Source organism: Quercus robur, chromosome 1 (assembly GCF_932294415.1).
Source record: "Quercus robur chromosome 1, dhQueRobu3.1, whole genome shotgun sequence".
NCBI classification, from domain to species: domain Eukaryota; kingdom Viridiplantae; phylum Streptophyta; class Magnoliopsida; order Fagales; family Fagaceae; genus Quercus; species Quercus robur.
Window position 1 is genome coordinate 24,870,822 of NC_065534.1, and position 71,921 is coordinate 24,942,742.

The following is a 71,921-nucleotide window of genomic DNA, read 5'->3' on the forward strand; positions in this document are numbered from 1 at the left end:
TTCCATTGTCCACGCAGTGAATATACCTTGTCACTAATTCCCTCAATGATTTAGGATGGATTATGCTACTAAAGTAGTAATAGTTTAAAAAAAAAACTTCCCTTCTCCTATTTTTTGCTTTATGAGAATGTGACAGGTTTGAAATCGATAATTAAGTCAAGAATTTTATAATTTAATTGACATCTCTTAAGGCCTGATTTTTGGTAACTCCAATGGAAACGTTTAATGCTCAAACCCTCTCACTCCCATGGTAAGTATCAAATTTAAAAAGTAATAATAATAATAATAATAATTAGAGTGTAAGCAATGGTGGAACTAGAATTTTAAGAGTGAGGGGGCCAAAGAAGTAACAAACACAAAATATATCCAATTTACGAGTGTTACATGAAAATTGCATGAAAATTTTTTGGGGAGGGTGGTTCATATATTTTTGAAAATTTTAACTAAATTTAAGGGTAATTTTTTAATTATTGAAAAGTTTGGGGGGGGGGGGGGTATGCCCCCACAATAAATATTTCTACCCCTAAGTGTAAGGGTCAAAACTCAGAAGGAATGAGGAAAGAATTTGCTTTTCAATGGGGCAAATAAACTTTTATTCCATAATTAATATGTCGTTTTAACATATAGTGTTGGTTGTTGTTATAAATGAAATAGATGAAACGTGTAATTTTGTAAATGGTATGATAACTCGTTTACTCTATCCACAAAAAATATTGCTTTTGAATGATAAATAGGTTATAGAAAATGACTTGTTTAATTTTGAGAGCGATATGGTAACTCATTTACTCTAAACTCATAAATATTGTCTTACTGAAAATGACTTAACCTTCAATGACAGGATGGATTTTCAAAACATCCAAATATGCAGAAAACCCAAAAAAATCCAAAATCTCTTTCACCACAAACTTGCTTTCTGAGATGCCTAACTAATCTAATAAGAATCAAGAAAAGTCAAAAGGTAAAATTATTAGAGAGAAAAGGTAAAAAAATGATGGATGAGGGTGCTATCATACAATGACATGATCAAAAAGGAAATATCACAACCCATCAGGTACATGAATATAAACAGAGTTTCAAAGTTACTTTCTAAATGAAAATGAAACCAGATAAGGACCACTAAAACCCAATAAGCTTATGTTTAGCTTTCAGTTGAAAGTCCAATAAGCTGCCGAATCCTAAACTTGTATGACATTGCTGATTTATAGAAAATATGGGCCAAGGCCCGAATTAAAAATTGGTTGACGCATGACCTGACCCCCTTTCTTAAAAATTCTTTTCTTTTGGTAAAAAAATAATAATAACATTAAGATATTATTGGTTTAATTATTTGTTATGAGCTTTACATTCCACAACTCAAACTCGATTGACAAATATAATGCACATTATTATTATTTGTTTTTAAAAAATTATCAAAATTTTAACATTTTTTAGATAACGTCATTCAAATATTATATATATTTAACATCATTTTAATATAATTGAAACATTTATCTAGTTTCATGCAAATGAATTGAAATATGAATAGTTAAGGCATTCTCTTGCTTGAATAATGCTATATATAAGATTTTTAGATATCAAATAACAAAATATATATCAAGATAGTTTGATTATAGTAGAGTTAAAAACATATATTTTAAATTATAAACATGTATGAAAAGTATTCATAAGTGTGAAAAGAGTGAAGACGTAATATATTGATTAAATTTGGCATAAATTATGGATGCTTATGACTGTTTTTACAATCCATGACCAAAATAAAATATGACATTTCCTACAGTATGTGTTACTTAATAATAGCATGGTATTTATAAAAATGACCATGTAAATAAGTAAACAATCAAATTTTGATGTATATTCTCAAATTAAAACAACAAAGTACCAAGCATGGTTGATATTGGATTATGAAATTAGAGTTTTCAAGATTGTAAATTTCTTATAAGCTTTTATTATTTTTCAAATTAGCTATCCAATATGGCATTTGTAATTTTGTATTACATTTTGAAATGTTGATATTGTGTAGAAATGAAAGTTGTGTGTTTGTTTTAATTAGATGTTCAAAGGGTAGATTAGACTTTTTTGTGCTGTTTTGTTTTGGTTGGCAATGTTGTAATTTTGTATGATTATTGAACAAGTAGTAATTTGTTTTGAGTTGTGCTCGTTCTTGTAATTTACACCAAATAATTTGTTGCATGACTTACCAAATGGCAAATGCATATTTTAAAAATGAATTAATGTGAAAAAATACAAGTCAACTCAACCCATTTCTAACCCATTTAAAATGACATGTTTCAACTCAAACTCGTTTTCAACCTGAATCCGATTGTCCTGATTGTCCTAACCCGAATCGCTTATTTTGCCACGTATAACTTTCACAACAAATCGTAGGTGGGGAGTTGTTATTACTTATTGATTCTAATTTGAATTCACAACTTAAATTACTTTTTTATCTACTTATAACAACCAATAATAACCTACCCCTTAAAACTTATTATAAAAATGTAATGGATATGGTATTTCTCGAACCAAAAAAAAATCCCTTTCACCACAGCCTTGCTTTCCGAGATGTCTAACTAATCAAATAAGTATCAAGAAAAGTCAAAAGGTAAAATTATTAGACAGAAAAAGTATTTAAAAAAAAATGATGGATGAGGGCGGTATCATACAATGATATGATCAAAGCTTAAAAAGGAAATCATCAGTTTCAAACTTACTGTATAAATGAAAAAGAAATCAGTTAAGGACCACTAAAACCCAATGGGCTTTTGTCTAGCTTTCAGTAGAAAGCCCAATAAGCTTCTGAATCCAAAACGGCTGGTTTATAGAAAAATGGGCCAAGGCCCAATTATAAATTATTCTTGAACGGCCCAGAGGCTTTAAAAGAAAGGTGGATACTAGGTATAAATACCAGTGCTTAAGCCTCTGAGGCCGAGGGCACCAAACAAAGATTAAAGAATCAAAACATTTGCAGAACGCAACGCAACACACACTTGGAGCAAAACCCAGTTCGTTTTCTTTCTTGTGTAAGAGACTCTCTCTCTCAAGCTCTGATTTTATATATATTTTTTTAATTTTTCTAAATTATGATTTATAGGGTTTCTTCTTTTGGATGGTGATGAATATGTGAATTTCTAGGTTTTAATATTATTATTATTATTATAAATTTTAATATCTAGGTTTCTGTTAGGGTTTTAGACGAGATAAACACGTCAGTTCGATCTTTTTGGATTGTAAATCCTAACCTCAGAAAACGCAAAGAAACATACACACACAAAAGAATTATGTATACAATGTTATATTTCAACTGGATTTTAATAATAGAGATTTATCATAGGGAATGAGTTCGTTTGTCTTTTGTATTGTGCTTCTGTTGTGATTGAAGTAACATTTAGAAAAAATAATGTTGTATTCCTAGACTTTTTTTTTTTTTTTTTTTTTTTTTTTGTGACTAATTTTAGTGATTTGGTTTTACTTGCTCTATAGCAATCATGGCGGACGATGATATTCCCAATGATGTGAAGGAAGAGGTGGCAGATGTAAGTTTTTATTTTCTTTTTTTCACTCCATTTTATGAATACATCAATGCCCATTTAAGTGGGTGTCTATAGCTTCTGGTTCCTCATTTACATGGTGTAGGAGTTTGACTATTGGTTAAACAAACTGTCGAAGGTGATGTGAAAGTAGTGTTTGGTTAGTGAAACTTATAGGATCTTGAACTGAATGATCATGTCAATTCTGAGACTATTGAGTTTGAGTGTTTGGCCAAGGTCTAGGGTTGTAAATATTCTCATGTCTGAAAGGTCTACTTAAGGCTATTTGTACAAACCTCATAAAGCAGCCTCTTGAGGCATTTATTGATGTTGAAATATGGCTGCAGATTGCCCCATTTGATCCCACTAAAAAGAAGAAGAAGAAGAAGGTTGTAATCCAGGATTCTGCTGATGATTCTGTGGACAGTTTAGCTGAGAAGACTGAAAACTTGTCAGGTATCTGAATTGAACAACTTTTAATTATCTGATGTTGTTCTTCCTTTAATTTTATGTTAGAATGCCATTACATGCATTAGATAGCTAGAGGCTTGATGTTTTCCTCATTTGTAGTTTCTGATGGGCTGGAAAGTACGTTCTCTGGTTTGAAAAAGAAGAAGAAGAAGCCAGTAAGTAGTCTTGGTACCTACAATGAACAAACGCGTGTGTTTATTTATATGTTGGCAGCAGTAATAAACTTTGATGGTTGGTGTGATTGTAGGTTGAAGTCAGTTCCTTAAATGATGAGAGTGGGGATGCTGGGGAAGATTTGGATGGTAATTTGACGCATGTATAGTCTTTGAATTATGTTTTGAAAATGTTTTCACACCGTGGAGATCTTATGTTGTTTTCCTTTTAGATCACATTGGTGAGGATGAAGAAGGACAAGGAATATCACTACAACCACGTTATCCTTGGGAAGAAAGTGACCGTGATTATGAATATGAGGAGGTATATTATTTACTTATATTTTGCCTGAACTCCCTTTTGAAGTTCAAATTATCCTTAGTTATGTGTTACAGGTTTCATATACAATGCTTTTTTCATTTATTTTATTTCTTACTTCTTGTTTTTTTATTTGTTAAATTTGTAGATGCCTTGATGACTTAGGATAATGTGTGCCCTCAGACTATCTTGAATAATTGGTAGTTCCAGAATTTTGTACTTGGACTTATGCCAACATGCTTATGATACCTTTTGTTAGGTAGAGAGCAGGGTGTAAGGATCTATCTTCTTAGTCTTGTTTATGGCAGGCTTGATCTTTCTCCCAAACCTATTTCTTCCTTCCTTATCTACTTCCTTTTCTCACATATCTTCAACAAAACAAAATTAGCGCCTCCCCTCTATTTCTCCTTGCCGGATCAAACTGGTGAAAACAACCCCAACTCTTTTTAACTTTGCCTCTCCGCTTTCATTATCCTGGGTCTCAGCCACTGCCACTATCAAGTGCCCTCCTACTTTTTGCATAATATTCTCCTTATTTCCTCCTTGAGTTGGTTTGTCAAGTCAAAGTTCTAATTGTGCTCCAAATGACCTCCACACCAATATTGCTGAATAATTTCATTTCATTAACTCTCTATCTCTCTTGCTTACTGCCTCTTCATTTAAGTGGAAATTTGGCATTGCTGAGTGACAGTGCTCAAAGGATCTGTGATTTTGGGCACAATTGACGAAAATGATTTTAGGGGTTTTTTTTTTTGAAGCCTTATGGGCTTGGTGGCTTTAAAGGGTGGCCAGTTATGGGTTTGTTTGTTGATTTGTGGGTGGGGTGATGAATTTGGGAATTAATTTTTCTGTTTGGGGGTGGTGGATTGTGTGACCGCTGGATGGTTGGAGCAACATTTAAAAATGACTGAAAAGTTCTCCATATTTGGAGAATCACTGTAGCAATGACGATTTTGTCTATTGGGGTAGCTAATCAGCTAGAGCAGCATTTTTAGGCTTAGCTCTGCAAAATTTGGGAAAAAGGGGCTTTGCCTCATCTATTGGAGATGCCCCAAGTTCGATACTGTAACCTTTATCATATTAGGTTATTCCCCCTTGGATTAATTATTAAAAAAGATAAATAAATAAAAATGTTTATTCCCCCTTGAATTGTTCTACTCTTGCATCATCACAACATGCCAACAGTTTTCGGTCTTGAATGTAATTTTTTCAATGAAACAGGGGTTTACATTTTATTGAATCTATGGTTGTCATGACCTTAGGCTTTTGAGTCCTATATTGTAACCTTTACCATATTAGGTGATCTGATAATGAGAGGGTATGTTTATCAGGATGTGTGTAAATCATTGATCTCAGGTCCTTGGTAATGGGTTGTTACATTGAGTTTGTAGAGGTGTCATCTCTTTTCTTCATTGGTTTTTGGTTGATTATCACATTTTTATATTTTATCCAATCTCCCCGCTAGGCTTGTGGATGTTATTAGTGGTACATATTATCGTGCACTGTTAGTAATGAATTTTTTTTTCTCCAATATTGTGTGCAGCTTCTTGGCAGGGTGTTTAACATTCTTCGGGAGAATAATCCAGAGCTGGCAGGAGATAGGCGTAGGACTGTTATGAGACCTCCACAAGTTCTTCGGGAGGGCACAAAGAAAACTGTCTTTGTGAATTTCATGGACCTTTGCAAGACGTATGTATTTCTTTTGCTCTCAATACTTTTTTTCCCTTTCCTATGTTGTGAACTCTTAATAATTTGCAGTAATGACAATCCTTGTCACTGTTCATTATTGTTTGTCTGTATGCTTGGTACACAATTGTAAGCATAAGATGAATCATATCATGAATCGCATGATATCTATTGAATGATTTATATTTATCAAAAAGAATTATATGTATTGAATGATTTACAGCAAGTTCTGAATTGTTTGGGTGTATTTAAGATGCTTACAAATCATACGATTCACTAGGGTGTATTGTGTGATTTTTTTTGAATTGGTGAATTGTTATGTATAGTAATACCTGAGTTTTTGCTTATCCAGACTAAAAAAATGCATCTTCTTTATTGGATGATTTTTTTAATGTATTGTCGCTTTTAGTCTTTTAGAGAGACTATAGTATTTTTGATACGGCGATGAGAAACATTACTTACATTGTATAAAATGTGCTGTCACATTTGAGTATAATCCATTTGAATGTGAAGTGTGAATTATTTATTTGTTATTACTTGAAATCATATGGTAATTTACTAAATTTTGGATGCTGCAAATATATTTTTATTTGGCTTATTTATTTTTTAAAATTATTATTGCATAAGTGGTAATAAAATACACCATTAGTTGATTATGTTTCAAGTTTGTAATAAATGTCTTTTATATGTATATATTTATATATTTTTTTAAATTTTCATTGAATGTTCATGTATCTCACCACAAACAATATGATATGCTACACAACAAAAACCAAGTTGTAGTTCTAAGACTTTGGGGTCAGCTATCTATCTTTAACAAACTAATCATGGTTGGTAACATGTATTCTTTTTCACCATTTTATCATATCCAAATCATACTCTCTATCACCTCCTCAATTCACATTTCCTTTTGTTGCTGCTTCTACTAGTGTTATTTTAGGTCTTCTTTTACGTTTTTTCAATTAATCAACTTGAGTCAACTCACTCTTCCTCGCTAGTTCATTAATTGCTCTCCTTTGCACATGACCAAACAATTTCAAGCTACTCTCCCTCAATAAAGGACCAGTCTTTTCTTTAAGTGAATTTTCGTTTCAAATCCCATCTTTTCTTGTATTTTCACTTATATATTTTAATGTTTTCATTTTACCTACACTCATTTTATAAACATGTTTCTTAATAGCCCAACATTTAGTACCATAGAACGTGGTTAGTCTTATAAGTTATAATAGTCTTGTAAAATTTCTCTTAAAAGTTATAACAGTTTTCTACAATAATACCAACAATAAAACAATAAAAGGTATTCTATGATCACATAATACTCCCAATGGTTTTTCATTTCATCCACCATTCTCATGTGATATGATTTACATTCTTTTCAATCTCTCCATCCTTATAAATTATTGACTCAAGATATCAAAAGCAATCATTCTTTTGTATCTCTTGACTATCAAGTCTTACAACCCCTTCATCTGTGTTTCTATTTTACTGAACTTGCATTCCATGTACTTTTTTTAGTCCTGTCTTTAATCAACTTAATATACTCATTGTAGTCAAAGGCCAGCCGGGCCCTCGCCTAGGCACTTGGGCGAGGCACCACTAAGGTGCCTTAAAGGCTCTAAGGCGAGGCACTTGGGTGAGGCACCACTAAGGTGCCTTAAAGGCTCTAAGGCAAGGCACTTTTAGTGAGGCGCTCGCCTTTTAGAGCCTAGGTGAGCAAGGCAACCGCCTTATGCCATGTAAAAGGCACTAAGGTGAGTGCCTCAAAAAAAAAATTTTAAAATTTTTTTTTTTTAATTTAATTCTTATATAGAAGTTTGTCGTGAAACCGTTATTTACTTATTTTAAAAGGCATATTATAAAACCTATTGTTAGTTAATTTGATTTACAAAAATTTGTTGTAAAACTTACTGTTATAGAAAAGCTTGTTGCAAAACCTATAGTTAGAATAACTAATAGAGCCTAAACCATGTTAATCCTATTTTGAAATAATTTGATAGACCTAATTTCTTCATGCAACACATTGGAAAACACTTCATTATAATATTTTAATACAGTAGGTACATATGATTTAAGTTCTATATTTATAATTATAATAAATATATTAGGAATTTGACACCTCACTTTACTTTGGCTAATGCCTTTTTGTCGCCTCATGCCTCAAGTGATAAAAGGCCTTGGCGCCTTAAGGTCGCCTTTCGCCTTTGACTACCTTGAATATACTTTTGCGGAACATTCTTTTCTAAAACTCACCACATAAGTACATAACCTCTCTAGGTTCTGTCTCATATGCTTTCTCCAGGTTAATAAAACCATATGGAGATCTTTATGGGCTTCTTTGTATTTTTCCATTAAAGTAAAAAAAGCTACTTCCATGGTAGATACTATCGTTATAGAAAAAAAAATGATAAATTGATTCATGATATGGTTTGCGTTTTAAAAACTATGCTGGTGCATTTGAAGATCAAGTTCTCATTGTAATTGTATGTAATTACTTTCACTGTGCCTGCATGCATAATAAGTGGCCTTCAGATATTGCTTAAGTATTCTCCACTTATATTGGTGGTATTTGGAGATTGTTAGTTATGAAATTTATACAACATTGTTCACTGACATCTTTCTGGTGCTAATAACTGCTTCACCTAGGTTTTGGGCTACAGTTCTTTTATTGACATGCTCTTTAGTAGTAGTGTTTCATAATACATTTTATTTTTCATTTTGATTTTTAACATTTTGCCTTTCCTCCTCTGGGAAAAAAAAGAATGCATCGGCAGCCAGACCATGTCATGGCTTTCTTGCTTGCTGAACTGGGGACAAGTGGGTCACTTGATGGGCAGCAAAGATTAGTTGTGAAGGGAAGATTTGCACCTAAGAATTTTGAAGGAATCCTGCGCCGATACGTCAGTAAGTGTCTTGTTTATATTTTCTGTATAAAGAGTTTATTGAAACTGGAAAGTGTTGCTGTTACTCTTTTATTTAGTTGGTATGCACATGGACTGCAATGAGTAAAAAATAATACGACACAGTAAAGTATCTGCTTCTGGTGTTTCATATAACCAGCAATAAGAAAAACAATACTTCTTCCTTCCCAGCTTGTCTTGGAAAAAGTTGAAGTAGCTGAATGTGTCAGGAGATACTATCCTCTTAACTGCCAATACTTTGGTTTTTTAGGGAAGCACTTGAAGTGATTTCGTTGGCACTTTTAGAGTTCTAGTTTATGCTATTTCAACCAATATATTTTTTCTATGCTAAGCAGTTGGTCTTCTTGTTGATCATTTTGTTTAAGTGTTTCTTGTGCTGCCTATGGGTTATTTAACTAGCCTTTTTGAATTCTTATTAATAGCTATTTCCTCTCTTTCAGATGAGTATGTTATTTGCATTGGGTGCAAAAGTCCAGACACTATACTTTCAAAGGAGAACCGTCTCTTCTTTCTCCGATGCGAGAAGGTAACTTTTGCCTACATTCTCAGATTATCTTATACATGATTGACCATGGGCTATGCTGGATTGTATCTAAGGCCTTCCTGAGGGAAAGTTTGATCTGGCATTAGTTACCATTGAATTTCATGGAAATTAAATTCTTCTGATATTGTGATTTTGTGTGTGTGTTTTATTGGGTTTTGTTAGTTTTAGTAATTGATCAACTGGATCACCATATTCATATGATCTAGTGTTACAAAAACTGGGTTCAACTTTCTGGATGTTTATATTTGCTCGTTCTCCATGTTTATTTGATCTGACGTTATTCTGGAAGTGACTGTTGGTGCTTTTATTGCATCCACTGTTGGTGATAGCGTGTTTAGACTTAAGAGTTAAGACTGTTAACTTCATCAAATATTGTCTTTGTTGGTTGTCACACCCAAAAATAAAGAAAATAAACTCTGTTCCTTGACACTGAATTTTAACTTCTTATTTATTTATTCTTTTGATCTTTATATTTGCAGTGTGGTTCTGGACGATCAGTTGCTCCAATTAAAGCTGGTTTTGTTGCTCGTGTTGGCCGTAGGAACGCAGGGACATGATCTGCCCTTGTCCTTTTTCAAGTTCAAGACTCATGATTGATTGGTCCATGAAGCCTAAGTGTTTTTGTTTCTGTTTACTATTCAACCCTTTATTTTGTGTAGAAGTCAATACCTATATCTTTTTGTATGGGAATTTGGATGAGGAGATGAGTTCTTTTACTACTTGATCGTATCCTATCAATTGTTTCTTAACGTAAAGTTTCAATTGTTTGCTTGAATTCGAGGATAGAATGTCCATTTAAGGCATTGAAAGGAATAGTGTTCCTTTCAAATGATAAAGGTTCATGCCAATATTCTGATTGTTGTTCAGCTTTTAAGTGAGTGTCTGAATCTGTTTATTTTCTTATTTATGATCCTTTATATTTTGGCATGATATCATCTGTGGTGGTTGATTACTTGCGTCTTTGGTTAGTTTAATGTTATATGCCCTGTTCTGTTTGACATTACGGGAGGAAGTAGAGCTTTAGCCATATAGATTTAGTCATAGAGCTTTGACTGTAGAGTTTTGTGGTAAAATCACTTTAATAGCATTTGGTAAATCACATTCAAGTGTTTAAATGTCTGTTAGGCATTAGTTTTTTGCTTTAGTTTTTATGTACAGCATTTTAAAGCCTCATTTTTTTCTCACTTTTTTTTCCCTACTTTTTTAAGATACAAGTATACTTACTGCAGTTTCAACAAAAAGGTTTTTTTGGCAGAAAGCTAAATAAGTTGTTTTCAAAGTAACACATGTTGGTAACCAAATTGATATAGAAAGAGATATGACGTTGGAGAACATAAAAAGTGTTTTAGCTTTTAACTATAGTTTTTTAAAGCCTATCTTTTCTTTTCTTTTTTCTTTTTCCACTTTTTTCTTCACTTTTTTAAGGTACAAGTATACTTTACCATAAAAGTACTTTACTGTAAATTCAGCAAAATTTTATTTTGCAAAAAACTAAATAAGTTGTTTCCAAACTGACAAATGTTGGTAATCAAATTGATGTAGAGAGATATGACATTGGAGAACATAAAAAGTGTTTTGCATTTTAAATTTTTTTGATTAAAAAGTGCTACTAAAATTAATTATTGTACTATATTAATATATTTCTTCACATTCAGTAAATAGCTTATGTTTGTTTATTTTTTATAATTGTAATCATTATTTTCTTGGTCTTGTTATATTATATTGTATAGATAAGTTGGTTAATTTGTGTTCCAATATTGCATCAAGGAATTGCTGGATTTAATTATAGATTAGAATCAGTGCGTTAAGGCCAATAGTCTTGTAGTTCAATTGACACTAGCCTTATAGTTGAATTGACACATTTTTAGCATTTTCAACATTAACGTCTAGAGTTCAAATTTGCCCACCCACATTGTAACTATCAAATTAACAAAAAAAACAAAACAAAAAAATATAAAAGGAAAAAAGAAAAGAAAAGAAAAGAATTTGTGGAGTAAGAGATTGTTCATATATATATATATAGAAACAAAACCTGACATTAATGGGTTAAAAGAAGAGTAGCATTTGAGACGTTGGACATTTATCTAATTTTAATTAGACAATAATGGTTGTTGCATGCTTGACAGTTGACACTTCTTCATGATTATCAACCTCTATACCCTCACAAGGGGGAGTGAATCCTCATCGTCATATGGTTTTCAATTGTTTAAGATAATTTTCATTGCAATGTTTGACACGTTTCTTCAAATTCCACATGTTCTCTCAATGGTGCATATGAGTGATGAGTCACTGATGAATATGGATGATTAAAGATCTCGTGCATGCCCCTTGCTTGGTTTCCATGACAAACCAAGGGGCAAGGGGTATGCATGACATCCCACATCCAGCAAGTAATACTTACCTTAGGAAGATGGCAGGGTTTTTTTTTTTTTTTTTTTTTTTTTTTTTTTAAATAGATAAGAAAAACCCAATCAAGGGGGAATAAAAATACAAAATCCCAACAAAATAATGAACTATAAGAGCTACCTTGATAGAATCTGAGAAAGGAGTCAAAAAATTATGTAGCTAATGAGGTATTTTGAGGAGCTTCAATGACAGGCTAGGAATCACCTTCAAATTCGACAATTTTTTGATTATATAGGAAAGCCAGTTTCAGAGCCAAGAGAGTAACATGAAATTCACTAATAAGGGGGTCAGCTAGGGCATGAGAGAAGATTGTGCAAACTGCAAAGATGACATCTTCCAGGCCATTCTTGCAAAGTGCAAACCGCTGTTGTGAAGGCGAACTGAGGCGTTATAGCAACATCAAAATTAATTTTGAACCATCTTGACTGCAGAGGAATCCATTTTGAAACCAATGGAGGCCCTAAGTGTAGACCAAAACAATAATGTTCCAGAGTCCAGACAAGCATTATTAATACATTAAAGCATCAACAACTTTTTTAGGATTGGGTGGTTTTAATGCACTACTTTCTAGTGCTGATAAGCAGGGCAGGCGGGTGTTTCTTTTGCATCATCCTCAAATGGTGGATTTGGTGGTCTAATGGAATGAAAAGGGCTTATTTATATGGGCTTTGTGGAGAACCCCTTCACCCAGACAAATAAGAGGCCTACTAGAGCTCACATTAAGGGATCCTAGGTAATATCATATAGTTTTTAAAAATCGAACCAGGCAGACAATTGAACCGGTTTAACCAAGAATAGAATGCAGGATCGGTTTGGTAAAAATCAGGAAGACTGATGGGTCAACCGTGAAAATCAAGAACCGGACATATTTTTGGTTCTTTGAACATTCCGGTTTATATAAATATAGGTAATATACACAGAATACTTGGACAACAGTATAACTGTATAAATATAACTGTTTTTGCAACACAAAATAATAAGCTCTCATTATTCATAAAATTCATAACTATTTGTTTAATTCAATCTAGAGGCTAGTGTGGAAATCGCAAATCCTCTTGTATACAGTCCCAAAAAAAGTGAGTCATGTACATTGCCTTCAAATCCAACGCAAACAAAGCTGAAGTGAAACTCATTAAAATCACAAGTAATAACTCTGATATTTTGGATTGGAATCCCTTTTCAGCCATAAAATGGTATTACCTCTAGAGTGACTGCAACCGATATATGGGTTACATCAATAGCTCCAACATATATAATCTTTGAAGTAAGACCAATATCGATCATTAAAATGGATTTTGCTTGGCTTGTCATTCAACTCGCTATTAATTGGGTTAATAATATCGATGGTGATTATCATTAATGAAATAGCTGCTAACAAATGGTCAAATTGTTTAGTAACAGTTTCCCTTCATAGATTTTGTTTGGAATGTGATTAAACTGCCTATCATATCAACTGGGTTAATAATGTCAACATTAATCAATGAAATAGTAGCTAATACTCGGTCAAAATATTGTTAGTAATAATATATTTTCTCTGAATTTTGGATTTTTTTTTAATGAGAACATTTTGAAAACTTTATTGAACACTACTCTATTTCCATCCCCACGCCTTAAACTAATTAAAAACACGGTCACCATCTCTTCAATTGTCAATTTCCTAGTAGGCCTCAAATTAGTTTTCAAACCAACTGATCTGGATTGCCGTTTATAATTTCCTTCACAAATGTTGGGATGATGAAAAAGTAAAAGGATGAAAATAATGGAAGCATAGTGAGGAGGATAAATACAATTATTTAGTAATTAATTAAAAACCAACATTATCTCCATGGAATCATTGCATGTATGCATGTCTACCTTAATTATCATAAACAACAAATAGATTTTATCTTTTTATTAAATTTTATTTAATCTTTTTATGGACTAATTAAAAGTAACCTAGGATAATCCTAGCATGTTTATGGTAAGACAACATATCAATCAATTAGATTTAAGCAATAAGCAGTAATAAAACAATGATCTAGGCACTGTTTTGAACACAAAGAGGCCAAATTTCTCAAGATTGCAGTATGACGTTTTCTAATATAAAATTTATGGCAAAGGGTATTTATGGGATTTTTTCAAAGATAAAATTTTCATTTTCCCTTACTATGCAGAGGGTAAAAATTGATTAAAAATAGAGAAAATGAAGGATTGCAAAATGACGAAGTCTTTTATCATATTTGGCATGTAAAAGGTATTGTCTTATGTGCTCTGTCACATTCTAACATAAAATAGAAAATACTATAAATTTGTAAGTTATTGCTCAAATAGTCAATATAAGGTGAGTTATGACCTATGAGCAAATACAACAAAGTTACTATCATGTCTTATTGGAGGTATTAACAAGTTTACAACCAAGTTTTAGTTCCAAAATTTTTTAGGTCAGTTATAGATCCTTAATAGATTAGTTATAGCCTGCCACATGTATTTATCATTGCATCCTAGGTCTGATGCATCATGCCACTAATATGGAACGGCTAGAGTGAATCCTATCATAATGAAGTGATTATATTTTATGTTGGTTGTCAACCTACCATAGTTTTCCTCTTTTTTTCTTGGTTTGGGACTAACTATGAACAAAATATATGAAACTAAATATAGATATAGGTGGAGATCTGATTGGAGGTATCACACACCCAAAAAATCATAAAGATATCATAGAATTATCCTTAAAGCATATATGTAAGTTCCATCTGTTCTAATACTTTATTTCTGCAATCATTAACTTGTGATGAATACAGATTCCAACAGAAGTGCATGGATTTGTATAATTTCATAATGGTTCTTGTGATATGTCATATATATATGTCATGCACTGATTATATTATTTCTTGGCATTTGAAAACCTTGTTTAGGCAACTAGTTAACTCGGATTGGCATTAGATTCAAATGCGTAAGTAAAACTTGACTGGTGACTCTTTTATCTGAAATGATCAGAAAATCATGAGTTGATTTTTACTGTCATATTGTCTTTTTCTTATTGATAAGTTTTGATTTTCTCTGTCAAATTAAATACTTAATACTTGTATGGAAGCACGACTAGTGGAAAAAAAGCTTGATCCAAGGTTGTGTGATGTTTAATTTCCTTTGGTTGAAATTGAATGAGATCATTTATACAAACTGATTTTTTATTTTTTTTTTTTTTTTAAATCATATATTAAAAAGTACACGGATTTTTCTTCAGAAACTCAGACCAAAAAAGAAAAAGAAATATCCTTCTTTGGAAGCAAAATTTATTTCTTTAGTTTGAGTATTCCCATCTCATATTTCTCAGTCTACACCTTGTATATTCTTGTAAAAATATTAAAAGTGAAACTCATGCAATTTTACAACCCAAACCTCATGTCCTTACACCGCAGTCCATACTCACCCCAAAAAAATAAAATAAAAACCAACGTCCGTAAAAGTCCTTTGCTTCCATTTATTGTACGTGTTTTGTTTCTAGGACCCCCTACCCCATTTCCTTTTATATATATATATATATATATAGAGAGAGAGAGAGAGAGAGAGAGAGAGAGAGAGAGAGAGATAGATGAAGACTTAAAGGTCGAAGATGGCCACCAAGACTACCAAACTAGAAATAACTGACACATATGCCTTCTGGTACACCTTGATTCCACTGCTCGCCTTATAATTAGCCGTAGTAAAAGCTGCAGTTGAAATACCCAGGTATAATATCAAGTTTATTTCAGTGATCGTACAGCCATGGTGTGAGCATAGCATCCTTGATCACAGTACACATCTATTTGATCTAGACTCACAGTCACAACCCCTTTATCTGTCAAGCCCCAACCTAAGTTTGTGCAACTCGGGGATATCTGATTACAGACCATCATACAGAGAAAACCCAAAGAGCTTAGCTTCAAATTTTTAATAATAAGAACTAATAAGAATATTACGAGCTTTGGAAGTGCCTGAAAATGAACTAATAACACGGACAAGAGTAAGTATACAACAGGGTGACACGGAAATTTTTTAAAAAAATATAACTTAGGGAAAGCGATATACATCTATTAAATAATTATTAGATATATTTTTATTAACATTTTCTATATATTATTAAGCATCTATTTTTTATATAATGTTAAATATATATCAAATTAAGAGTAATAATAGATAATAGGATCCGGTTAATGTGTGCCCTTAGGGCACACATTAAACTTTCTATTTTTGGAAACATTTTTTCGGGAATTGAAAAAACTGTCATTACTTTTTCAATTTTAGAGAAAATTTTTTCCAAAAATGAAAATTAATCACATTAGTAAAATCCTAGATAATAAAGCATATTCGTAATTATTAAAAAAATGTTTAGAAATAGAATACAAACTAAGAATAAGGATGTTTACTTATTTTTAAATACATTGTTACTATTCAGAACATGAATGTTCTCTTTGTTTTATGAAATGATATTCAATTCCTTTTGTTTTCATGTTCCGGCTGTGTCCTATTTTTTTTTTTTTATTAAAAAAAGTAGACATAGTTAAGATACACATGTAGAAGTGTCTCAAGCGTGCCAAATGTCAGACATGGGTACAACACGATATGGCACTCCAAAATTAAGTATATGTGCTTCCTAGGAAATGAAAGATACATATATGCCTTACATTATACATCATGCAGTAGTAAGCGCTTCTCCAACCCTGGATTGGACCTAGATTCACATTCCTCCTGGGCTCTGTTTTATCTGAAATCAAGTAGTCGATACAAAACCATTAACCTGGGTTCACAAACTATGTATTACTTATATAACAAGTAATCTAATGCAACATGAGTAATGAGTTTCTACTATTCATTTAAACAAAATTACAAAAAAAATGAAATGGAAAGAGAAATGACTTTCAGCTTTGGAGAGGCCGAGTAGGAGTAAAATCCCCAGAAAGAACAAAATGAACCCAGATCTCCTGTAATTTTCCATTAGTCCCTGAAACTCTTTTTTTTCTTCTCTTTTTTGGTTAAGCTTAGGAATATGTGTGCATTGAAGCACTTAAAAACCTAGAGTAGGTATTTATATATGACTATTGTACGTGGAAAAGAAACAAAAGATAGACTTAGAAGTACTAAGGAATTTTTCGTTAATTTCAGTATATCCTGTGAGAATACAAGATTGCAATTTTTCGACAAAAGCAAGGATAAGAAAACATAGATATTTTGGAGGACATAGTGAAACAGCTAGTTTTGGACATTGCGTCGGTAATTGAGAGGTTAACCTGTGATAGCATCACCTATGTGCATGCTAATCACTAGCATTAAATGAATTTAATATCTTTCATCCCAATGTGACAAGAGAGGTCAATGGCTAGGTTGTTGATCGACAGCCAAGGCTCTTTTAATCTGGTGTCAAGGTGCAAACAAAAAAGCACCGAGTTTTATTTTTTTTAAATCGCAATATGGTTTGCTCTTTGTTGAGGGCCATTTGTGAGAAAGAAAGCCCAATAACAAGGGCAACAAAGAATTGACAAAGTAGGCAGCAAAACCATTAGGTCCAAGCAGCAGGAATAAGGGATCACAGGCCCAAGAAATAAACAAGTGGGTCTTGAAAAGGCAAGTGGGCTCAAAGAAGTCCGGAAAGAAAGAAATAGCATCCCATGGGTAGTGTATGAGGTAGAAAAGCGAGAAAGGGCCGCCACAAGCCCAATGTAATGTAAACAAAGAAAGTAAGGGGTTTATGGCAAGCCCATAAACCCCAAGGATGGGAATAAGGTTATTGGGTCAGGGAAGCCCAATGAAGTTAGTAAAAAGCCCATGGGAGTGTGAAATTAGCAAATGGGCCGAGGAAACCCAAAGAAAGCAAACTGGCCGTGGATGCCCAAAGGGACATAGGAGCCCATAAGTAAAAGCAAAACATTGGTCATGTTAAGCCACTGAGAGAAGGAATAAACGGCTGGCCCAAAAGAAGCCCAGCAGGATTAAGTTATTACGGCAGGAATAACAGTACAACATTGCAAGAAATAAAGAAAACCAAGGAGTGGGCCAAAGAAATGTAAGGCCCATCATCAGACAAAGTCCAGCTCTTGAACGGAGCAGGAAAACAAAGAAAAGCCCACATAAGAGATCAAAAAACACGGACGGCGAGCCTTCAGACCACGGTAGACGCATGAGCAGCAGGCAGATTTTTTGGACATATCTGAAAGGAAAACACATGCAAGGCCTAGGCACCACCAGCTTGTACCCAGCCAATATGGGACGTGGTGGGGTCATGGGTCAGAGGTAAGAGGTAAAGGGGGTATGGTTTGGTGGTGGGGAGAAGGGAAAAGACCTATTTTGCGGCTCCTGCCCAAGCCCTTTTGGGAGGTATGTCCTGCTGGGATGATAGACCACCCAAAAGAGGCAAGGCTGAGGGGGGAACCGTTAGGTGCATGCCTTGAGGGAAAGAGAGAGAAAGCATTTATGCCGTGGCAGGTAATAGTGCTACGGTGGACTGACGAATGAAACAAACCTGCCTTTGTCTGGCAAGGATGAGTGGCACACAGACGAACCCTTTGGTGGTCGGCAAGTACGTCCAGACCAGACAAAGGCGGTTAAGGGGCAAAGTGGTAAAATTCGGTCATAGCAGGCACTATAAAAGGACCCTTGCCGTGCCCTGAAAAGATAATCGAAAAACAGAGGGTATTCATGGAGTAAAAGAAAAGAGAATAAAAGAAAACAAGAGAAAGAAAAGAAAAAAGATAAGAGAGAAAACAGAGGAAAGAAGAGAGAAAACAGAGGAAAAAAGAAAGATAATACAATGGGCATGCACCAGTAGGTCGATTTCCCTCTCTCCTCCTTCAAATCCTGCTCTCTTCCAAAACATAACAAGGATTCCTTTTGAGTATTAACCATTCAGGTCCGACTCCTTCAAAGCCATTAATCCCCATGACAGGATTTTTTCTTGGGAGATTATTTGCATTGAGAGAATGCATTCTCTCCTCGTTGGTTTTGCTTCTGCAGACCAAACTTAAACTTGACTTTATGCCCATTCTTGATTAGTTCATATTACTTTTTTTCTCCTTTACTTTCTTTGTAAATGACATTGTTACGACTGTAATTATGTTTTATAAGTAAGGATTACTTGGCCATTTTTCATTAAATAGTCAGAGTACTCCGTTTTGTTATTATTATTATATCTGTCTGCTGTAACTCATCTGAAACAGTTCTGTTTGCCGTAAGCATACTCCTGGCAGACGAGACATAGTTTGTGCACAAGCCGGCCCAAGTTGAGTTACAATTGAACTGGTCTTAACTCCCTTACTCAAAAACATTCGGGCCCATTACCGCAGGAGGCAGCCCAGCCCAACGCAATACACAAAAAAGGCCCCTACACTCTTATTTAAGGGTGCATTTGTTTAGGTGTTTGTGCAGCCAAAAACTGCGTTTTTAAAGATGTGTAAAAGTGATAAAAATGCCCGTTTGAAATACATAAGGGAGTCTTAACTTTTTACAAACACTTCCTTTTTAAGGTTTTTGCAATAGCTTAAACAAACGGGCTCTTAGGTTTAGTAGTTGAAGCTATGTTCCTATTGTTACCAATGGAAATCCTATTTCCTGGCAATGAATGAAAACAATCATTAGTCCGGTACCCCAAGGTCAATAATGCAGTAAAATTGTTAATTAATTTTCAATTAGCTAAATTATGTTATCACACAATTCTAATGATATAACCCATAAAAGCAGCAAATCATCAATCTGTAAGCACAACAATAAAAAATAAAATAAAATAAAATAAAGAAAAAAGGACGACAACATGGGGACAAAAAGGAAAACCGATGGATAACATCTCTAAAGGGAAAATCACTAAACGGTAACGTATCTCAATTAAGGCAATCTACAACGTGAAAAGAAGTTTATGGGTTGTTTGGATTGGCAATTTCCATAACTCAATTCTCAATTTCCATAACTCATAACTCAAAAATGGTGGGACCTATAGCAAAAAGGTTGTTTGGCAAACGATAATTCTGTTTCCATCACTTAATTATCTGATTTTTGAGTTATGAGTTATGGAAACTGAAAACACATTTTGGCTGTTTTCAGTTTCCATAACTCATAACTCAATGGCAATATTGTAATTAAACACACATAGGGGACCCACAACCGCAACTTTTGACCACCTTTTGACTTTTTTTTTTTCTTTTCTTGGGTTGGCTGTTCGGTTCTTTTTTTTTTTTTTTTCCCTTTTCCTGGGTTGGCTGTTCGTTTTTTTTTTTTCTTTTTTTTTTTTCCCTAGGTTGGCTGTTTGGTTCTTTTTTTTTTTCTTTTCCTGGGTTGGCTGTTCGGTTCTTTTTTTCTTTTTCTTTTTTCTTTTTTTTTTCTTTTCCTGGGTTGGCTGTTCGGTTCTTTTTTTCTTTCTTTTTTTCACTGGTTCGGTCTTTTTTTCTTTTCTTTTTTTCACTAGGTTCAGTGAGTTTGGGTACTGAAAAAAAAAATGAAAAAGCTACACCAGTGACAGTTATGGGGCCCACAAATAGTGTGAAAAATATTGAGTGATGGGAAGTGAGTGATGGTGCCAAACAAACATGGTATTTTAGAGTGATGAGTAATGAGTGATAAGTGATGAGTTATGAGTTATGAGTGATGAGTAATGGAAATTGAGTGACCAAAAAAATGAATCCAAACAGCCCCTTACAATCTAAAACAAAACATTTGCTATCTAGACTCCATGACAAAATAGACAACTCTCTGTTGCAGCTCATAATAGTTTTAGAACACCAAACTTATCATATATGGTTCCCTTCAAAAACAACCCATTTTTGTCAATATATAATCAAAACCCTGAATCCAATCCAAGGCATCTTCTAATTGAATGTTTGATCTACAACGATCTCACTTGGTTGACAAGTTCTATGGTTTCAAGTTCTTGATCACACCTATGGATACAAACTATTAAGTTTCTCTCTTGAAAACACACAAAAGGTGGCACTAAATTTTTGCCTCCATTTGCCTCACTGTTAGTCGGGTATATAAGGCTTTATATAGATAAATGTAAGTGAGATTCAAATAAAGAGATATCAAATTAAATATGTAACCAATAAAACAAAGTGCGCCACTCTTGATCGAATAAGTTTCAATGTAGGAATTGTTGAACTATGGCTTTTGGTTGATCAAGGATTTGTCCAACTGTGACTTACGATCGATTGAACTTTGATTAAGGATTTATTATGGATGCCCAAAGTTTAGCCATTTCTACACAAACTAACTTTTAATATTTGAGAAACATATTATAAACGATTTTCAAAATATTTCTACATTGTCAACAAATATTAAAGCACTAGCATCAGGTCTTTTAGCATTTTGCACACTAAACACACAAAAAAACCACTTACATCAAATGTACCAAATGCTAAAAAAATTTAGCATGGATTCGCAATACCGTTCTACTAATTGAACGATACGACAGACGTGCTAAAAAAAATTTATTCTAATTTTCACTCTCCTTTCACACATATTTGAATCTCTCTCTCGCGTATGCAAGAGTATTTTTTGGGTTGTTGCTAGGGTCGATTTTTATGGGTTGTGATGATTGTGGGCTGATTTTGGTGGATGTGTTTACGACGGCCTGTGGTGGTTAGTTAATTTGAGTGGTGGTTGCTTGATTTTGGGTGGTGGTAGGTTGTGAGGTGGAATATGGGTTTTGTATTTTTTTTTTTTTTTTTTAATATTGTAGGAGTATTTTTTAAGTTATTTTAATGTGTTGTATATATTATTTTAATGGGCAATTACATTAAACCCACCTGTGGTTTGGGCGAAAATCACTTTGCCTACCCGTGGTTTGAAAAGTATCACTTAACCCATCTATGATATGTTCTGTTTGTTTTCTGTAACCCATCTCTGTTAAAATCAGGGGTAAATAGGTATTTTTGCTCAAATTTTATGTCTCTCTCCTCCTAAAACAAAAAATAGAGCAAAAATACAAGAGAAACAAGATCAAAAAGTGGTATTTTTCTCACTCTCCATTCACACAAATTTTGAACATGAAGAGTATACCCAAAAAAATAAAACCTAGATCATGAAGAACATACCCAAATTTGAAATCTAGATTAAAATTTCATCTGATTCATCCAAAACAGACAAGATTATAAAACATAAAAAATTGTAAAGAACATAGAGAGGGAGAGGGAGAGAGAGAGATTGACAAGATCTTTGAAGAGGAGAAAAGCGATGAAGAAGAAAAGAAAGAAGAGGATCTCAAACTCAGCGAATCTGATGAAATCGAAGACAGCATTCACCGCACGAGTCATTGCTGACTCCTCCTTGTTCCTCACGTCCCACCTACTCGCCTCCCCATTTCACCTATGAAACGATGTCGTATGTTGCATGGGTAATGGTTTAAGGTCGCTCCCTATGTTCCCTTGGTTCATACTACAAACACTAAGAGGCTAGATTAACGACTAATGTTGCTTCTTCTGTAGAAAACTTTCCCTCCAAATGTGAATCCATTAAGAGAATGATGTTTTTCCCCCTAATCATGTCAAGGGCCTACATACATATCAAAGATCAAATTAGTTCTCAACCTTGTATCTTGTATTAATCAATCAACATCTAAAAAATGTCACCATTGTTTTAACATTCAAGCATCTCAAAATGTAAGGTAAAAATTCAAACTCTCAAGACTAATTTCAAACAAGCTATACTGTATCTTTCTTTTCTTTTCTTTTTTGCTAAGTAATATCAACTTATGAATTTCTTACAAGAAAGACAGTGCAACATGGGTGAAACATGACTGGTGTGATAGTAATCATAACCCCATCTCATCCCGTGCTTCACCTATCTATCCAGAAATCACATAAACTAATGAATATGTCTAAATTAATGTTTTATAATCTTGTCTGTTTTTTTGGATGAATCAGATGAAATTTTAATCTAGATTTCGAATTTGGGTATGTTCTTCATGATTTGGGTTTTATTTTTTTGGGTATGTTCTTCATGTTCAAAATTTGTGTGAATGGAGAGAGAGACAAATACCACTTTTTGATCTTGTTTCTCTTGCATTTTTGCTCTATATTTTGTTTTGGGTGGGGAGAGACATAAAATTTGAGCAAAAATACCTATTTACCCCTGATTTTAATAGAGGTGGGTTACGGAAAACAAACGGAACATACCACCGGTGGGTTAAGTAATACTTTTCAAACCACGGGTAGGCAAAGTGATTTTTGCCCAAACCACAGGTGGGTTTAGTGTAATTACCCCTTATTTTAATGTGTTGTAGGGAAGAATAAAAGATTTGATATATGTTCTAATGTTAAATATTATGTTAAATTAGATAAAAGTAGATTTTGGAGTGTTAAAATGACATTTGGTTTAGTATAGTTGATGCTAGTGCTCTTACCAATCTAAAACCTAACGATAGAAAAAGCACGAAGGTAAAAAAAATAGTTGTGGCTATTTTGACAATCAAGTTAGTGAAAGAAATCCAAAGAAGGCTAAAGAAAACAATTCATAGAAAAATCCAAATAGGACTTCTTAGCTAGGGGGGGGGGGGAGAAAATGTAGTTATAATAAATGGGCTTAGGCCATTAGGCCCAAATGACCAAAAGAAGCGAGAAAATTTGGATCTACCAAAATGGGCTTAACCAAAGCGGACCCCAATGGCCCCAGGGAAGCCAACTCAAAAAAAGGATGAGACAATCATCACAAATTCTGAGAATGACCATCTGAGGAAGGTTCACTCCTCGGATACCTTCAGAGGAGCACCCCCTCCTCGACAGCATGCTAAAAATTCACCTAGCACCCAGAACATAGACAAGGATCCATGTGGACTAAAAAGTGACTAAGCCTAAAAGCTTGAAGAAAGAATCTTCTAAAGGAAGCAATCATCCCTTCCACATTAAGGCTACATTTGGGAACAACCGATAAGCTAGCTTTTATCTTATTCAGCTTATTTCATGTTGCTCATGTGACACGGTTAATTATTTTCAGGCCGTTTCAAGAGCAAAACATTATTTTCTAGTGTAATTTGCGGGCCCACTTGCATTACTTTACACTGTAAGTTGGTTTACTTTTTTTTAACATAAGCACTATTTGCAGGTCCCACATGGCTTTTTATTATTATTATTTGTATAGCTTTTTTTACTTCTATACTTTCAGTTTTAAGATTTCAGCAAAAAACTAAATAAGTTGTTCCCAAATAGACCATACATGCGCCTCACCTATTAGTAATGCCACATTTATGGCTGAATGACACAACATAACATAATAGTGCTAAAAAACCTGATTTCCACCCATCTCTAACTCAAAAGAAGGGGAAAATAGAGGATGAGACAAGTATCTTCTCTATTCCATATCCACCCTACAGGTAAGCGGTAGGAACGGTACCTCCACAAGTATAAATAAGGATGGATCCCCCATGCACAATATCCACCATACAGGTAAACAATAGGGAGGGTGTCTTCACAAGTATAAATAGGGATGGATCCCCATGCACAAGAGATCCATAAAAAATCAGATAAGAGAGAAAAGTTGTTAAGTGCAAATCTTAGAAATATAAAAAGTGATTCTACATCTTTGTAACTTTTCCTCGGATTTTCTGAGGATGATTCTATAAATCTTAGTGTTTTCATTAAGTGTTCAGTTGCAATTCTTTTCTAGTCCTTTCTTTATTCAATAAAGTTCTTGACCCATACTTAATAAATTAGTTGTAATAGTCATCTGATTAACTTGAAGCCTTAAGATATTTGCTAACCCATACATTAACATATCACCCACTCATGCAATTCTTAGGGGAAGCTTTCCCTGATGACGCTCTCACTATGCTCTCTTTTTACCTTATGTTGATGCATTTAATGATAATGGTGGTTTGTTTGCCTAATAAATGCAGAATGGGAGGATGGCCCTTTACAGGCCTTTGTTCTGATGGGAGGAAGATCGAATGTTCAACCTCAAACTTTCATGGATTTGACCTGGTGTGAAATGTGATGATGCACACAAATCGCCAGTGAGTTGATTGTCCTCAAACACTCCAGTGGGTACCTATAGAACAAGAAACTAAAAACCAAACAGAGAGCACCGGTAGAGTGTTGACCAAAGACCCTCTAAATGTTAAGTCAATGAATGAGAAATCTTTGAGAACTATATAGTGAGAGAGCTAGAGATTTTCTGCGTACCTTGGAAAAAAGGATACCTGTGGTTTATATAGTGATGTGGAGAAGGCCCAAATCCTAGGAATACAAGGTTTTTCCTTATAGGGAGGAGGTGGAGTTAATGGCACCAAGATCTTGGGGATACCTTCCATACTGGGAAGGCGAAAGTCATGGGGTAGGGTCTTTGTGCGTGGTGCACAAGGTATTTCCATATACGAACGTACATGGAGACCCCGCAAGGCCACGTGGGATCCGTCAGTGTGCCCATCCATCTGTCGATGTGATTTGTCCGCTTAGTATGAAAATGTATCAATCAGCTTAACAAGGGTCCGTCTGCTCAGCCATCAACTTCTACTGGCATAGGACATAAGGTTCCAGACCTTTCTCGAGACTGACGGCTCTTTCAAGGATTGATTCCGTCTTATCATTGGTGTGACACTCTTTGATGATGGACTCTGTGGTTAAGAATTAATTTCTTATTCCAAAAATAACCCTATCAAAATGTTTAGGTGCAGGACCGAGTTGACTCAGGGCATGACTTAAGCATGTTCCATTGTCCATCATGCATGAGCCTCAACGGCAAAACCTAACCTTTTAAGATTGGGTCACGAATTTAGGCCTCAGCTTTTTTGAGCTGGATTGACAAGCTTAGACTTGCTTGGATTAGACATTCCTGACCCAACTCTTGGGCCTGCTGGACCAGTTGGGCCTACTAGTCTTGGGCTTACTCAATCTTCCTTTCCAATATATTATACCTTAATATATGTTTCAGCACATGATTCTTGAACCAAAACTGAGAGAATGGTCACCCCATTATTATGGCACAAAGTGAAAGCCCCACTCTTCAGCCATGTGCACTTTAATTTGTTTAATGTCAAACATCACTGCGAGGGGATGGGATTGGGACAAATTTATCATCTATTTATCACATACTTTACCCTCACAATTAAGAGAATACAATATATGTGGATTCCAGTTAATTCAATTGATAAAATCTCTAATAGTAAAAAATACAACTATCAAAAGCGGACACCATAAAAAAAAAAAAAAATATATATATATATATATATATATATATGATTAAATATGAAAAACAAATAGAGACAAGAATGAACACAGCTACACGAGACAAAGCAAAAAATATATATTCACATGTTTCAACAGCTGTTCATCTTTCGCATTCATATATTTAATTGGTCAATGGATAGAAAGATTATACTCAACGAAAATTGATTAGTTCATTTCATCTTATATTTATTTAAATGTTAGAAGAATTTTAAAAATATTTTATCATTCATGAAATCAAGAAAGTGCACATGGATTTTAGTCAACGATCCTAATTAAACTCAAAATAGGAAATTCGACAAATATAAAATATCATATTATTTTTAAAATTCGCTTAAGGATGATTGTTTAATAATAAAACAAAACAGGGACTGTATATAATATATGTAGGTTTATTAGTTTACTTATTAATAAAAAAAAAATTATCTATTTTCTTCTTGTTTCTCCTCTCTCAAGCTTTTTTTTTTTTTTTTTTTTTGAGAAAGTTCTCTCTCAAGATGGCGAGGCTAGAGGCACTCATCAGTCATAAATCAATGACTATTTGCGGAGTACAAACAAACGGGTCGGCACGATATGTGGGTGATAATTAAGTACTAAATAGTAAATATTCATTTATCCGAAAAAACAAATACTAAATTTTCATTGGAAGCTATCAAAATTAATTTGACCATAATGCCCTTTTGTCTTCACTAGATTTTCCCTTTGAAAATGCCAAAAAATAAATTTAAAAAAAATTTTGCTTAATAAATTCTATTTTTTAAAATTCATGTATTATTTTAACAATACATCCTACCTCTTATACTCTTTATTTTATAATACATCATATTAAAATAATTATTATAAAAAAAAAAAGAGTGGAAATTTTTTTTTTAATTTTTTTTTGCTTAATACTACACGCAAAGGGTTTAAGAAGAAAAATGATTAGAAAAGAGGGGTAATTTAGTAATTCACAAGTCTTTTGAATCTGAACAAATATTTCCTTTTTCTGATAATTATATACTTAAAAAAAAAAGCCTTTGAAGGAAAAAAGAGGAGAGAAAAAAAAAAAATCATTATGATAATGATAAGTGTTTTTATTGAAATTTAATAAGGAAATAAAAAAAAGGAGAGAGCTTGACTTTGTTGAATTCCATTCTGATTCCATATGAAAAAGCTAAATTGAAAAGTTGTTTCCCACCTACACCTCTCTTGACTCTATCTCTCTCTTATGTACCAGTGTACAACTGCACATTGATAGATAGAACTATAAGGCCTCTTCTCTCTCTCTCTCTCTCTCTCTCTGTGCAAACTCAGACTTTTCTGGAGACTTTTGTGTAGAGCAAGGCCGCCTTCAGTTAGATCCATCACCCAGTTCTCTGATATAAAAAAAGCTCTATATTCTTCACTCTCTGGTAAACTTCTTACTCTCAGTTTTTTGCTTTCTCTGATTATATATATATATATATATATACACACATAGTTACTGGAAATGCTATATTTAGTTAATACCTCTGCATAATCTCCTTGTTTTTTTTTTTCTTCTTTTGGGTAAATTCCATTCTCTCTGGTCTGCTAAGTTTAACATAGGATTGGTAGATGAAAAGGGATTCAATTTAAGGTTTTTCTGATTTATACAAATACAAAACATAAGGACTATTACCATGATGTTTCTTTTCTTTTCATAATTCCTTTTTCTTTTTTCTTTTTTTGAATTCTCTACAAGTTTCGTAATTTTATTTATTTTTATTAATTAAGTAAATATAATTAATTATAATTAAAAAAAATATATATATATATATATATATATATATATATATGGCCTGCAATTTAAGCTAGAGAGTTCCACGTCTAGATATTTTAAGGGGAGAACGCGTGGCATAGCTGGACTTCTTGTTGGGACAGTTGTGTTCTATTTCGTGTCTTAAGATACATGGTCTGAATTGCCGCGAGGACTTCTCCTTATTTGTCGCGCTTTTGTGCCCGTGATAACCACGCTCCATCTAGATCATTGTGCCACTGCCTGTGCCTGCTTTTATTTTTATTTTTATTTTTTTTCCCTTTATTTATTAATAATATATTGATAACCTTAGAGAACCCACCTAACTCTCAACTCAACTCGTCTATGTTTTTACTTTTTACTAGCATGTGGGTTCGGTGACATTCATAGTTTACCCCATAATTAAAAATAAAATCCCTGTCTATTCAAGACTTTGGTGCTTTCTTTAATGAGAAAATCTATAGAGATAGTTAGATACCAAAAAAAAAAAAAATTTTCTTTAAAATTTTTACCTTTCATTGATGTGAATTATGTGATAGATTTTTTTTTTTTTTTTTTTAATGAAAAACTCGTAAGTAAACTTGTAAGTTTATTAACAAGCAGATAAATTCATTACATTATGAGTAATAGCTAAGTCAATTAGATGAGAAATTTCCTCTATTCATGTTATGTAATTTAGATTTTTTTTTTTTTTTTTTTTTGAAAGGGTTAATGTAGATTGTTAGTGATAAGTAACAAAATAATATCAATACTCAGTAGTGAATCTAAATAAAAACAAGAATCTAAATAAAAACAAATAAAAGCTTGTCAATTCAATTGATGCAATAATATTGCTTTTTTTTTTTCTTCTATTTTTTTGTATTTATAGCATTGTTCTTCTCAAAGTACACAAAAGGAGCCTAGAGTTCAGTGACCTTTCCTCTCTACCTAAAAAAAGAAAGAAAAAATTCTTATTTAAAAGACAAATGGCTTTGGTTGGCATTTGTCTATTTTTAGTCTTTGTTTTAGTCTTTGAACAATATGTGGAAGGTATTTATCTACCTGTTCCATTTTCCAGATTTAGTTTTTTTTTTTTTTTTTTTTTTTTTGCTGAATATTTTCCAGATTTAGTTAGTATTACTATTCATGAGCTGTAGTTATTACAGTTGCAGTGGCATGTAAGATTATTTAATTGATTTTTTTGGTTATTCAGATTTCTTCTCTTCAATCTCCACGACTTTCAAAAACTTAGCAGATGGCTACGACATTGGTAAGAAATGAAACTCTAATAATACAGCTTTCTCACTTTGCATATTTACTTTTCTTGACTCTCAAACAACTGAATAATTCATTTAGAGCACATTTGATCTAATCCTTTTGTCTTTGTGAAACTTTGAATAAGTTAATACAGCTTTCTCACTTTGCATATTTACTTTTCTTGACACTCAAACAACTGAATTATCAACCGGTCAAAATGCTTGGTTATATCCTACTGAATTATAAGATTATATCCAAAGCACATTTTCTCTTGGTTATCAACGGGTCAAAATGCTTCATTCATATGCATTGTCATGATTGGACTTTGAAACATCATGTCCATATAGTGACTCTTTGATCAAATTAAAGATGGTGAGTATAGAATGGACATGATGGTAAGAAGCAATGATATTTGATACATGCCTTGAAGGCTGTAGCGGCTACAGCAGGTTTGATAATTTAGAGACTGGATATCATATTTGATATGGCGATGTGTAAAACATAGCATGGTATTTGAAACACAATGGTCTGGTTGTTTACCACTGGACAACCTAATAATGCTGAACTATGGCATATATCTATTTTTATAATTCCCTTTTTACATAAAATTTGTGTTTCTTTTTTCAGCCCTATCTGGTTTCTTCAGCAGGACCTGTGAACAACAGGTGACTGTTTAATGTGTCCGGTGTAATATTGTTCAGTTTTTATTTCAGGAACGATCCCTTAAGCTTCCGAAGAGGACAGAATCAAGACTGACTCGTTCATGGTGGTGGGATAGTCATGTCAGTCCAAAAAATTCAAAGTGGCTTGCAGAGAATCTTGAGGGTGAGCACTATGATAGCATTTTGTCCTTTTGATTTGATCTTCTTCATTTTTATGAATTGCCACATGTAATAAGTCAAAGGAAATAGATCACCGTATCTTACTGCTATTTTGAGTCATAGTTTTCTAGGTACATAAAAATAGCTAATTAGAGAAAAGACAAATTTATCACTAACTAAATTTGACTGAGTATTAACATTATATTTAGATCTAGCCCTATTGGTTGTCCTAATTTTTATGGTATTCAAACATCGTTGGATGGACATCTATGTTCTCAAGAATATGAATTAGGTTCATAACCTTTTACTATATTTGCCTGATGCTGTTTTGATAACCTCGTGTTCATTCGCATGGATGGACATCCCATGTGCATGAGCACAAGCTAAAGAACTTGTTAAGACATATCTTTCTTTTTTGTTTGAACGACATTTATTACCTGTAATCTGGTATCCATGATTTTTCTTGGCCGGCATAAATATTTAGTTTCACATTCTAAACCGAGCTAGGTTAAAATGAGTAAAATGGTCAATTGCTGGACATTATTAGAGTCCTCTTTTTCTCTTTATCTAGTGGTGAAAAGGTATTCCTCGGTTTCCAACTGCCTTAGGTTTTTGAACCAGGCATTTTATATATCACATAACTGTTAAATGCATTAATCAATTTATCTAAAATGCCGTACAAGAGGATAACAAAACGATCATTGACCTCAGAGATGGACCAGAGCATCAAATGTATGTTGAAGTTGATTGAAGAGGATGGAGACTCATTTGCCAAAAAGGCTGAGATGTATTATCAAAAGAGACCTGAATTGATTTCTCATGTTGAGGAGATTTACCGCATTTACCGGTCACTAGCTGAGCGATATGATCATGTGACTGGAGAATTGAGGAAGAATATTCCCTCAGAACTCCAATCCCAGGGCTCAGTCAATTCTGACATTAGCTTTGACTTGTCCTATAATTCTGATCATAAGTTGGGTCGTCGTAGATCTAGCCACCGAGCTGCTGGTTTTGATTACTTCCTTGGCTCTAGTGGAAACGGCACTGATATCAGCCAGAAAGAAGGGGATGAAACATCTACATTGACGGACTCTGAAGCAGAATCTGATGATTCCTCGGTCAACAATTACTCAGTTCTATCAGGAAACGGTGGTGATCAAAGGGTGAACAGGAAGACAATTGAATTGGAGATTGAGCTCCGTGAAATGAAAGAAAGGCTCCAAATGCAACATGAAGAGAATGCCGATGGTTCATTGAGGGGAGCAAAAATCGAAAATCCTGATGATTTCAATGCTAGAATTGCACTGTATGAGCAAGAGCTGAGGATTGCAAATGAAAAAATACGCCTTTCAGAAGAAGAGAAAACTCGGCTGAAGATTGAAAACCAAAGATATAAGTCACCGGAATTCGGTAATGATAACCAGTCAGAGCTTGGATCGTCAACACTGGAAGATATGAAGATGCGGGATGCTGAGCTGGACTTAGAAATTAATCGGACACCAGATATTCTAGAAAGGATTGGTGAGTCAGAGTCAGACATTTTGGACCAAGATGGCAAGATTAAAGCATTGGTGGATGAGCTGAGAATCAACAGAGAAAGGCTTCAGGACTCGGAGAAGGAAATTGCTAGTTTGAAGCTTGAACTTCAATCCTCTGGAAACATATGCCATTTGCAGGAGCAGCTTGAATCGGCTAAAAAAGAAATCACTTCCTGGAAAACAAAATTCAACTCAGAGAAAAGAGAGGTCACCAAGCTGCAGGAAAGAATTTCCAGGTTGAAAGCTAGTTTATCAGACCGGGATCGTGAGATCAGGGATTTGAAACAAGAAGTATCTGATGCTGAGCAGAAGATTTTTCCTGAAAAATCACAATTAAAAACGGAAATGTCTAAAGTGTTGGAGGAACGTGCTCGTTTGAAGGAGGAGGTCAGAGATTGGGAAAGTCGTGCTCGTTTGCTAGAAGATGAGATCAGAATGGCCAAGGCTGAAAAGATGGAAATGGAGGAAAGACTTACCGGTGAACTTGTGCAGTTGAGGGCAGAAATTGATGAGAGGGACGTTCGCATAGAAAATTTGAATAAGAGCCTTGACACGTTAACATCAGAAAGAGATGAACTTAATGCAAATGTTCAGGCACTCAAAGCAGAGGTGAGTACTAGAGATGACCGCATTGACGAAATGGATGTGTATTTGCAGCAATTACAAGTGGAACATGTGGAACTTAGGACTAAAATGGACGGGGCTCGTAACTTGTTGGAGGAGCTGAGATCAAGAGCAAAGGAACTTGAGGGGGAGATTGAGAAGCAAAAAGCTGTGATCTTGGAAGGAGCAGAGGAGAAACGAGAGGCTATAAGGCAGCTATGCTTTTCTCTCGAGCATTATAGGAATGGATATCATATGCTTCGGGAGGCTTTTATGGGGAACAAGCGAGTTCCAGTTCTGGCATCATAATAACTTTACCTATGTAAAATACTAAACTTACATATATTTCTTCTTCTAAGTCATTTGTTTTTTTCCCAGAGTGAATAATTCATTTTCTGGGTTTGGAAGTACCAACTCTTACTATGGAGTGTGGACCATGATATATGGTTTTCATGGTACATCAGTGTGTATATATATATGTTGTGCATGTAATGCAGGAGTTTCCTGTTTTTAGGGGCTGTCTGGTGACATAGAAATTGGCGTGGCAGTTGTGGAGTTGAGCTGAAGTTTGCACGTCATTTTTTTTTTTTTTTTTTTTTTTTTTTTGTTAAGTTTGAAATTCGAGTTTTGGTCTGAATGTGTTGACGTTGAGTTGGATTGCCTTTGCCATTTGAAAACTACTAAACTTCTTACCAATTTAGTAGTATGGTCTATAAATAAAAAAATAAAAAAAAGTAGCATGTAAATTATAAAGCTTGGAGTTTGATATATGCTGTGAATAAAGTTGTTATTATTATTATTTTATTTGTCAAATTTCATGAAGTAACTTATTTGTTTATGAATATGAGATGCAGGCATTTTGTTTTCTTCAATAAGTTGCGAATGGAAAAAACGAAAAAGAACGGTTAAAATAAAATATTTATGGGGAAAGAGAGATGCGCGCCAGGTAGGGGTCGAACCTACGACTTTCTGCTTAGGAAACAGACGCTCTATCCACTGAGCTACAGGCGCTTGGTTGGACCAAGAAAGCGGCTAATATATTAGGAATTTAAATGATTCAAACCTCCCCTACATTTATGATTTTGAATTTGAGTAATATTAATTAATACATAAAAATCATACAAATTGATATGTCAAATTTTACTAATATTCCAACTTTAGAATCAGATTTTAGCTTCTTTTTTTGTGCTAAAATATAACTTTTTAAAACCTCATTGTTTCTCAAATGTTCAAAGTACAAATATATTTTAGCCCATTTTCATAAACAAGCCAAATAATTGAATAAGTTGATGTCAAACACACACTTAATAAAAAGTTAGCATATTAGTATATACTATATATTAGCTCGAAAGATATATGTATTAATATTACTTGAATTCAAAAGCACATTCTAAAGGATTAGAGTGCCTACTTCCACTACTTTTTTGAATTTGAGTAACAGTAATACATAAATCATATCAGCCTTTAATCACAATATTAAAATAAAATAACTACAAATTTTATTTATTATGCTATTTATACAACATCATTAGTGATTGGGCCTTGGCCTACTTCTGCTACTTTTGTGATTTTGAATTTGAGTAATATTAATACATAAGTTGTACAAATTAATATGTCAATTTTTAAATACAATATTTAAAAAATTAAAAAAATTATTTATTATGTTTTTTTTATGAAAATTTATTATGTTATTGATGTGACGTCATTAGAAATTGTGCTTTATAACAATAACTAGTGTCTTTCTCCAAAAGTAACAACTAGTGAATTTAAGTTTGGAAATTAACCTCTTCGAAAATAAATCCTCCAAAAAAAAAAAAAGTTTGTAGTGGGTAAAACATTTATTTATTAAAATGACACCATTCACATTCATTAAAGAGTTTTGTGTAGACTTTAAAATGATCACTTTTAGTTCCTAGCAAACTAATAAAGATCGCTTTTAGTCATTCCATGAACATCCATTAAATCTCTCTAATGTGATGATGATATAGTCAAACTAAAAATTGACACATCATCCCTCTATAAGACACATTAAAGATTAAAAATGATTATTTTAAGTTTGTTAGGGAATAAAAGTGATCAATTTAAAATTCAAAGACTAAAAATGATCACTTTAAATTTGTTTCGAACCCTACCAGATTTTGTGACTAATAAGATCATCTCCAATAGGCTCTCTAAAGCCTTTTTTGGAGAGAAAACACACAAAAAAAACACCATCCAACGGCCTCTCTATGGTAGCTCTCTTGAAGAAGAGAGTATTGTAGCATTTATTATAGCAACTCCAAATATTATCTATTAAAATAATCACCCGGTTAATAAAAAATTATTTTTTTCTCTCTTTCTTCCTCTCTCTCGCTTCTCCTCAGAAAACAAAGGGAAAGCAACTCTCTCACAAAATCAACTCAACTTTCTTTTGCAAAAATGATCCAGCAAAACTTTCAATTCCCAAACAAAAATTAGAACAAAAAAAAATTGGAGAAAAAAATGTTTTGATCTGCTGTTTAAGAACCAACCATATATTTTGATCACATTTTTATAATAAAATTAATAATAGCTTTAGCATTTTCCAACGTTCTCAGTTCAAGCATCCTATTCCTATATCATCTCAATCCACATGTCAGCCCATGCGCAGAAGCAAATTACACATTTGGCCAACATTTTCTTTCCACAGTTTTGGTGGTTGTTGCTTTGGTCTTTTCCCAACCTACCAAGTTTTTTTCGCCCACAGATCATTAACCCGGAACAAGGACTGAAGGACGGGAATGAAGTTAGTCTGAAGTTAAACATGCCAAGACGGCAAGACCCAATTGTCAAATTTTTACTTGGGTTTCACCTGATTGGATCAGATCATTGGATTGCCTATCCTATTCACAGACACCAAAAACTTTTCCAGTTACATTTGGTCCACAAACGGAGACCTTTTTCTTACTCAAATCCAACCCAACCCTGGATGATGCTCTATTAGGAGCAATACAAGCACAAGGGTGAAGAAATCACTTGAGACCTTATTTAAAAGTAAATCTTCAGCAGCTTATAAGAATTCCAGTGTTTTTGACTCATCCAATACATGTGTTTGAGCAAAATTCATAACGACATGTGAAAGAAAGTGTTTAATAAACATGCTATTGTCACTGCAGTCCCCCAGAAGGAGCTGCAAACAAGCAATAGAAACAAAGCATTATTGAAATGGGATCTACTCCGATTGTTCACTGAATCCTGAAAAATGATCTAATCAAATGGCTCCAGGAGAATCCTGCATCAGTATCATTGCCCCTCAGCCTCAGGTTTCTCCAAAAATGTCTTCTTTATCCAATCAAATGGCTGTTAAACATTTGAAACAAAATCATCAGAAACTACAGCACAGTTAAGCCTACCAAAAATAAGAAAAATAAATAAACTTATGAGAAAACTATGATAGAAATGATTTAATGCATATATAAAACAAGAGACTAGAGAGGAACTAAGGTTGCTGTCAATAACTAGATTAATTTAAACAAATATACAAGATGATTATGAAGATAACTATACAATTTCATGTACTAGAACTAGAGTACTCATAAACAGATTAACACTGGAAATCATTATGCTTCTTTCCCATGTACATATAAAGTTAGTCAATGTAGATGGAACTCCAAGTTAACACATAAAGCTTAAGGCGTGCATAGCTGCTCATTCTACACATCGGATGATTCACAGCTGCCTTCATACTTTTGTATTTCTATTCAAGATTCTCTTTAAAATTTATCTTGTGGATAGAAATTATACGATCTAAAAGTTTAGTAGCAAGAACTAGTCATCCGAGTCCAACAAGGGAGATGTAAAAGTAGGAAACCATGGTGGCAAAGTGCCAAGATAACCAGGATCACAAGATGACAGAAACTAATTCGCACCAAGTTTTGAAAAGAGGGGAAAACGGATGGAAGATATCTACAGCAAGCAGTGAGGCATAAAATTAACATTGCGAGTTGAAACTATATGGTCCAGAACATTATATATTATGAAACATAAACAACATGAATTCTAATTATTAAAAAAAGTCAAGTCTCAAATAAGAAGGGAAATTTAGCCCTAAATAGGTTGTTCAATGCAGTCAAACATATGTCAACCAGTGCCTACTATCATTTAATGTCTAGTATCCTCCAGCCAAAGAAAGGAAAAAAGGACCACAATTTCCTAGTATCCATGATCCATTATTAGCAAATCACCCCAAAAAAAAAGGGTATGATCACCCCAAAAAAAAAAGTTGTACTCAGTGCACAAAACTCCTACTTCACAAGTCCTGGGAGAGGTAATTGATATGCAGCCTCACCCCAAATTTTTTTTTTTTTTTTTTAATTTTACTTTTTACTTATTGGGCGAAAGAGACTAATTCTTGGGTTCAACCCAGCAACAAGCCACTTTTGGGTGGAAGGCACTTGCCATCTAGGACGCACGGATACTTCATTTAGGGTGTTGTACCCAAGTCCTGGGAGAGGTAATTGATATGCAGCCTCACCCCAAAATTTTTTTTTTTTTTTTTTTTAATTTTACTTTTTACTTATTGGGCGAAAGAGACTAATTCTTGGGTTCAACCCAGCAACAAGCCACTTTTGGGTGGAAGGCACTTGCCATCTAGGACGCACGGATACTTCATTTAGGGTGTTGTACCTGTGTACCCGTGTCCGTGTCCGTGCTTCCTAGCTTGCCATCACAAAGGTCCAATAAAAAAGAGGAATAAAGCTTCTACCTCTTTTTCTATGTTGAAATTCATAGAGATGCTACGAGTTTTAGATAGCATATTTTACTTTTTTTTTTTTTTTTTTTTTTTTTTTTTGTTAGGCTCATATACTACCCTTGTATTAGGCTTGCACCCATTTGCACTTTTTAAATGAAATTATCGGTTTTTTTTTTTTTTTTTTAAATGAAAGAGATAGACCATATGCGCAATGAAACATGTGCATCAAAAACTTGTTCTTGTTCCTTAAATAATCTTAGATTTGGCGAATACTAAGATGCAATCCATCACAATACAAATAATTTTCATATTCTTAGAAAATGATATTAGGAATAAATAATAGATAATTATAAAGTACAAGTAGAATAAAAAATGGCTTTGGATTGGAATGGAATGGATGGAAAGGGAAGCTGACCTGAACGACCCAAAGAGCGGTGGTGGTGGCGGCGACACCCCACAAGGCAGCAGACTGAACATCGATGGGCTGAAGTCTAGGCCGAAGAAATTTCATGAGTCCTCCCGATCTAGATGCGATCCCAGCAGACATTTTCAGATATATTCTCTCTCTAAACTCACAAAACCTTTCTTTCCTTCTTTCTTTCTTTCTTTCAATGCGTTTAATAAAATAATAATAATAATAATAATATTATATACCTGTAAACAGTGAGAAAAATGAGCAGCAACGCGGAATATGCTTGTAACGCGAAATTCCCTTTTCTTTTCTTTTCCTCTTTTTTTCTTTTAGTTTTTGTTTTTGTTACCAAAAAAAAACAGCTCTTACTCCCAAATTTTTTAGGTCAGTTAGGGGGTGTTTGGTTTGTGTTTTTAAACAACCATATTCAGTTTTTAAACAACATTTCACACATTTTAACGCACTTTTTCACCCACACGTATTTTCACAAATGTTTTCAAACAACAATTTTCAGTTTTTAAACACATGTACCAAACGGGCCCTTAGGGATTCAACCGTGGTCGATAGGACTGACAACGTGTATTCTTTTTCTCCTTCATATTTTACCTGAAATCATATTTTTTATTACTTTCTTAATTCTTCTAAAAAAAATATTGCTTTCATAATTGATAAATTTTGTTTATAACTTGGACTAATGTTATTTTGGGTACTCATTTACCTTTCTTTTCTTTTCTTTTTTCATTTTCTTAACTTGAATCAACTCACTCTTTTTTAGTAGTATATTAATCACTATCCTCTTTGAACATGGACAAATAATTTTCCTCTTTTGGATTGACTTAATCACAATTTAATTGTGAAGAAAAAACACAATTTTAATAGCTACATTTGGACTGTTAAAATTTTAATAAAATTAAGAACAAATAGGATTAGTGAGGTAATGTACAAATTATTTAATCTATATTATCATTTAATATTTCATTCATGATATAGACAAAATATATTTGCAAGTATAAAATTAAGTATGAAGAATAAATTTGCGAGTATGAATGTTAAGTGTCCAATATGGTCCAAATTTTATAGGAGAAAGAAAAGGGGAATAAAAAGAGACCTTATGAACATGTTATTTTATTAGGAGTAGACTAATGGTTTTGTGTTAAAAACAAATCTATCAACTAGTTGGACTCAATTCAAATTAGCGAAAATTCCAATTTAAATCCATGTCTATGCATTCATTCAATATGTATCTATGTATTGTACCATGGTCAACATGTAGTTCAATTTGATACAATGTAGTATGGTCAACATGTACCTATGATATAATACTTTTTTAGTTCAATTCGATTTGTATTGCATATTGTACAATATTAACAATTATGCTCTATGCTGATATACTGATATGTTACCAAATTGTTATCTTACAAACAAGAGCACTAGGACAAAGGGAAGCATCAGCCCAAGATAGTAAAAGCAGAGGCATCCACCAATGAGAGTTAGGCAGTTGCTAAACTGTCGTAACTTTTCTCTCCTACAAGCATCGACACAAAAATGCATGGCCGCCAATTTTTTTTTAAGGAGCACTAGGACTAGAAGTGGAAGGAGGTATCCTCACATTTTAAAACAACTGAACTGCTTTTTGTACATTAAAATTATACACCTCATTTTGTATGGTTTTTCTACAAATGTTCAGGCTAATCTATTCAAATATTAGACAAGAAATATAAGGTACAAATTCTTTATTGAAAAAGAAAAAAAAAGGGTTAGAGGGGGGCAACCAATGTGACTTCCCTATCTTGGCGTGACCATTGGAAGGTACAAATTCATATATACCTCTAATGATGCAAGTATCTACGATAAAATTTCAATTAATAAGAGAATTTTCAAGAGAAATTGACTATTAAGATATACAATATTCGCCACTCATTAGCCAACCCTACAAGTTCCAAGGCATCGAGCCAGGTCCTTGCTACAAATGCCGGTGACATTCATGATGTAAAGGAACAACATTACCGAAACACAGACTTTACAATAAACTCTTATCTTTAGCAAATTTTGCAGTAAAAGCCCCCAAGTCCAGAAGCAACACACCTGCAGATGCATTTGCATTTCATTAGTATGACTTACCAATGATGCACAAAATAAGCATGCATGGATGCCATATGCAACCAAACAGGAGGGACAGAAAAAGGGTCGAGAAATCTATCTTCAGCTCTTCACAGACAGATCGTTGCAATATGTAGAAGTTATGGAAACCAACTTTTCCACAAAAAGTTGCACATCCTACTTACCAATGTAAGGATCTTGGAGCCTTAGGCATTGGATCATCAATCATCTTTGAAAGAGGTACCAAAGGAAGACTGTATCAATCATCCCAAGCACTATCTGCAGCACCCTCTCCTTTAACGTTTGAGGCTGCAATCATGAACATATACTTATCCTCAATGCTTATTGGTCTGGGTCCCATCACTGAGAGGTTGGACAGAGCAGTTCTTGCTTCTTTGTGTGAAGCTGCTGCTTCTCTCTCCTTCCTTCTTGCATCCTGTAAGTTAATACCAACAACCATTATGCTTTACCAAAACATCCAAAGACTTTCTTTTTTTTGGGGTGCGGGGGGAGGGGGGCATACTCGAGCCACTCCCATATTCAAATAAATTTTTCGGACCTTGTCCATGATTCCCACTTGGCATACACTTTAGTCCATTCCAAGACCAATATAGTCAGAAACTTTTACTGGCATAAAATGCTAACTCTTATAAACCTTTCTCTAGTCTAAAACTCTCAGACTCATGCTCTCTACCCCTCTCATGTGCACATTATATTTCTTTTTTTTTTAATCAGAAATTTTCTCAAAATGAAGCATAATTGTAAATTTATTTTAAACGATGACAAGGGCCAAATCTTCAATTTACATTTTTGTCAGAAGAATCCTATAAAATGGACTGAAGTATATCTTGCAAAAATACAGGGGGCCTTGTCAAAATCAAAATTGAACCTCCCTCCTATTTTAAAAATTACTCAAGCCTCCCTGTATTTCATACCTGGCATAAACTTTTGGCCAGTTTGTTACTGATACAGACAGAAATATTAAAGACTTCATCAGAAGTATTTTAAATGCCAAAGTTTCCCTTTTAAAATTTTTTTATTATATAAATTTCTATTATCCTGTTTCTGCTCTAAAATTCCTATATATATATATATGTGTGTGTGTGTGTGTGTGTGTGTGTAAAATTTATTTATTTATTCCCCAAAATAAACTAGAATCCTATTTTTTTGTCAAAAAGGACGGGGGCAGTAACATTAATTTACATTTTCGATTGACAGAATCTTCTGACATGGAATAAACTGTAATTTCAAACAACACAGGAGGCCCCTGTATTTTTGCTTAAATCTAAGGGAAGTTGGAGTTGTTTAAGAAGGAAATGGAGAAGGCTCAAGATGTCAATGGTCAACAAAAAGCAATCGCAATAAGTTATTATAACCAGATCTACCTTCCCAACTGCATAATTCACAGGGTTCCCAGATTCAACATCTGCTATTGCTTTCTTTATCTGTGCCACAAGCACCTGCAAAATGCACTCACAATCAAGCGTAAAAGTCATCTACAAGTGGAAGCAAGGATGAATGGAAGTAAAAGGAACAGGTGTAGTACAAAATACCATATCACGATCAGTGTAGAATGAAGTAGCTTGGCCCATTGATCCTGCACGCCCCGTCCTTCCAATCCGGTGTACATAATCTTCCATTGTCTATAATTGAGGCAGCCATAACTGAAGCTTCAGGTTTTGCTATCTCACAAGGAAAAAAAATGACTGAAAAATACCAGGCTAATGAGATGCTAACATATCAGTAGCAAAAAGACCTCATTGACCACAAGTTGAGATTCACATCACATGGTACTTGTATACTCAAGAAGATCACTACTGATGACATTGTAAATTGCTAGAATGGCTATTTACAAAATGGAGAATTCCCAAAATTTCAGATAACCCTCCAAGGCAAGCATGTGGAATTCAGATGAAACTCAATGATCAAGTAGCTCTCATGTGCAGCCAAAAATACCTTGGGAAGATCCAGATTTATAACATGAGCAACTCCTGTGACATCCAAGCCACGAGATGCAACATCAGTGGCAACCTGCATACAAGCATCCTAATAAGACATGGATAAAGGAATGACCTAAGACCTTTGTAAATATATTCAAGTAGAACTGAGAGACATATAAAGATGAAGAAATGAGCTAAGACTTGCATAAATGTATTGAAGTAGAACTGAGAGACATATAAGGATAAAGGAAATACTTAAGGCCCTCATAAATGCATTCATGCAGAATTGAGAGACATATAAGAATTAAAGGAAGAAGATAAAATCAGTAAAAGGAGGAACATACACAATTTTGTCAATGTCGTACCAGAGACTGTTTTAGTTTGGTCAGGGAAATAAAATATTTCGATGCTTGCATTAATGGTGTACCACTTCAAGATTACCATTATAATGTATATGCATTCATGAAATTAAAAAGTATTGATCACAGTCCAAAGAATTTATTAAGAGTGTTTGAAATTGCAAGTCTGTGTCCTAATTAATATGTCAACCTATCAATTCATAATAAACAGAAAAATCGATTAAACTTAAAAGCTAGTAAGTGAAATTTGGCCATGTAGAAAGTTCAAAATAAAAAAGTAAAAATACATGGAGGTCAACAATTAAGAACGATGAGTGGGCAGACAAAGTACAAACCAATGTAAAGTGTAAACATTGGTATGTACATCCACCAAAAAGTGGGCAGATACTTCATTAGAAAAAAGGTAAGAAGCATATTTCTGAGAAGTGGGCTACAGCTTTTCCTGGTTTAAAAAAAATAAAATAAAATAAAATAAAAGATGTGCCTCTATGTTGACACCAACGAAAAAGAGAAAGGGAAACTGATACCAACAACGATCCGTGCAGTAAAATTTGCAGAGCTTCAAAGAGTTTTTTTTTTTTTTTTTTAAAAAAAACCAGTCTGAAGCAGCTGGTATATTCTGAAATTACAATCGCAATCCGAAACACCCCTATATTTTGACCAGTATGTTTCAAGGGCTTCAGCATTCCGATTTGGTGACCGAGAGAAAGAGAGATATTGAGAGGAGAGAAAATACGAAGAAAAATAATTAAAAAAAGTAGCATTGCTACAGTGCACTGCTATTTTAGCATATGGTACATCCAATGCAGCTTGCCTTTTGTCAATTGTGTGCTAAAATAGCTTTTTTTTTAGCTTATAGCATATCCAATGCTAATGCTCTAGTCTGGGATTAATTTTTAGATATCTTGAAACAAAATGGTTTTGATGTTCTTGCTCTATTGTATGAGGTGGCTGCCATTTCTGAACTACTTATGATAATATGTGTGTGTGTGTGCACGCGCATGAGAGAGAGAGAGAGAGAGAGAGAAAGAGAGCCATAAAAATTCCTCAGGACATCAAATGCACCTTAATGCTATGTTTGGTTGGAGCAAAAAGGGAAGGATGGGAACAGGGGGGAGAGAAAATAGGTATTTTCCATTCTTTGGTTGAGGAGAGAAAATGGAGGGAAAGGAAAACAGGTGGGTGATTTTCCACCTGGGCCTGCAATATGTAATCTTCCCAAAATGGAGATAAAAGAGGGGGGAAAGTAGATGTGAAGTTAAAAAGACATTACCATCCCTATTACCCCATTATTTCAAACTATAATAAGGGCATAATAATCAATTAATTTCTATCATTCCACTTTTCCTACCTCCTACCAAACACACATGGTGAAAAACTAAAATTTTTTATATCTTCCCACTTTTGCATCCTCCCAACCAGACAAATCCTAAAAGTTCCCCAACATTGTATATTTCCCTGATTGTTTACTTATTGTTATTTTTTTATATTAGCATGTTTATAAGAGTATTCTTGTAAACATTCCATACCCTAATATAAATATGTGCGAAGCCCAAAGGTTCATCAATGTAGCCTCTCTCTCTCTCTCTCTCTCTTTTAATCCTAACATTTCATATTCCATAACTCAACTCCGACGAACATTTCAAACTAGTTCGATATTCCAACAAAAGATTTCCCAGCAACGCAATTGTGATTACCAAAATATTAGTAGAGCCATTCCTAAATTCACGTAGAGCAGCCTCTCTTTCACTCTGACTACGGCCACCATGAAGAGCAACTGCATGTAAATCTTGTGCTACCAAAGCTTCAGCAACTTCATCACACCTTGTCTGCATGCAGAACCAAATTTAATTTTATTAAATTTCATGCAATGACCTTACAAATAAAATTGCATAATAGCAAGTCAGATAAATGGTCTTTTAAAAAACTATCAGAAGTAACTGGCCTTTATTTGAGAGAGATGCGTACTTGGGGTATGCAATTTTATAATATTTAAGGAAAAGAGCAGCAAGGGAAAAATGTCATTGCAACATTTCTACAGCATTTCTCTTTAAAAGAAAATAAGATTCTCACTACATTTTCAAGATTATGTAACAGCAAGAAATTCAGAGAATAGCCAAATGTGAACTCAAATTTCACAATATTTTTCTTTTAAATTTGATGATGATTTGAGTTAGAAATTTCATGTGTAAATTTGAACTGTGTCAAGTTATTCAGTACATGAATGCAAAACACAAACTACAGATGGTAGGTGTGAAGATTTGCGCTAGGTCATTTTAAAAAGTATACACTGAAAAGTTGGGATGCACATGCATGGTTGAGCATAGCATCAGCAACATGTAAACGTGTTTGAATCAACAACACTTTTCTAGAAAGTAAGATGTTGGTGTAGGAAAAATGTGCACAAAAAATGAACATAATTGTTTATAAGCAAAATATTGTAACTTATAGGCTAAAAAATGATGATAAAAATGACATAATAAATTTGAAAAATTCAGCATACCTTCCTTTCCACAAACACAATAGTTAATTGAACGGAACGACCAGATCTTCCAGCTTGTGATGCCTCCTCTACAAGCAAAGCTAGAAGCCTATCAATCTACAAAATATTAAAGGCAATAACCACATTAAGTCAGGCCAAAAACTTTACCTAGTAAGGATCAGATGCATTTGAAAGCAAAGATGTAAATATAAGAGTAACATTTTTTTATATAAATTGCAAAACTTTAATAAATATAGAAAGAAATTCCCTACTATACAGGGAATATACAATGGGAACAATACAATCAACCTCTTAAATTACAATGTGCTCCAACAAATCAAACAGAGCACAAGAAAAAGATTGTAACATAAAAGAAACTTGTTGAAGAAAATTGATTGATGGAAGTAAAACCACACAGTAGCCGAAGAACAAATACATACCACCAAACATCCACCACATCTTTCCATATCATCAAATCCAGACATAAAATAATAAGCAAAATCAATCTATATATCTAACTTTGTATTGACCTTTCCACTCAGAAATTGTAATTGATTTAGTTTAAACCCACATGGAAATGAGTAAACTGAAAACTGAACTCATAGCTAAGAAGAAACAAAATCTAAAGGAGCAAAAGCTTCTTCAATCACCCCCCCAGGGGCAAAAAGGGAGCCCTCATAAACCAAAAGAATAAAAAAGGAACCAAAATTTTCATTATAGATGATTCAAACAAATATTAAGCCAGCTTTCAACATCATATGCAGAAAAGACAATTTGATTTATGCATCTAAGTAAGCATACCTTCTCACTTTCAGAAACCTTATTCAATGTTTGAGATACATTTGCTGTTGGGCTACTCACATTTCCAACCCTCACTTGAACAGGTTTATTCAAGTAATCCTGTCATTGGATAAAACAAAAGAAATGATAGTTCTCGAAGCAAGTCTAGGAGTTAAAAGTGTATCATATTCATATAATATGGAAAAAAATATTTATATGCAATCTAAATCACTCAGCTTTCCATTCACATTTATATCTAAATACTTTTCTCTCAAGTGGTAACTGAATGGGGTATAATCAGATAGGTATCATGCTAGAATCTTGCCTGTGAAAAGTATACAAAATTGATACATAGGCAAGGTCATTTGATGCTCACTCGGGCACCAGAAAGATTTCTTAAGTCCAAGAAAAAAAACGTTAAAAACTTAGTGTTGCTCACTCACCCTACTTAGGAGAGACACATGAGGACATTCACATACTTATATAACTTATATGATGCTTGTGATAGCAATAGAAGATCAGCAGGAGACCTAACCTGTGCTAATGCTTCAATCTCCACAGGCATGGTTGCACTAAACAGCAAAGTTTGATGCTTTTCTGGAAGGCTCCGCATCACCTGAAACAGGGTCAACATAGAGTAACATGTCTTCTTCTGGAATGTTGATGGACTATGCATATAGAACAAAATGGCATGTGGCCACCCAATTCAAGGCTACCCATTTATTGATATTTCTTTCATGTCAGTTCACTCATAAACTAAAGTGGAAAAGTATAGCTTTATCGAGCAACAGTACCTACATGTGCATGCTTGTGTGTTACTTTTTTTAAAGAGGGGGGGAGAGCATATCCAGAGAATGAATTGAAACACCATATACCTCTCTTATCTGTGGTTCAAATCCCATATCCAGCATTCTATCAGCTTCATCCAAAACAACAAATGAAACTCTAGAGAGGGAAGTGTTTCCTTGTTGCAAATGATCAATAAACCTTCCAGGAGTAGCAACAACGATATCCACTCCTGCCTTTAGCTCAGACCTCTGTCATAAGTCATAACATCCAGCAAAAATATAAGGTAAGCTATATGGAACCCAACTCTCGCAGAGGATCAGACCATAAAAGGAACATTCCAGTATTTATGTGTTAAAAAAAAGGAAAAAGTTGAGGATTACATTCTACCATCTGCCAATGGAGAGGCATTCAGGAGGAACAAATGGTTACCAAACTGAAAAGTTCTAATTTATTCTTCTTGACCACAACCAGAAATTTCAACAGGAATAAGAGTATAATACAGGACAAGAAAAGTCTCTATTCCTTCAATAAACCTCGGAATTTGAAGAGTACAAAGCATAAATTATCTGGCCAAAATTACTCACCTGCTCATAGATATTTGTTCCACCCACAACTATTGCAGTTTTGAACGACTCAAGAGATCTACTAAAAGCCTTAACCTGTAAAGAATTAGATATATCAAAGGATGCCCAACTTGATGGCCCAAACAAACATACATATCACATACAAAAGAAAATTAAAAATAAAAAACTCCAAAGAATTCAGGTATAAAATACAAAAGGTTAAAAAGTAGCACTCATTATGTATAGAAAAAGACCATCCCATGGTTAAAGCTAGATATCATGAATGGTTCTTACTCTTAAAATCCCAAAGGAATAGAAAGGGTACTCAAAAGCAAAGAAACAAAGCAAGTTATTAACTGCACGATACATTATATATGCTTGAAAGTACTTAGAAACATACATGAGTCGTTGGGGAAGTTTTTACTCACACAAATAGTATGTAATACCATCCAATTCAGAAATTATCCCAGAAATTTCTAAACAATCCTCAAATTTCTGAATGAAGAACCATATACACCTCAAAACTAAAAAAAAATAATAATAATAATAATAAAAGGGTAAAGAGTTGTATGGTGACATGATTTATAAGAAAAACACTGACAGAAACTTCCAATTTAAAAAATAAAAAAGTTATAAACTCATGATCATTGATGTTATGTAGCTGAAGAACAGCAACAGCTATCTCACCTCTTTTTCTATTTGCTGGGCAAGCTCTCTAGTAGGAGCCAGTACCAATGCCAAAGGTCCATCACCACGACAAACAGGAGGTTGTGCCAAACAATGCTGCATTTGAAAAAAAAAAAATTTGTAACCAAAATTAAAAGATATGAGTAAGACAACAGATGTAGTAAAAGAGAAGAGATCTGCTTAGCAGGCTACATATTCAATCTGTGACCACATAATAAACGAAGGAAGTATCAAATTTCATCACAAAAGACCTGTATCATCGGAATGCTGAATGCAGCCGTCTTGCCGCTTCCCGTTTCAGCACAACCCAGCATATCCCTTCCACTCAGGGCAACTGGCATTGCCTGCGCCTGAATAGGAGTAGGCGTAGTGTATCCATGAATCGCTATATCCTTCATGATGCTCTGATGCAGACACTGAAAAAATATAGAAATGCATAAAATTTTCTTAAACTCGTACGTTGTAAGCAACACACTAGACCGGTTGGAACGAGATGTAAAACTACGAATATTACCATATCCGTAAAGGACTCAATCGGTGCAAGCGCCGGAGATGAGTCCGACGCAACAGTAACATCAACATTGAGCCGCAAACGAACATCTTCAATCTGTACATATATATATAGATTAGATCATTGATTATATTTCGAAAGCAATTATTCAAAACATATTGATAGCAGACACAGTGCACAAAATTACAAGCAAGCAAAAAAAAAAATGGCAAAACAAGGTAACAGTAGCAAAACCCTAAGGAAATGAATTCAGAGCTAAGAATCAAAGAAATGAACACCGAATCGACGCGTTTTGAGATAGAAAAGAAGCTCAGAAAGCAAAAAGCAGAGGCGAATAACCTACCTGGTCGGGCTTCATGCGGAGAACGCGTTCGGAGGGCTGCCATTGAGGGAGGACGGAGTTGGGGACGGAGGAGGCGGAGCTGCGGCGGAAGGCATTGGAGGAAGGAGAAGAGAGAGAAGAGTTGGAGGAGGAGGAGGAGGAAAAGGAGAGGTTGGTACGGCCATTGTCTAGGTTTACGGATGAGATTTTGGTGGTAGTGGTTGGGCCTGAGTTTCTGAGGTGTGGAGGCACGTACGACATCGTTTTTGCTCTCTATTGTATGGGAAGGTTTTTCTTCTTCTTCTTTTTTGGTTTTCTCTGAAGAGAGGTTTCAGTGTATGAAAGTGTAAAGTAGAGGTGTTGATTTTTTTTTTTTTTTGGTTTAAGGCTTTGAGAGAGAGTTGAGGCTGAAGAAGATAACAGAGTCAGATGGAGTCTCTCAGAGATATATTGTTGGTCTTTGATTTGAACTTTCTTTTACTTGCGCCCTGGTGGACTGGATATCTCTTTCTGCTGTTTTTGTGGACTAAAGCTGAAGACCCGAGAGAGAATCTATGGGCTACAAATGGCCTGCTATGATTTGTGCTATAGCGAGAATTTATGGCCCAAATGGTTGAAGGCTTGCCTTATTTTATTGGCCTTTCTCTATTTTCCCATGCAAATTTACAAAATCTTCCCATGGGGATGGAAAAGTAGGAGGTTAAAAGAGATTTTGAGCCCGTTTGGTTTGTCATTTGAAAACACAGTGTTCAGTGTTTAAACACTGAACACTAGTGTCCAACATTTGAAACAATATGTTTGGTGACAGAGTTTAAAATAGGGCTGTTTGGAAATGGTTGCTCAAAAACCCATGTTTGAAATATATTTTTTGAAACGTGCTCGGCTGTGATTTTAAACACTAAACAGATGTTTCGGATGGCACAACGGTAATAAAAATTGAACTCAGTTTTGACTGTGCCCGGACCCACTGATCAGCTTTTTTCTAATGTTTGTCTCCTCTCCTCTCTACTCTCATCTCTTCAGTCTTTATGCCCCAAAGAATATCATCTCATCTCTCCTCTCCTCTCTACTCTCATCTCTACAAAGAATATCACAGTCCGAACTCCATTACTCCTCTCACCCACCTCCATTACTCCTCTGACCCAGCGGCATTCCACCTCACCCCTCACGGATTCGGCGCCATTACTCCTAATAGTAGCTTCATAAACGCGTCAAAATCCCACATACACATCATTTGGAAGAAACCCCTATCAATCACAGTAATCCCTTTCTCCCAATTAATTCCTCACCAACGAAGCTCTGTTGCTAAGGAAAAGGCAAACTCACACAGTCCGAAAGGGTCGGTCAGGTAAAGGTTTTTAATTTTGTTAATTACTTGTTTCAGCTTTCTTTCACATCCCAATCAAGTTCAGATCATTTCACATTAATTCATGTTAGGGCTTCTTTTAATCCCATATATTCTTTCAGATGGAAGCCTCACTCCCATCCTCATCCACCTCTCTCGTGCATTACAGAGCATCTGCTTCCTCCTCTCACCGTGTTCCCTTACTGGTACGTCTGTGTAATATATAGTGAATCATGCTTCTAAGTTCTGTTTTAATTTTGTACGTAGCTCATTGAAAAAATCTCTTCATTTTGTGGCTTGCTAATGTATGCTTGTTCTGTGTTATGGTTTAATGTTTTCGTTGAAGTAGAAAGGGAGTATGTATAAACGGCCGTGTGAGAGAGAGACTTCAACTATTATATAGGGTTCCCATCCCCTGCAAATGTCTCCAAACATTTTAAAATCCAGTACATGAAAATAACTTATACAATACACTGTTGGTCTATTTAGTTGCCAAAAAGTGGAAGGAGGGGAAAGAAAGTTTGGATTCCTAAAACTACCATTTTAATCCCAGATAGCTACAAGATCCCTCAGGAAATAAATGAAGCATAAGTCAAATGTGGATAATCACAAATTGTGAAAAAAACCTGCATATACATAAAATTTTATAAGAGCTTATTAAATGACAAAAAGGATTCTTCATTTTCCTTCCACAGACCCACTCTTTTCTTTTACTATTACTTATTTGAATTCTTCATCTCATTATTGACAAGCAAGGTTTTAAAGTTATTATCAAATTTTTCTTTTCTTGAAATTATAAGTTCATGAAAAAATGAATGTGGTAATTCACAACTAAGATTTCCGTTGGCCTGCTTGAACTTGGTGTTGCTAATGCTGTTAACCTCTTTGGAGGCTCTTGTTGTTTTGAGTGTGGCCTTTTGGCCTGACTGTGTGTTGAGTCTCTTGTTGTTTTGAGTCTGGCCTTTTGGCCGGACTGTGTGTTGTTGTTGATAGTAGTTCCAACTTCTTATAAGTTTCTTGATTATTAAAAAAAGAAGTGATTATTACTAAATACAAATCATTTTGAAATATTATTTTTTAAATTTTATATTTAAAAGTTAACATATTAAACAGGGCCCCTTTTTTTTTTCTTGCTAGTGCAGGTTTGAGAGTTGTCTCATACTGAATTGCTAATGTTTCTGTCCTATCTTCAGTTTGCATTGAAAACAGAATGTAGACCACTTTCTTCTTAACTTTTTTAATCAATTGTTATATGGTAGATTGCCATAGTTTTAAACCATAGGTTGATGTTTATATTAGCAAGTAGTGACAATGGACCTTGATAAGTCATTTTTATTTGTAAGCTTTATTAGGCTTTGATCATTTTCAATTACAACTTCTCAGATTTACATACAATCTCTGAAACATACTTTTGGTCTCTTCATATATATACATGTTATCTAAGGTTAAGTTTAATTTCGAACATTACTTAATAGTTCTTTGAAGCTTCACTTCTGTCTATGATAATTGAAAAATAGTATTGTGCATTCCTTGAAAAGATTCAAAGTAGTATAATTGCTTCTTTATGTCATGAACCAAAAAGGCTTCAGCTTTGGTTTGATACATTAAATGACATTGACCTTTCAACATATATTCAACTATAAATTTATAATATGCTCCTATGCCTTGATAAATATACAATGCCACTGCAAGTTGAGCTAAAACTGATGTGTATACAATGTGTATCTTTGTATTTTTCCTTTATATGGGGTGAATTTTCTCTTATATGCCTGCTACTTGGGTCTTTTACTGAGTAGTAAGTTAATGATTTTAAATCCATATCATAGAAGACCATTTTACGAATCTATGTAAGTATAACAACATTTATTTAGATGGATGATGCCGAGGATAAGAAGTGACCTGAAGCAGTTGAGAGACATTTCATTGATATCTTGTTAGAAGAGGATGCTAAAGGGAATATGCCCCAAGGCCAGTTCAAGTCTGGAACTTGGACAACAGTTGTCAATGAGTTTAACAAGCGTGCGTCTAAAAGTTACACCAAGGCACAACTTACACAAAAATATCAACGACTGAAACAGAGACACCGCACATTCTCCTAGCTCATCGCACGTACAGGAATGGGATGGGACCCCATTTCAAATACGGTGACGGCCAGTGAGGATGCTTGGGCTGCTGCATTTGCGGTAAGTCCTTAAATCTGACTTAAATATCAAAAATATAAAAAAATATGAGGTTTATTGGGTTATGAGTGTATTAATAAATAGTGGATTTAAATAGTTTTTTTTGTAGCATTTTCTCATGATGATACTTTTAGGAATGGAATAAAATCTGACTTATATATGGGGTTTACTGTGGGTTTAATGTGACTTATAAAATCTGACTTATATCTTTCACTTATATTATTTTATTTATATTATTCATCTACGAAATTACTCATATCTCATTGAAATATTCTGAGTAATCTTATCACATAGTGACAGAATAAATATCTAGAAGCACTGGCACAAGTTCACAAATGAGTACTCCCAATGCAATGATCTTTCCTGAGCACTAAGCATTTCTTAATTATTAGAATTTAGAATCAATGACAAGGAAGGTCCATTACCTATATATAAGAAAAGACAAAATTAATAAAAGACCCATTTCTTCAGAGTAGAGTGAAAGGCGAATTTGATAGCCATCACCCCTACTCATGCTGAACCTAATGCCACGTTTCTGGCAGTCGGTCCATTAGAGATCAACCATGAGTCTAAAGTAGCAAAAAATTTGTCCCTCAAAAAAAAAAAAAAAAAAAAGCAAAAAATTTTATAAAATATTCTACAACTGCTGAGTGTGTAGTTGTGTTAATTAAAGAAATTAAGATATAAAAAGTTTTGTGCTAATAAGTGGCATGAAATCACTGTCAGTATGGTTTCCTTGCTGGAAGAAATCAATGACAGATGTCAAGCTTTTTGCATGTGAGTCATGTGTGTGTATCTCCATCAAAATGTTTTATCAAGCTAGTTTTAAGCCAAAATGAAACCTTAAAAATTGAGTAAAACACAAAATCGCTACTGATCTAATGCCATTTTGTCCCTTTAGTGGAATTTGAGCCATAATTCATGTCTACAATTTCCTAAAAAACCTTTTTGGCTTTTTGAAATTTGGAATAAAGAGTGTTGTTATACGGTTATTATAATTAGCCATCTACTTTGTATTGGGTTTTATATCAATAAAACATCTAACCAATATATATGGTTGTTAATAGGTCAATCATAAATTCAAAGAGTTCAAGAAAAAGGGGATGAGACACTATGAGCTGGTGGGCACGCTTTTCAATTCAAACACAGCCACAGGTTTCCTCCAAATGTCATCTGCCCAACCAGCTCCCAATAGTGATGAAGAGAGAGAACTTGATGCAGCCTTCCTATCTGAGGGGGTACATGTCAATGTTAGCATCGATGGTTTGGATGATGTGGAGGAGCTGCCCACACCGAGTGAAGCCCAAAGCCGGAGGCAAGCTGAAAAGCGGCCAGCTGAACCGTCTCATTCAAGTGGAAAAAGGAAGAAAGGGCACTCCCTTGAATCCATGACTGAGGCAATATGGGGTTTTACTGACATGAGGAACCGTCGGGGGAAAAAGTCCATCGACACTGGAGACTCTGCTGTGGGGGCTGACCCTGAGTCAATTACAGTAGCTGTAACTCTTCTGAACCAGCACACCGATGTCGATCATGTCACATATTGCAAGGTCGTGCAGGAGCTTCATAACGCTAAGAGTAGAGCCGCTTTATTCGCCATGACGGTTGATAGAAGAAGGGCCTGGATTGAGTTTATTGGGGGTGGATTGCAGTAGTGGTGGTTGTGGTTGACAGCCTAGGAAGTTAACTGATGATGTGCGCCGTGTAGACAGCCTAGGAAGTTAATTAGTACTCTTAGTTTGCTTTAATGTGAATAGGCAAAGTTTGTATTATGTTAATACTATGAACAATGTTTGCATTATGCCTTCCTTTATTATGTTAACTTCCTTGGGACATCTATGGTATTTATGTAAGAAATATGTTTTGTGGTTGTCGTGTCTTCTATGAATTTCTAACTTTGGTGACATATATATATATATATATATATATATATATATTTAAAAAGTAAGCTTCTGCATTCAATTTTGCAAATTTCTTTTCTGTGTCACATATCTGCTTCATACGTTGTCAGCTATTTTAAGAATGTAGTATTTTATTGAGCATACAAGTGACATTGGCTGGAATGAGTATTTGGCTCATCCTTTCTCTTTTGTTAGTTATTTGTAGTTTTGCTGGAATTAGTTTGAAAGCAGCACATGAATTGTCTGCAAAATTTGTATACAACACTGCCTAAAAGGATTGTAATTTCTATGAAATCCGCAGGTATCAAAGAGCCACGCCTATTATAATTGATCCAGGTCTATATAGCTTGCATAAATCAGGTGCATTTTAGGTCTCAGAGCAAAGGAGTGTACCATCTGCATATAGGGTATTTACAGGTGAGGATTTTTGTTTATTGCCTCTCATTACTAAATCTTCATGCCTCCATAACCAGCTTTACCTTTCAGGTATTCCTTTTGTATAAATCTTTGTTTCATTCTTTGTTAATTATGATTTGATTTTGCTGGAAGTATCAGTTTCTTGGTTGAAAAATTTTAGATTTAGCTCTTATTTAGTGCTCTAGGGCACTCCAATTCATAGCAAATGATTTCTTTTCTAGTAATTAGAAGGATGTACTGAAGTTTGCTTTCAGACCCCTGGAAACTGATGTTCACTAATTTCCTATTCTTTTCCTTTCTTCTTCTTTGCATGCATTTCTGGGTGAATAATAGCTTCCATTTGATTTGAATCTGCCTTTTTTTTTTTTTTTGGTTATTTCTTTTTCCTATTCTTTTCCTATTCTTTTTGTTCTTCTTTTTTCTATTTGATAAATTTTTCTGGTTAGTTTCTCATCAACAAAATAATAATAATAATAATTGTGGTCTGTCATAATATCTTTCTGAGGAATTAATCAGAGTTATAAAATTATGAATTCTAATATGTCTATTATCTTGTCAATATATTTGTCATGCCTTACCCATGAGGTTGTTGGTTTTTTTAAAATCTGGCAACACTTTGTTACAGGAATACACGTTCTAGCCAAATTTGAACGTGTTTTCCTGTAACGATTTTGACATAGAGAAATATTTTCACACATTGTTACGTCTTATATTGCTTTGGAAAAAAGATACTAGTGACTTAGGAGCCTCTATTGGGTCAGCATTAATACGCTTCCCATGCGCTTTAGTGTTCCCGTTTGTTTTTTCTTTCTTAAGTATAGAAAATGTTAGCTAATCGGTTTAAATGTCATTAAGCTAGTTGATTATAAATCTCAAGCCTACTGCTCTTGATTCAAGAGCAGTAGGCTTGAGATTCAACAGAACACATACTGCAGAGCCAGAACTGCCAAACAATAAACTATGTTTTGTTTATTTATTTTTTCTTTCTTGTGTTAAAGACTATGTTTTGATTTAGTTTTGGAAAAGTAGTTTTATTGGTTTCGGGAAAGCAAGGATTTTGGTGTTGGTTGGTTCTTCTTTAAGCCAATGACTGTGGAGTCCTGATAATTGGCTGACGTTTTTATTTGTTTGATTGTTTGAGATATATTATACATAAACTCCAAAATTTTCTCATCATGGTTATGGCACCCCAAAACCTTTTCCTTTAAACTTAGTTCTATACTGAATTTGGATGTGTTTTTATTTGGACAATATGTTAACATCTTTATGAGGCATATTTATTTACTAAATAATATTTTATAGCATCATTTCCATATATAGAATAGTCTATTTTTTAATTTCATTTGACGTGACACACACTATTATTATTGTCTTTAATTAATTTTATTCTTCTTGTTTAAAGAGACGAGAATGCCTATTGATCAGTTGTGCTTACTTATTCATAACTCATATATAAGCACTGCCTAGAATCTAATGTGCATGCTTTGTTGTGTTGCCAAATGCCAATAGTGTATGGTCTATGTGGAAAGCTAAAGCTAGCAGAGAAAGTGCATGTAGACGTGACTATATATGTTGCGTTTGATGTTCTCTTTTCTTTTCTTTTCTTCTTTTATGAATTATACGCACTAGAATAGATGTTTCTGAGATTGTTGAATTTGCGGCTTTGGTATGGAACAAAATGGTGACAAAGAAATTCAGTGTTTCATGGTGGATTGGTTCTATTTTCATAAACAAGTCTTTGTTTCTTTTTCTTTGATTGCAGATTAGGATTCCAATCTAAAAAATTGAACGACAAATATTGTTTTTCTAAAATTAGTGGGATTGTTTTGCAACTTGAAAGAATTTTTTTGTTGCTTCATAGTAGTCATTGAATAAATCATTTTGTACTTCATTAATGCATATGTTGGTGTGAGTAGTACATGATTTCAACATTAATTCTTTGCAACTTAGTAGAATCATCATCTGGTTCCATCAGAGTAGCAATTCGGCCTACTTGGTCCATTTCGGTCCGTTTGGTACATTTCAGTCCACTTCAGTCTATTCAGTCCACTGGTTACACTTCGGTCTATTACGGTCCATTTCAGTCTATTCAGTCCATTAGGCACAATTCAGTCCAATGGGTACGTTTCAGTCCATTTTCAATACCACCAAGCTACATGCTCTAAAAGCAGTTTAATGATATTTTCCACACACTCTCACAATCGGCTTTTCTTCTTGAGTTTTTGAAAAGGAATTAATGAATGTGAGTCAAATTATGAGCAATAATGAAGGTACATAATTATTTTTAGGAATATCAAAGTTAGTAATGAATGAGAATTGAATTGATGGCATAGGACAGGGTAAATGCCAACATCTTGGGTAAAAGTTAGTGAACATACCATAGGACAGGGTACCTTACTTGGTTGCACTTGCATGATTGGTCCGAAAACTTCAAAATGTACATTAATGACCACTTGGCAAATAAAACCCTACAAATAAAAAAGAGAGTGGCAGCAATTGAATATGAGTGAAAGTCATAGCTAAATATAGATTGGTATATTTTCACCTCATATTGATCATTCAATATTTCACTTTGAGATTCTTTCACCCATGTAAAACGCAAGGGCAATGCAGTAGCTGATAAATTAACTAAATTAGCAAAGATCTTTCTCGAACCTTCAAATTTGGTTAGAAGACATCCATTGTGATGCTGCCAATCTTGTAATGTTTGATAGAAGTTTCTATTAATTCAGTAAAGGACTAGTCTTATTTCTCAACAAAAAAAAAAAAATCCATTTCGAGATTTTTTTTTTTTTTTGAGAAATAAAAAAAAATTATTACAAAAAATCAATACATTTTATGCTTTTTAATAGGTTAAGGAGGAAGTCAGGTGAACTCATACTTAATCTTGTCTATAGTAACTTGTCAATTCTATCCGTAGAGGCTTCCATGTCAATTACTGCGGAGGCTCCTTCAACTAATTAAGCCATAACAAACTAATGGAATCCATTTACTTTTTTGAAAAGTTAATACTATTTTGTTCAAATGTTGTATTTGAGTATAAGCCAATAATAATAATAATAATAATAATAATATCATTTTGAAGAAAATATATTAAATGAAATCATTTTAAATTTTCGGAATTTTTAAAAAAACTAAACCAAAGATAATATGTAAAATTATCAATGTCATAATAATCTCTTAGAAATATTTCTTTGCTATTCCTTAAATTAGGTCTTCTTGTATTTGACAAACCATATTTGTCTTGAAGTCCTAAAGGTTTAATATTTTTTGGATTATATGGTGAGATCAATTGATCAAACACTTGCCTCCAAGGTTGGCCACATATCCACTTGATGGACTTAGATATTTTTGCCATTAGAAAGGGGTTAACTCACAATTTTTATTTTATTAAAATATTAACATCATTAAAAGAAAAGAAAAAAAAAATCATAGTGTACTCTACGAAGTAAAGCAATTTGTTCAATGTTTAGTAAGTCCAGAATGTAGAATTAGCGAAGGCGCCTACATTTTTTTAGGCTGCAAGGTTCATGTGATTGTAGGATCTACCATAAAAAATTCCTTGAGAAGCAGGTTTCTATACATACAGCAATATAGATATATATACATAAAGCGATATATATATATATGTACTTCTTTATAGTGGCTGATGTGAACTTCATGGCTGCCCACAGGTGTGATTCAGTTATGGCCGACACCGATTTAGATCGTGATTCAGGCATGGTTGAGTCTGATTCAGATGAGTACGATAGTGAGGTGGAGCTCGAGATTGTCACAGCCTACGTTCAGCTGTGTATAGAGTACGTGCAAAAGTGCTACATGAAGCAACCTATGTGCACTAATATCCTGAGTGGGAGGTCATATGTGATTGAAGTACTAGAAGGAAATCTCCAAGTGTGTTATGACATATTCCGCATGGACAAGACTATTTTAGACACTTGTGTAATGAGTTGAAGCGGCTGCACCTATTAGAGGAGGACACTGGTTGGGTTTCAGTTGAGGAGTCCGTTGGGACAGTGCTATTTATCGTCGGACACAACGCTGACTACCGGGTAACTGCCAACCGCTTCCAACATTCTCTCGAGACCATTCAAAGGCGGTTCCGGCGTACCTTGCATGCTATCCATGCTTTGGGATGTATCATCATCCGGCCCGACGTTGATGCAGCTGAGCTCCCTCAATCACTTCAAGGGAATGGGAAATATTATCCATGGTTTGAGGTATGCTTTGATTTTTCTTTTTTTAGTTCTTAGCTAAATTATCCTTGTGATGAAATTCAATTGTGAAAGATCTATAATAGAGAATAGAAAGAAAACAATATGAAGTATGAAAGAGTTCTGAAGTATTTCTAGTTTTTTTAATTTGAGGTTGATTGACAAATATTAAATAAAGTAGACAAGTTAACATATCAAAGTTGATGTAGACAACCTTGAGTTCGCAAACCATTGAAAAAATTCCAATGTCAAATGCAAGTACTACGTCCAACCGTGACTATTGGTTATATGAATTGTTCAAAATGTTCCAATATCTCTAGCTACGTACCTAGGTAGTTGGACAGAACTGTTCAGCCTGTAATAATTGGATACATACATTTTTGTACTAGCAAACTTCACTTTGGTGAACTTCATATTGTTCACACTATGAACAATATGATTGAAGTACTAGAAGGAAATCCCCAAGTGTGTTATGACATATTCTGCATGGACAAGACTATTTTTAGACACTTGTGTAATGAGTTGAAGCGGCTGCACCTATTAGAGGAGGACACTGGTTGGGTTTCAGTTGAGGAGTCTGTTGGGACAGTGCTATTTATCGTCGGACACAACGCTGACTACCGGGTAATTGCCAACCGCTTCCAACATTCTCTCGAGACCATTCAAAGGCGGTTTCGGCGTACCTTGCGTGCTATCCATGCTTTGGGATGTATCATCATCCGGCCCGACGTTGATGCAGCTGAGCTCCCTCAATCACTTCAAGGGAATGGGAAATATTATCCATGGTTTGAGGTATGCTTTGATTTTTCTTTTTTTAGTTCTTAGCTAAATTATCCTTGTGATGAAATTCAATTGTGAAAGATCTATAATAGAGAATAGAAAGAAAACAATATGAAGTATGAAAGAGTTCTGAAGTATTTCTAGTTTTTTTAATTTGAGGTTGATTGACAAATATTAAATAAAGTAGACAAGTTAACATATCAAAGTTGATGTAGACAACCTTGAGTTCGCAAACCATTGAAAAAATTCCAATGTCAAATGCAAGTACTACATCCAACCGTGACTATTGGTTATATGAATTGTTCAAAATGTTCCAATATCTCTAGCTACGTACCTAGGTAGTTGGACAGAACTGTTCAGCCTGTAATAATTGGATACATACATTTTTGTACTAGCAAACTTCACTTTGGTGAACTTCATATTGTTCACACTATATTGCACATAAGTTTAATTTATTAATTACAGCTACCTATTTTTTTAACAAAAATGTGTGGGGGCTATCGATGGGACGCACATAAGTGCTTCTGCCCCATCCGATAGGACCACCGCATTTAGAGATAGATGGAGTGATATCACCCAAAACGTGATGTGTGCATGCAACTTTGACATGCGGTTTACGTATGTGCATACGGGATGGGAAGGGAGTGCAAATGATTCACGAGTCATGCAGGACGCACTTGGACATGCCGAGTATGAGTTCCCTTGGCCACCTAGAGGTAAAAAAAAAAAAAAAAAAAGGGATAATTACACATTACCCACCTGTGGTTTACCTCTAATTCTAAGTGCCTACCCGTGGTTTGAATTTTGACACTTTGCCCACCTGTGATTATCTCCGTCTATGTGCCGTGTGCCCACCTCTCCCTCACCGTTACTCTAACATAGGAAATAGATCAAAGGTCACTCCCATCCAGATCAAAACAGTCTCTTTTCCAAAAACCACTCAGTCACTCTCATCCCGCTTACTCACCAAAATCACTCAGTGTCACTCCCAAAAATCACTCAAAATCACTCACTCACTCCCCCGTCACCGTTAACGTAAGAAATAGTTGAAAAGTCACTCCCATTTCCCATTCGTTCACTCTTGCTCACCAAAAATCACTGAGTGTCACTCCCAAGAATCACTCAAAATCACTCACTCACTCACTCACTCCCATCATTCATGCAAACCGAACCGACGAAGACGGCTTCTCCGTTCAGCTGTGGCAGGAAGACTCACTCCTGGGTATCGCGCTTCGCTTCACTTGACTGGGATTTGAAAGCTTGAGGTCGTGCATGCAAACCGATTTGAGGAGGATCAAGATTATTGCCTCTGTTCTGTTCAGCCGTTGCAGGTAGATTAGGATTTTGCGTTTTAATCTTTGAAATCTAGGGTTCTAAATTGGGTCTTAAAATGCCGGTGGATTTTAAAATGTCGGTGGTGGGTTTTAAAATGCCGGTGCCAGTGGTGGGTTTTAAAAATCCTTTTTTTTTTTTTTTAACAGAGTCGGAGAAATTTCCAGCTGAAACCCAATTTTGTTTTTACAGTTGCTCCTCATTTTTTTATGTTGTAGGCTTTGATGATTGTTTTGTTTAGTATTACCCGCCTCTCCCTCACCCGATCATGCTCATGATTGTTCTGTTGTAGGCTTTCTCTCTGCCGTGATTTGTATTGTTTAATTGTTTTTGTGGAATGTTACCAAATTGAAATCAGTTTGATCATTGGTTACTGCTTCTGTCAATTTGAAATCAGTTTGATTTACTGCTTTTGTTACCAAATTGATCATTGGTTCTGATTTTCAGATTAATTAGAATGTTACTGGTTGAGTCTGTTGTGGACAGCATGTTATAGTTAGTGTATAATGGACCAGTGAACTAATTATGAATTTGACCAGTGAACTAATGGACCAGTGAACTAAAAACCCTCCATTCCCTTTAAAAGTTGAATAATGCTCATGATTTTATTGAAATAATTATTCAGTCAATTATGATATAAGCTGGATGGTTATATATGCATTTTTAAAATAAGTCCAACTGCATTCTGAGTTCTCTTGTTTGCTCAATTCTGTTTTGAAATAAGTTTGTGATAATAATCGACCAGTTAACTAATGGTACTGCTCTTATTACTACTCTTATCCATATAGGTATTGAGTCTTTATTAACAATAGAACTAGATGCCTCATTTTTATATGTTGTGTTTTATTCTGTTGTGTTTTACATGCAGATGGCTGACTTAGTATTCAATTTTGAGATTCATCATGGTGGGCAGTTTATGTGGAACCCAAATTTGGTATATTTAGGAGGTAGTACTTCTTTTGTTGATAATGTTGACCCAGATAGACTTAGTTATTTTGAAATACAAGATATTTGTTGTGATGTGGGGGCACCTAGTACAAGTAGATATCATTATCTTATTCCTGGAGGTAATTTGGAGCAAGGGTTAAGGCTTATAAATGAAGATGATGATGTTGTTTATATGTGTGAGATCCATGCTGCATGGCCTACAGATAAGATAACACTATATGTTGAGGGTGGTGAGGAGCCACTTGCTGTTGAACAACCATTTGGTAATGAGGAAGTAGCAGATGATGATGATGATGTGCATGAGGTGGGTGAGAGTGATGATGATGTGCATGAGGTGCATGAGGGAGGTAATGTGGATGTTGAAGGAGGTGATATTGATTGGTTAGAGGAAGGGTTTGAGGGGCCAGATTTTGATGATGATGTTTTTGGAAATGTAGATGATGGGCCATCTACACGTGCAGCCCCACATAGGCCCTCTGAAGGAGATGATGGGCCATCTACACATGCAGCCCCACATAGGCCCTCTGAAGGAGATGATGGGCCATCTACCCATGAGGATGTACATGTGTATGCAGCCCCACATAGGAATACTGCAGCTGACAATGACCCACCTCTTGAAGAGGGTGAATGGATTGACCCACCTCTTGAAGATGACATGGAAAGTCTAGTAGGGTCTGATGATGATCAGCCAGCACCAGCTGCAAAAGAACCTGAGTTTAATGTCCAAACTGACATGAGAAAGCTAGAGTTAAGGAAAGGAATAAAGTTTCCAAACTCTAAAGTATTTAGGGAGGCATTGAAGGAATATGCGATAAAGAAGCCAGTAAATATCAAGTTCAAGCTGAATGAGAAGAAGAAGATATCAGTTTATTGTATCAATGAATGTGGATGGAGGTGTTATGCATCTCAACTACCTGAAGAGTTGACATTCCAAATAAACACATTCAATCCGGAGTGCACTTGCCCTAGATCCTTCAAACACAGCCAAGTGACTTCAACTTATGTTGCAAAGAAGTTTATGCAGGAGTTTGACAAAAACCCCAATTGGAAAGTGGCTGGTGTTCAACATCATCTGAAGCAAGCACTTGAAGTTGACATAAGTTACAGTCAAGTGTATAGGGCAAAAAGGAAAGCTACTGACTTGGTTACTGGGGATGAACAGCTGCAATATGGGAAACTTAGGGATTATGCAAAGATGATAAGATTGACTGATAAAGGAAGTAGGGTTATTTTGCAAACTGAAATGGAAGATGAAAATGCACAGCCGAAATTTAAGAGAATGTATATTAGGTATAATGCACAAAAACTTGGGTTTTTGGGAGGTTGTAGACCAATTATTGGTTTAGATGGGTGCCACTTGAAAGGCAGATTTGGGGGGCAAATACTTTCTGCCATAGCTAGAGATGCAAATGACAATATTTTCCCAGTTGCATTAGCTGTTGTTGAGCAAGAAAACAAAGATTCATGGGTATGGTTTCTGCAGCAGTTTTCAGATGACATTGGGGATCCACAGCAACTTAATCTGGTCTTCATCAGTGACAGACAAAAGGTATGACCTACGATTGTACTAACATATTTAGTAGACATTTTTAAAGTTCAATAATAATTGAGATGCTGTTTTGTAACAAAGATGCTGTTATGTAACAATTGTACTAACATATTTAGTAGACATTTTTAAAGTTCAATAATAATTGAGATGCTGTTTTGTAACAAAGATGCTGTTTTGTAACAATTGTACTAACATATTTAGTAGACATTTTTAAAGTTCAATAATAATTGAGATGTTGTTTTGTAACAAAGATGCTGTTTTGTAACAGTTGTACTAACATATTTACTTGTTCTGTTTTGTAACTTGTATAAGGGTCTTATACCTGCAATTGAGATGTTGTTCCCAACTTGTGAGCATAGATATTGTGTGAAGCATATCTATAATAATTTCAAAGTGGATCATAAGGGCTTGGAGTTGAAGGATGCACTGTGGAGATGTGCTAGAGCCACAACAGTGAGGGAGTTTGAAAGAAGAATGCAGGAAATGAAGGATTTGGATGTCAAGGCATGGGAGTATCTTGCTGACATCAACCCTGCACAATGGTCTAAGTCTCACTTTAGTAGTAGAGCTTTGTGTGATTGTTTAGCTAATAACTTGAGTGAGTCTTTTAATGCCATGATTTTAGAAGCTAGGGATAAGCCAATTTTAGCAATGTTGGAGTGGATTAGAGTTAGGCTCATGACCAAACAATACAAAAAGATGAGAGGTATAGCAAAATACACTGGAAAAGTTTGTCCTAATATTCAAGACAAATTAGAGAAGTTAAAACATGAATCTATACCTTTCAGTGCTACTCCAGCAGGCAGCTTCATGTATGAGGTTGATAATGGTCATGAGAGACATGTGGTTGACTTGGCTAAGAAAGCATGCAACTGTAGGATTTGGGATTTGACAGGACTTCCCTGCAAACATGGAATCTCTGCTATTGTTAAGAACCTGGAGAAAGTGGAGGACTATGTGCATCCTTGTTACTTAAAAGAGACATTTACTGAAACATACAAAGAGATAATACAGCCAATGCCTGGCCAGTCTGAGTGGGTTAAGACTAACCAACCTGCTCCTGTTGCTCCTCATGTGTATAAACCACCTGGCAGACCACCAAAGCAAAGAAAAAGAGATCCTGAAGAGCCAAGGAACCCTTATAGAGTTTCTAGGATGAACAAGACAATCAAGTGTGGGAAGTGCAAGAAAGAAGGACATAATGCAAGAGGGTGCAAGGCAGGCATCACTGGTGAAACTCCATGGCAGAGAAGAGATAGACTTACTAAATCAGCAGCTGTAAGTATTTCCATGCTTTGAACTATATTCATTTCCTCAAGTATTTCGTGTGTGTAACTTGTACTACCCTCTTTGTAGGCACAAGGCAGTAAATCTACAAAAACAAAGCAGACTGCAACACCTCAAACTGCATCTCAGCCACCAAATGCTAGATCTCAGAGTGCATACAGAGCTTTTGGTCAAACTGCATCTCAACCTGCACCAAAAAATAGATCTGAGGCTGCAACTCAACCTGCAACTAGATCTAAGGCTAACTGGTTCTCTTCATCCTCACAACCAAGCTTCCATACCCCTAGAGAGACATGAGATTCTTTACCATCTCAGGCACCTCTGGCTTGTTCTATTTTGTTTATTTTTTTCCTCTTACTTGCTATTGTTGGATCATCTTGCTAATTGTTGGATCATCTTGCTAACTGTTGGATTTTGGTTATGCAGCCAAGTGCATCTGCTAGGGGGTTTAAAGGCAGAAAGTTTCAACCAGTTGGTGGAAAGGGCAAGAATGCAGCTGGCAAGGGCACCTAAAGTAGTAAATGACAACTTGGAAGATGTTAAAGTTTCAACAACTTTTTTGTTATAGTTCACTTGTTTAATGTATATGTCAAGTGTCAAAAACAATATTGGCAATTTCGGTTGGAAATGTGTATGTCTGAGCACTAGTGGACTAGTTGGTGGGTTTTAATTGGAAGATGTGTAAAGTCACAGGATGTGCCAAAAACAATGTTGGCAATTTTGTATGCATGTGACATAAAACTTTGTTAATGTCTCCACTTTTATTTTGTAAAGTCACTGAATAGGTTGCTCTTCTTTTATTTTGTGAAGTCACAGGATGTGCTTAATGACTCTTCACTTTTATTAATGTTAATGTGCATTGAAATAGGATAAAGTATTTTGTTGTGTTGTGCTTGTCTTGTGCTTTTGGTGGACTCTGTTTTTCTTGTCTTGTTCTTTTGGTGGATTTACACAGGTGTATGTATTCACACAACAAATCATGTGTTTGTGTAAAACATGTTCCATTTATAGGCAGGTGTGCAACAAATCATGTATATGTGTAAAACATGTTCCATTTATAGGCAGGTGTGCATTGACACAGGTGTATATATTGAACCAACATGTTCCATTCAAGTTATTATGTTATTAACATTTCCACATAACACTTTGTGCCAATATATATCAATCACAGGATGAAGTAAAAAGGAATAAAAAAATTATACTAAACAATATTTGCACAAAAACAACACTTTTCATTTCAATTACCCAATAACATTTCAACATCCCACCAAGTATCATGGCAGATTAAGGTTCCTCGCTCTTACATTATTGTTCACTGAGGCAAAACACAACAACAACATTACAAAAATGAAAAATAACCATGACAAAACTAATGCCATCTTGTACAATCTCTCACTCTCTCTAACTCTCTTAAGTTTCTCTCTAATTTCTACATAAAGCTCATGAGTTTCTCTTTCCCTCCGGTTACATCTTTCTTCCATTTCCTTAGTTGTCATTTCTCTTTGATTTGCAAGCTGCAGTTCATTCTCAAGCATACTTATCCTTTCACGGTCACTCTTACAAGTTTCGTTATCCACCCACTGAAAGAAGCCACATTTGGGACCAACCTGAGCATTACAATTATAACAATTAATTTCACAGTTCACAATTAATCACAACTAATAATTCAATTCAACTCAATTCAAATACAACAATGTAATTGTTACTTACATTAAATTGACTACAACCAACGAATCTTCTTCCATAGTTACCAGCTTTTCGACTTGTTCTTAGGGCACAATTCTCAAGGGTACATAAATGACCATCTCCAGCACGGTAGAAACCACTAGTTGTAGAGCCATTGCCAGTTGATGAAGACATAGCAAAAATTTGTTACAAGCTTATAGACCAACAAATCTGTTACGAGTGGCAAGAATCAACTCATCTAAATTTAGTAACAACTACTCATGCTACAACCACATTGTTAAAAAAGTTGATGGGCCACAGACCTTTATTTTAAAGTAATAAGAAAATGCAGATATATATTCATAACTGTTAAGCCAGTAATAAGAAAATGCAGATATAAACCAGTTCCATGGTTAAGCAAGAACCGAATTTGGAAGAAAGAATTTGGAAGAAAGACTATCCAATTTTAAAACCCACAGGAATTTTAACAAAGTGACCGTGCATATTAAGTGAGGAAGAAAGAAATACAATTATCACCGGGCATTTTAAAACCCACCACCGGCAAAAATGGGGTTTTAAAACCCACCACCGGCACCGGCATTTTAAAACCCACCACCGGCACCGGCATTTTAAAATCCACCGGCATTTTAAGACCCAATTCAGAACCCTAGATTTCAAAGATTAAAACGCAAAATCCTAATCTACTTGCAACGGCTGAACAGAACAGCAATAATCTTGATCTTCCTCAAATCGGTTTGCATGCACAACCTCAAGCTTTCAACTCCCAGTCAAGTGAAGCGAAGCGCGATACCCATGAGTGAGTCTTCCTGCCACAGATGAACGGAGAAGCTGTCTATCTCGGTTCGGTTTGCATGAACAATGGGAGTGAGTGAGTGAGTGAGTGATTTTGAGTGATTTTGAGTGATTTTTGGGAGTGACACTGAGTGATTTTTGGTGAGCAAGCGGATGAGAGTGACTGAGTGGTTTTTGGAAAAGTGAGTGTTTTGATCTGGATGGGAGTGACTTTGATCTATTTCCTATGTTAGAGTAACGGTGAGGGAGAGGTGGGCACACGGCACATAGACGGAGATAATCACAGGTGGGCAAAGTGTCAAAATTCAAACCACGGGTAGGCACTTAGAATTAGAGGTAAACCACAGGTGGGTAATGTGTAATTATCCCCAAAAAAAAAATTACCGCATTTGGTTTTCGATTTGGTCATTGTTGCATCTGACTTCGCATTTCCAAAGTATTTTGTAGCATAGTACAGATGTGAAAAACTATTCAAAATGGGATTATGGAGTAGTAGGATGAAATTCTTGTCTATGATAATTCTCAAAAAGGGTGTGAATTTTTGTGGGTTGTGTGGTTTATATGTCATATTTTTTTAAATCTCATGTCACATATTTTATTCATGAATGTCTTTTTATGGGTTTGTTTAAATTTAGATATTTACGTTAGTTCACTTAGAAATCCAAACTGAGGTCAATGAGTTTGTAACTACTTTATATTTTGTCCTTTCTATAAAAAAAAAAAATTACCTTGTATACACTGCACTTGATTGGTAGCTAGGTAATTTTATTATATCTAAACTAATTCACTCAATATATGAATTGTGTGATTCACATTTAGCACTCTATATCATGGATAAAAGGCCGTGTAAAAGTTTGTTATCTCACTAGGAAAATTTGCTTTCATGGAGTAGTAAGTTAAAGTCAGTCACTGCATGGTCACTCATTGTTTAAGCTGACATAAAAAAACTTTAGTGCATGCTTCGTATACATACATGTATAGATACACTTTGGTAGTAAGGAACTAGCAAGAATAGTTGTGTTGGGTAACATTAATTGGCAATGGTTATCACTCATATTGCAGGATCGTACTACCTCGTTGACTCGGGGTACGCAATAGGCAGTGCATTCCTCCCTCCACACAAGTCCACACACTACCATGCCCAAGAGTTTCGGGGTGCGAACCGGCAGTCTAGTACCCCACAAGAGTTGTTCAATTATAGGCATTCCTCATTACGGATGGTGATTGAACGATACTTTGGCGTCTTGAAGGCGAGGTTCCCGATCTTGACTGGAATGCACTCCTTCTCTATCTCTAGACAACGGCTGATTGTGACTGCTTGATGTGCACTGCACAACTTTATTCGCATGTATAACCGGGCGGATGAAATGTTCCATGTGTGGGAAGGATCATTTGTGCGTAACAGCGACGCAAACCTAGCAGGAGCTGCACGCGTAGGCAGTGGGGGCACTGAAGAAGCTTTTAATTCTCGGGCACAACGAGCAATGTCGGAGTATCGTGATGTGATAACTGTTGCTATGTGGGCAGATTACATTGTTCAATGATTGAGCTTTTTGGGAATAGATTGTAAATGTGGATGACATGGAACTTTGTATAAGTCTAGATGAAGATTACTGTGTTTTGTTTTTTTATAAGTTTGTATAACGGGGTAGTGAGCCTCTTTATTTTGGACTGCAGGGGCTCTTACTGTTGTTTATGGTGAACTTAATGGCTGCCCATGAAGCTGGATGATATCGTTGTGATCCATTGTAAACAGGACTTTTTCATTGACAGGGCTGATCCTAGATAATGTCCTTGGGGCTTTCTTGTATCTGGCCCTGGTCAATTTGGTTTGATTTGGAGATAAGTTCTTGTTTTCAAAAGGGAAATGCTATCGCTTTTTTCTATGTACTTATTTATTATGTAATTGAGCTGTAACTTATACAAGGATTGTAATTTTTAGCATGACTCATTGTGAGAGTTTCAGACTTTTTACAATGCTTGCCCCTTTTTTTGTCGTGGTGTCTTGTTTTTATTGGTAATTTTATATGTAAAATTATTTTATTAAAAATTTTAGAATATGTTGATTTAAAAACTACACTATGATTCATAGAACCATGCCACCAACCTTTAGATTATAAGAGTAGTCAATTTTTCGCTTATTAAGAAAGTGTGGTCAATTGTAAAAAATATTTAATACTTGTTTTTTTTTTATATAACTTTAACAGTTTACATGAGACATGAATTTTTCGATATGTTGATAAATAACATCCGATTAATACATAGTTTGGCTTGCAAGTTAGGAACAAAAAAAAAATGTGATCTAATAATAAAATTTCAAAATATTAATCTAATAAAAAAATGTGGCGAGGTGTATCACAAAAAGTTTTTATTAAGGCTCCATTCGATTCACATATTTGAGTAACAATGTTGGATTTTATATGTGCATGTTTAACTTATAGTTGAACACTAATTGTATATGCAAGTGATGAATATATTTAAAAGCAGTCTCATATACCAAATCTTGTTCGTTCATACTCAACAAATTCTATCAAAAGGATACTGTTAACAACCTTTGATGGCATATTTGAATAAGTCTTAAAAATAAATAAAAAATAAAAAAAATAAAAAAGATGCGTACTATTATCATCCAACAAGGATAAGGTACAAATAAACACCCAAGTTAAGCGTAAGTGGATATGGAGACAATATCCTGACAATGAATGGCCTATATTCAAATATATATACTTACTATCATCAATAATAACTTTGTCAAATAATTACTATCATCAATATTCTAAAATTGTAACTTATGATTCTCCTATCTTCCAATAAATTATCAGTACTATAAAAGTACCATTAAGCCAATAACATACTATTGTAAGAGTCAAGAGTCAGCCCGATACATATTGTATACACTAGCAAAATGGATGACTCAAGATTGTCTAAAAATATTACACAGCGCATCAAGTTCAAAATGAGTTAGTAGTACATAATAAGATAATATGGTTACATAGTAGGAATGAACACATCATCATAACAGTTTGGTTTACACCATCGTCATAGTTAGCAGTAGTGCAAGCGCGGTGCAAAACAAACACCAAGCAATGAACCTAATCTTTACCATTTTCTTTGGCTGATCTAAGGGGTGGACCTTGTCATGTATAACCCTCAATTCCTCTCGCAATACACATAGCTCTTCTTGTAGTTGCTGGAAATCCTCCGCATATGACAATGGCGTCTTCAAGGGAATACACCATTGAAAAAACCGACATGCGTCCTTTGGGCAACATTGGAAAAGCCTGTACCGGTTCTCATTTCGCTTATCCGAAATCTTCACACTTGCTTTCAAGCCAAAAAAACAGTTGCAATTTCGGAACCGAAGGCCATCGTCAATATCGTCATGCATTGTGTCTGACATCTGCAAGAAGAAGCCACAAACCTACTCACTTACACATTACAAAAAGTAATCAACACTATTAAACAACCATATTTGATGGTACGTGCGTAATATACATACATATGTATATGTGGACCAAAATTATTACTTTAAATGTCTTATGTAATATTGTACACTTTTATATATATATATATATATATATATATATATATATATAGTATGCGTTTATTAAGTTTAACAATACAACCTTCTCAAAAAAAAAAAAAAAGTTTAACAATACAAAGTAAACCAATAACTGTCTATGTACGTCTTTGCATTTCATTTAATATACAAAACAAAGTCTTTGCAGCAGCAAGATCTAATGAGAGACATTTAGCAAATGTGCATATCAATCATAAATAAATAGTTTCTGTAGATAGACTGTTACAATGCACCACCAAGTTGAAACATGATTTTATTCATAGAAATTTCCAAACAATTTGAATTCAGCAATAACATCATCATTTAAAACACAAGAAAAGCAGGACAAGAACGTTCTGTCATAGTTCAGTTATATGTACTGTAATAAAATATTAGACAATTCATTTCGGAGTAGCAGATAACACAGATAAACAAGAAAGTATTGAAAGGAAAGAAACTCTTTGAACCTTGCTACAAGAAGCCACAACCCAAAAATTTCTGTTTACAAGAAAATGAACCAACCCAAAAATCTACAATTACAATTGAGTAGGCCCCATAACTATGTGCAATACCAGCACATGATTAAGGAAGGAAACAAGCATCAATCATGAGCAACATCTTATCATCATTGATGATCTGTTGTTTTTATTTGATAAGTTACCCACACAGTTGGTGAACCTCAACCTTCACCTTGACCTTACAAGATAGGAGATGCCACATGAGCTAGATCACATTGCATCATTAGAAATATTCATATCAGAGATTCAGAAGTCAATATAAAGCCCCAAGATACTTTTAATTCTTCAACATTATCCAACCAAAAATGACCATCACCCTAAATCTGTTGACATGAGCAATCCAGTAGTTCACTTGTGTGACTGCACTAAATTTAGAAGAGGGTGCTACATGCTATATGCATGTTCTGCTCATTATTTATTCCTTCTTCCAGTTAATTTACAACTTGAATTTATCCACACACACATATATAATAAGAATAAAATAAACCTCAGTAGATAATGGGCTCGTGAATACGGTGGCATCATTTGAATTTTTTTTTTAATAGGTAATTAAAAATTTTTTGATATTAAAAATAAAAATAAAAGAGTTACCTAAGTATACAGGGAGTATACAACTGACGACCATACGTATTCAACTACCCTTTCACCCATCAAGACGTACATATCATTAAGGATAATTTAGTAATTCAAAGAGTCACCCCTTGAGCTATTCATAAACAGCTACAACTATAATTTGTGGCAATACTAACTAAATTTAAAACAAAAATTTCCAAGATTGAAGAGCACAATATAAGCTATTTTTTATAGAAAACCACTGTTCACAGAACCCAAACAGAGAAAACCGACAGTACTCAAATCTACAAATCAGCCTTAGAGAGACATCATATCAAGTTCAACGTGTATACTATATTAAGTGGAAAACAAAAAACAGTAGATTTTGTGCATTATTCATTTATTCTATATGCAGGTATTAGCCAAACATTGAGAGTACCAATTACCAACAATAAAAAGCTACAATCTTGATACATTATAATGAGGAAATCAACATTGGCAATAAATAAAAACAGGTAGTTTTGTATATGACAAACTAAGGAGAAACGAACCATGAGGTAAAATCTGTGCCAAAAGTAGATGTTGTGCATCTTTGTATGTGCAGCCATCGCTAAGCATTATTCTATATGCTGAGCATTAGCTAAACAAAAGAACACTAGATGCTGAGCATTATTCTATATGCAGGGAATAGCCAAACAAGGAGTCCTAACTATAAAAAGCTACAATTAACATCAAGTTTTGAATACAACATATGACATAAAGAATCAAAACAATTAACACGGAGAGAGCTATCAAGAAAAACCAACCAAACGGGCTCCAAACCTCACAAAACCTTTGTTTTGCTCACTATAATTGAGGAACACATTATATCCATCATATCCAAATTGAATTCAACAAAATTTAGTCAAACCTGTCACAAATTCATGAGTAATTAAACTACACCCAATCAACTAAAACTAACAGTACAAATTCACAAATGAAACTAATAATAAGCTACGGAGAATTTCATATTAGCTTAAAAATCACACTCAAAAGACCCTCAAATTTCAAACAGCAAGCAAGTAACATTGGAGTT

The 71,921-nt window shown here is 34.6% G+C and overlaps 5 protein-coding genes, 1 long non-coding RNA gene and 1 other non-coding gene across 8 annotated transcripts; 3 read left to right on the forward strand and 4 right to left on the reverse strand.

Annotated features, from left to right (window-relative positions):
• Positions 1-2,923: 2,923 nt before the first annotated feature.
• On the forward strand, positions 2,924-10,491 carry LOC126726900 (eukaryotic translation initiation factor 2 subunit beta-like). Its single transcript, XM_050432317.1, has 10 exons — positions 2,924-3,020; positions 3,481-3,533; positions 3,875-3,983; positions 4,098-4,153; positions 4,246-4,300; positions 4,384-4,475; positions 6,013-6,158; positions 8,914-9,056; positions 9,514-9,599; positions 10,097-10,491. Exons 2-10 carry the CDS (start codon positions 3,486-3,488, stop codon positions 10,172-10,174), a joined length of 813 nt encoding a protein of 270 aa, XP_050288274.1. The 5' UTR covers positions 2,924-3,020; positions 3,481-3,485; the 3' UTR covers positions 10,175-10,491.
• A 16,778-nt stretch (positions 10,492-27,269) lies between these two features.
• LOC126726908 (protein NETWORKED 4A-like) lies at positions 27,270-32,666 on the forward strand. The gene is made up of 4 exons (XM_050432328.1): positions 27,270-27,567; positions 29,125-29,181; positions 29,882-29,993; positions 30,701-32,666. Exons 2-4 carry the CDS (start codon positions 29,167-29,169, stop codon positions 32,437-32,439), a joined length of 1,866 nt encoding a protein of 621 aa, XP_050288285.1. The 5' UTR covers positions 27,270-27,567; positions 29,125-29,166; the 3' UTR covers positions 32,440-32,666.
• Positions 32,667-33,068: 402 nt separating this feature from the next.
• TRNAR-CCU (transfer RNA arginine (anticodon CCU)) lies at positions 33,069-33,141 on the reverse strand. The gene has a single exon. It is a non-coding gene; the product is annotated as a tRNA-Arg (tRNA).
• A 1,971-nt stretch (positions 33,142-35,112) lies between these two features.
• On the reverse strand, positions 35,113-37,642 carry LOC126726917 (uncharacterized). Its single transcript, XR_007656094.1, has 2 exons — positions 37,257-37,642; positions 35,113-35,448 (listed from the first exon to the last, which is right to left on the reverse strand). It is a non-coding gene; the product is annotated as an uncharacterized LOC126726917 (long non-coding RNA).
• Positions 37,643-39,086: 1,444 nt separating this feature from the next.
• LOC126726924 (ATP-dependent RNA helicase DBP2-like) lies at positions 39,087-48,244 on the reverse strand. Of its 2 annotated transcripts, XM_050432343.1 has the most exons (15): positions 47,808-48,240; positions 47,468-47,560; positions 47,205-47,369; positions 46,954-47,049; positions 46,288-46,362; positions 45,790-45,951; positions 45,450-45,530; positions 44,936-45,034; positions 44,156-44,251; positions 43,350-43,481; positions 41,310-41,384; positions 40,907-40,996; positions 40,739-40,813; positions 39,539-39,789; positions 39,087-39,338 (listed from the first exon to the last, which is right to left on the reverse strand). In XM_050432343.1, exons 1-14 carry the CDS (start codon positions 48,045-48,047, stop codon positions 39,613-39,615), a joined length of 1,656 nt encoding a protein of 551 aa, XP_050288300.1. In that variant the 5' UTR covers positions 48,048-48,240; the 3' UTR covers positions 39,087-39,338; positions 39,539-39,612. The 2 variants fall into 2 exon arrangements, with proteins under 2 accessions (XP_050288300.1, XP_050288309.1); XM_050432352.1 differs by lacking the exons at positions 39,087-39,338; positions 39,539-39,789 and having other exon boundaries at positions 40,733-40,813; positions 40,907-41,035; positions 47,808-48,244.
• A 3,004-nt stretch (positions 48,245-51,248) lies between these two features.
• LOC126691313 (uncharacterized protein At2g29880-like) lies at positions 51,249-52,966 on the forward strand. The gene is made up of 2 exons (XM_050386394.1): positions 51,249-51,314; positions 52,379-52,966. The coding sequence occupies exons 1-2, from the start codon at positions 51,249-51,251 to the stop codon at positions 52,964-52,966; spliced, it is 654 nt and encodes a 217-aa protein (XP_050242351.1).
• Positions 52,967-64,978: 12,012 nt separating this feature from the next.
• LOC126726940 (uncharacterized) lies at positions 64,979-65,843 on the reverse strand. The gene is made up of 2 exons (XM_050432362.1): positions 65,450-65,843; positions 64,979-65,346 (listed from the first exon to the last, which is right to left on the reverse strand). Exons 1-2 carry the CDS (start codon positions 65,597-65,599, stop codon positions 65,014-65,016), a joined length of 483 nt encoding a protein of 160 aa, XP_050288319.1. The 5' UTR covers positions 65,600-65,843; the 3' UTR covers positions 64,979-65,013.
• Positions 65,844-71,921: the final 6,078 nt, after the last annotated feature.

Excerpts from the sequence above, each read along its gene's own strand:
- LOC126726900 (XM_050432317.1), top strand. The coding sequence starts at position 3,486 with ATGGCGGACGATGATATTCCCAATGATGTGAAGGAAGAGGTGGCAGAT. Across the intron at positions 9,057-9,513 it reads AATCCTGCGCCGATACGTCA|ATGAGTATGTTATTTGCATT; the intron begins GTAAGTGTCTTG and ends CCTCTCTTTCAG. Across the intron at positions 9,600-10,096 it reads TCTTTCTCCGATGCGAGAAG|TGTGGTTCTGGACGATCAGT; the intron begins GTAACTTTTGCC and ends TTATATTTGCAG.
- LOC126726908 (XM_050432328.1), top strand. Across the intron at positions 29,994-30,700 it reads GCTTGCAGAGAATCTTGAGG|AGATGGACCAGAGCATCAAA; the intron begins GTGAGCACTATG and ends CATTGACCTCAG.
- LOC126726924 (XM_050432343.1), bottom strand. The coding sequence starts at position 48,047 with ATGTCGTACGTGCCTCCACACCTCAGAAACTCAGGCCCAACCACTACC. Across the intron at positions 47,561-47,807 it reads TCCGCATGAAGCCCGACCAG|ATTGAAGATGTTCGTTTGCG; the intron begins GTAGGTTATTCG and ends ATATATGTACAG. Across the intron at positions 40,997-41,309 it reads TAAATCTGGATCTTCCCAAG|ACAATGGAAGATTATGTACA; the intron begins GTATTTTTGGCT and ends CCTCAATTATAG.
- LOC126691313 (XM_050386394.1), top strand. The coding sequence starts at position 51,249 with ATGGGATGGGACCCCATTTCAAATACGGTGACGGCCAGTGAGGATGCT. Across the intron at positions 51,315-52,378 it reads CTTGGGCTGCTGCATTTGCG|GTCAATCATAAATTCAAAGA; the intron begins GTAAGTCCTTAA and ends GGTTGTTAATAG.
- LOC126726940 (XM_050432362.1), bottom strand. The coding sequence starts at position 65,599 with ATGTCTTCATCAACTGGCAATGGCTCTACAACTAGTGGTTTCTACCGT. Across the intron at positions 65,347-65,449 it reads TTGGTTGTAGTCAATTTAAT|GTTGGTCCCAAATGTGGCTT; the intron begins GTAAGTAACAAT and ends TGTAATGCTCAG.